The 72,089-nt window shown below is 38.5% G+C and overlaps 1 long non-coding RNA gene across 2 annotated transcripts; it reads left to right on the forward strand.

Moving 5' to 3' along the window:
• The first annotated feature begins 11,004 nt into the window (after positions 1–11,004).
• Positions 11,005–42,489, forward strand: LOC111768834 (uncharacterized). Of its 2 annotated transcripts, XR_002801421.2 has the most exons (3): positions 11,005–11,112; positions 17,151–17,496; positions 42,144–42,489. It is a non-coding gene; the product is annotated as an uncharacterized lncRNA (long non-coding RNA). The 2 variants fall into 2 exon arrangements; XR_011428413.1 differs by lacking the exon at positions 42,144–42,489 and having other exon boundaries at positions 17,151–17,608.
• The last annotated feature ends 29,600 nt before the right edge of the window (positions 42,490–72,089 follow it).

A 72,089-nucleotide genomic window follows, 5' to 3' on the forward strand; every position in this document is an offset into this window, starting at 1 on the left:
ATGCACTAGAATATCTAATAGTGCGAGCATTATCTCTTCCTTAGGGTTTTGTAGAATTACTTGTGAAACTTCTTGTAAAAACTAATTTTATGGACATAAATTTTTCTCTTTGACCTTAAGAGATGAACTTGCTAATGCTTTCTCTTTTTTACATGTATTTGTTCTGGTTATGACATAATTATGCAGATGATCTTGGAGAACATAATGTTACTGATGTTTTTGTTGTTAGTGCCATGGCGTCGATGCTGACTGCCAGTAACCGTGAGTACCGCAGAGCAGAACCCTGCCTGGTCTTTTTTGTACCATATTCTCCCCTTCCGGCGCTACGTCAGACAATACTCCACGGCTATTCATAAGGTTTTCATGGGCAATTTTTTTGGAAGTGAGTGGGCAGGTCCTTCTTCCTAGTCTGTCTTAGTCGGGAATCTCCATTGAAACCTGTCCATCCTGGGTGACCCTGCTGGTATTTGAAATACTGGTAGCACAGCTTTCAGCATCACAGCGACACACAGTTGCCCCAGTACGATGACCGACAGACGGGTGGGGTGGTTCCCTGACTGGGAAACACAGTCGGGGCAGGCAGTGAGAGTGCCGAATCTTAACCACTAGACCACCAGGGCTGACTGATATTTAGATAACTGAAATACTTCAAAGTGAAACGCAGCCCAGCAGACTCACTTTCTGTTGTGTCTAAGTTGACTCACATCGTTCCACAGTCAATGTAATTGTTTCAAAGTTTGTCATTAACAAAGTTGACATTTTCAAGTTCACTCTACTCTCATGGGATCTGTCATATGAAACTTTTGTGTAAAGTAGAAAAATGTGCATATATTATTCTCTTCAGAGTTTTACAGAATTAAATTCACATGTCAAAATAATTATTATTTAGTTCTAGCAATTGGTGCTATTTATAAAACGTATTATAAAATTTATGTTATAATCCTGACTGTTGATGTTAACGTTGAGGATTGAGGTAGAAAGGGAGTGAAGATACAAAGCCTTTTTAAAGATATACTTCTCTTTCTCCTGGGGCTGGCCTGGCAGCATAGTGGTTAGGTTCCCATGCTCCATTTAGGCAGCCTTGGGTTCGTGGATTTGGATCCCTGATGCCAACCTAGCACCACTCTTCAAGTCATGCTGTGGTGGCATCCCACATAAAATAGAGGAAGATTGGCACAGATGTTAGCTCAGTGGCAATCTTCCTTAAGTAAAAAGAAGAAGATTGGCAACAGATGTTATCTCAGGGCCAATCTTCCTCACAAAAGAAGAAAGAAAAATCTACTTCCCTTCCTCCTTCTCTTTACTCACACTATTCTTAGCTCGCAAAGAACATGAAATAGCTTACCTCAATTCATAGAATATTAGACTCAAAAGGGAACATACACATATTCCTTGTATTGCCATTTTAGAGATGGAGAAACTGAGGCAAGAGGTTGCTGAGCTGACTGCGTGAGACTCACTCTGCCAGAGGCTGTGCCTCTGCCCTGAGAGAGCAGGCATGTCGGGTCAGGGTGGCACTCCAGGGAACAGTCTTTATCACGCGCAGATCCAGCATTTGTGGGGCCTGAAGCTTCTATAGTTTGGAGGTCCTCTTTGAGAAAAAGAGCATCTAATTTGCAGATATAACAAAACATGGGACTATGTAAACACATTGCTAAAGATCGTCAAGGAGCCTCAGAGGGAGCCTGTGCATATGCACAGGAGGGCCAGCTAGCCCTGCCCTTGTTTCATTAAACACAGGTTTGACTCTCTTTAAGCTAGTGTCTGAGTGACAATACCAGTAATGACAATTTTGAGGTTATTCCTGTATCACTCCAGGATGTTTGTTCTAATTAAATTAAATTATGCTTAAAATCCTTTCCTATTCCTCTACCCCTGGCCATGGACGTGGAGCGTGCGAACTTAACCACTATACCACTGGACCAGCCCCTACATTATATTTTTTATTTCTGATATTCTTAGATAATTTTCAGAAGGTCTAGTCCAGAGGTAAAACTTCTCTGAGAGAAGCTATGTATATTCATTCCATTCAAAGACATGACCTCCTTAGGTTATTTTTTCTAGAACTCTTGAGTGTAACTTCAAGAGACGCAGGGCTACCTGAAAAAATAGTGCTAGAGCCCATCAGCCCTTCTTTTTACTCCATAATAACATCTCCAGTGAATTTAGCTTCCACACTGTCATGCAGGTCAATCTATGGGTCATCAAACTTCCAAAAGACAGGCTCCTGGCTTCTGTGCAGAGGAGATGGATTTAAATTCTGAGGTGAGCTAGTTCCTCTCCTGTAGGAAAAAATGGAGTGGACACACCAGAAGAATGAATGGAATCCCGTCTATTTACTTTTAGTTCCAAGAGCCTATATATACCTATAGATAGAGAGAAGATATGGATATAGAGATATATAGAGAAATATATATATATATAGAAAGAGAGAGAGAGGGAAGGAAGGAAAGAGGGAAAGATGGAGGGTGGCAGAGGAGAGCTTTAATATATTAGTAAGAACAGCACAGCAATTTTCAATGCAAATAAACATTTTCCACTTTTGAAAGTTCTGTGTTGATTCCCAGATATCTGTAACTCCTATTTTCTACAGAACTTTCTCGGCAAAATTCAAGGAATTAAACTTGTCTCTTGTTTCTCTGTTACCCTAAGTGATTATTGAAAACATTCATTGAGTGCTTCCATTGGACCTGTTACTAAGTGCTGTACCAAATTCTGCCTCTTGGTGAGTAGAAAAACAATTCTTATTTGCTGGTGATATTTTAGCATCAGATGTTTACAGGGCTTCAGGGAGACAGTGGAGTGGAGTGGAAAAGATTGGGCATTGAAAGAAAGTACTCTTGGATTGAACATCATCTCTGTAATTTACTAGTTTACTATCTTGGACAACTCACTTAACTTCATTGAGAATAAAAATACAGGAAGAGGAGTTGGTAAGGTTAGAGATAGCATGTAAAGCTCCTAACATACACAAGGTTCTCAGTAACCGTGCCATTGTATTGTAACCTCATGTCCCAGGGCTCAGAGCCTGTGGGACAACTGAATTCCCACTCACACTAATTAACGATGAAGTTATGCTTGCTGGACACCCTGCCCTCCCTCAACACCTCCCTTCCATTTCACTGTGGAAGCAGAAACTAAAGCAGCTTGCCAGGCTCCTATCCAACCTTCAGAAATAGAAAGGAAGCAGTATCAGCTACATTTACTTTTCACCTGACTCCTAAAATCTAGTACGAGGTGTTACACAAGATAAGTGTAAGACAGACCTAGAAGAGAATTTTCTCCCCTCTGCATTCTCAGAGATATCATTCCTGAGCCAAAGAGGAGAATTGAGCTCAGTCAGTAGAATATTTAACAAGGACTACATTTTATTTCCCAAAGACTGAATTTCTTTACTTAGAAAAAGACTTTAATCCACAATGTGGTTGCTTTCCTAGCAATGTTCTTTTCACTGACTGTGGTACGTGAATCAGAAACTTTATACACTGCAAACTCACATTCTAACAGAGTCTGACTATAGATGGCAAGAGAATTTAATATAACCTCCTTATACAATAGGTTGCATTTACCTTATGCTTCAAACAGGAACCCTCCCTCAACTGGTAGAAACTTGGAAATGCCCTTCTCAATAGGACTATTTCATAAGAAGCAGAGAATGGACCCAACTAAGTTTCTCAGCTATGTCTGAGTCTACCGTAATTACAAAGGCACAGTCAAGTTTATGTACACGTTTAAAAACCACTAGAATCAGGGCAATGAATAATAGGATTATTACATTTGACCCACTGGTCTTTTCCATCTTGAGCATCTCAGGATGCAGACATTGATTCTTGTTTTATTATAAAATATGAACTCACTTTAAATTATTCCTTTGGGATGGAGAAAGGAATAATAACATGTAGAAGAGACAGACTCTGGAGTTGTCTGCTTGGCTAGAGACCTCCAAGACCTCTAAAAGTTCTATTGCTTTATAAGCATTTTCCCAACCAACAATTTGAATGACAATTTATGCTCAACCTGAAGTTAATTGCTAATGTATTGGAATTTATCAATACAGAATATAAAAAGTATTTTACTTTTGATGACATGAGTAACTCTGAAATTGTAAATACACTCATGCGCTGCCTAATGACGGTTCAGTCAATGACAGACCACATATATGACAGTGGTCCCATAAGATCTGCACCATATAGCCTAGGTGCTACTACTAGCTTATACCATCTAGGTTTGTGTAAGTACACACAACAACAGAATTGCCTAATGACTCATTTCTTAGAATGTATCCTTGTCATTAAGCTAGGCATGGCTGTGTATAGTTAAAATGTTCATGTGTATTGTAAGGTATAACAAATGAAGCTAAATCCTTGACCATGTCTTCTGCTTGGTGACAAGAGGAAAATCTCAAAGCCTTTTATAATTAGCCCTTATTTTGACATAATATCTTAACCATATTAACTTAAAGTTCTCAATCCCTTGAACGCTTTAATAAATTGATGGGACTGAATATATTACGCAAATGGTTTGTTTCTTTTTTTGGTCACATATATGTGTATGTGTGTGCATGTGTGCATATGAAAAGTTGTAATTTTTTTTAAGTCAGGTAAGATTTATTTCTCTAAGAGATGATTAATTGCCAGTTTCACAGAAATCTGTTTAGGCAGTATAGCTGGAGTCATAATCAAGTTTTCGGTCAGTTGACCCAGTACCCAAAAGTTTTAGTCCTTTGGTGAAATGCCCAAGTTAAATGGCCATTTGATTGAAATACATGGCTGAGAGCATTAGGGATTTGGCAAAGCAGCAAGATTGACAGCATGACACTCTCATATACATAAAGGAGGCAGAATAAAAAGATACATGTGCTTGGCTTTCCATCCCAAACAGAATTTTAGTCTCAAGTGGAAGGACGACCAGCGCTTTCCCAGAGATAAAAGGAACTGTCGTCTCCCTCCCCTAAGTGGAGTCATTATTTAATATACACAGATACAATACGACCAAACACACAAACTCTCATGCCAACGGAAGAAATGATTCAAGTTCTGGCTGGGGAAAACAACTGCACATCTCTTAGTTTTATCTTACTTTATTTTATTTTGGCTGATTTATATGCTCTAATTCTGTAGCCAATGAGTTTTCTATGTCTTTCACAAATCCCCTGGTTAAATTGAGGACAGCTATGACACAGCTTAAATGACTTCTTTGAAACAGCCAGTACAGCATTTATTTGGGTGTTTTTATTTCTTAGTTGCGTGAATGGCTGAGCTCCAGGAATCAATCATGTTACCACGTGGTCAACTAAATATAATAATTATTCCAAAATAAAAATCACATGATAAGTTCGTTAGGAACCAGTCTACAAATAACCCATCCTTTCAGACTCATTCCCAAGATGGAGCTGGTGCTTGGTGGTTCCTGAAAATGTTGGTACTTGAAAGATCTTATTAAGACATTTTTTAATTCACTCTGGTTCTTAATTCACTTTAGTTTTGGGGAGTATTTGTATTCAGATTCATTGATTTCTGTGTGGTGTATCAATTTTCCCCATCTACTTTCTTTTGGTTCATTTTGTTGTTGTCTATTAGTTTATTAAATTTACTGTTGAACAACTTTAGAGTACTTTTACATAATTTTTATTTAATTAAAGTAATATAAAGTTGTGAATATTTCTGTTATAGATTGAATGTTTGCATCTTCCCAAAATTCATATGTTGGAGCCAAACCCCCAATGTGACTGTATTTAGAGACACGACCTATGAAGAGATAAAGAAAGTTAAAGGAGATCATAAGGGTAGGGCCCTAATCTGATAGGTCTGGAGCCCTTACAAGACGAGGAAGAGACACTGGAGCTCTCTCTTGGCCTTGTGAGGACACAGTGCTAAGGTGCCATCTGCAAGCCAGGAAGAGAGCTCTCACCAGAAACCCAACTGACCAGAACCTTGATCTTGGACTTCCCAGCCTCTAGAATTAGTTTCGTCTGTTTTTGAACTTTATATAAATTGAATCATATGGTATATATTTTCACGTATCTGGCTTCTTTTGAATGATATTAATTATTGCCTAAAACTGTACTTCGTTAATTTTCATTGCTTTGTAGTATTCTGTTGTGTGAGTAAAACAATATATATTTATGCTTATGTTGAGGGGGCATTTCTGTTTTCTTTTTTGGAACGATTTCAAATAATGCTTTCATGAATATTCTTATACGTGTATTTACATGTAAGTGTATATGAATTTCTTTTGACTGTATACCTAGGAATGCAGTAGGTGGATGAACTTTCATAGCAAACATTAAAATATTTCCCAAGTGATGGTACTACTTTGCACTCAGTGATGGATGAGATATCCTATTACTCTTTATCTTCACAATCACTTTTTATTTACAATATTTTTAATTTTCGTCATTCTAGAGGGTGTGCAATAGTATCTTGTGGTGGTTTTAACTTGCATTTCCCAGAGGACTTAGTGAGGTTGAACACTCTTTCAAATGTCTGTGGGCTACTTGACTATCTTCTTTTGTAAAGTTTTTCTTCAACTTTCTTATTCATTTGTCTATTGAATTAGCTACGTGTTTCCTATTGATTTGTAAAAGTGTGTGTGTACATGTGAAGGTCACAAGTCCTTTTGTTTATTGTTAAATTCCTTGCAAATATATTCTCCCACTCTGTGACTTCCATTTTTACTCTCTTAATGGTGTTTTGCGATGAAGAAAAGGTCTTGATCTTAATGTAGTCCATATTGTCAATAACTTCTTTATGGTTTCTACTTGTATGTGCTATTTAACAAATCTTCATCTACTTCAAGGACATGAGGACTTTTTTTTCCATTTATATCTTCTAGATGCTTTATTATTTTACCTTTTACATTTAGAGGTGTGAGGTAGAGGTCAGTTTCCATTTTTCGAATTAGATAGCCAATCAACTGAGCATCATTAATTGACAAGACAATCATTTCCTCACTGCTGGGTAGTGCCCCCTCTGTCATAAATGAAATATCCATGTACACACAAGTCGGTTTCTGGACTCTCCATCTGTTTAATTGGTCTCCTTTTGTGTCTTTATACAACTCAACGTTTTTCTGCTCTTAACATAATTTCTACAACTTTCAGACGTTTCTTCAAGAATGGGACAACAACTCTAGTGTAAAAGCACCCTCAAATGTTGGCCTCACCTCTCTGGATTTCCTTTTTCTCCTGGTTCTTGGCATACTTATTTTTTTTCTTGTACAGTTTCCTAGCTTCTATTTCAGATTATTTTTCCAAGTTTAATAGTCTCTATTACTATAAGTGGAACTTCCAATATATGGCACTTTTAATGGACTTTTCCAAAACAATATAGTTATAAATATAGAGGGATATCATAATTTCGCTGATGTTATTTAATTTTATCTTTCATTAGATCTAATTGGCAATGGTGAAAAAAATGGTAATAGATTTTTCCATGGATTCCAGTTATACTAAACATTAAATTTCATTTATTACAGAACTTTTTAATGTACATGAATCAGTTAATTCTAGAGTCATTATCACACTTAAAATTAAATAATTAAATTCCTGTGGGAAAATAGAGAACCATTATATTTCTAAACGGACTTTGAAAAGCCTATATTGTAATTGAATCTTCATGTAATTTATTTGTTAATCATAATTTAGTATTAAAATAAAACATGCAGGTTATTTTAGGATATGGGATTTTTAAATGGGCAAAAAAGAATTAAGTAAAATTACTAAGAAAAATTAAGCTTCGGTCCTTTCTTAGGATGGTGATAATTGAGTTTGTTAAAGAGTTTTTAATTATGGGATTGTCAGAGTCATGTGTCCAGTACACCTAGTTCTTTTGTTAAAAATCTGTGTGACTGTAGTCTATTCCCTTAGCCTTTCTGGGACTGGGTTATATTTTCTATAAAATAAATGAAACAAAATATTTTTTAAAGACTTGCTTCACGCAAGACGTTGTTCTATATATTTTACATTTATTAACTGGAGTCATCCTCATAATAATCATGTAAGATTGGTACTAACATTATGCTCACTCTTCAGATAAAGAAATAGATTTATATACTGTACCTATTATAAATAGAAAAGTAATGCTTACATTTCATATAATAGGATTAAAGATTAGACTTGGAGTTTTAGCATGATTAATTCCATTTAACTTAGTTACTATTAAATAGCTTCACTTGTATGTAACTTTGTAAAATCTCATAGTATACATTAAAAATAACACTGTAAAAAATCTTCATCATTGATATTTTATATCATCATTGTTCTCAAATGTTTGGATGTGCCCATATATCCAAATTTAAAACTACTAATATTCTCTTATTGCTTTTAAGGAAAGATTTAGCCAATCTATATTAAGGTGATTTACATTCTCTTAATAAAATTTGTTTTCTCCCAAAGTAGAGACTTTTAAGACAATCTCTTATGTTTTGTCATCTGTAGCTGACCACTTCTTGTGGCCCTATGCTTAAGCTTCAGCTAACTGTAGGAGGAGTAAAATGACTGTAAATACTTTTTTCTACCCTAAAAAGGTTAGCTAGGCAATTTCCAAGAATCAGATTGAGAAATTATAAAACTATATTTTTAAAAAGTTAATTTGCTCACTAACCATTTTTGCAACACAGATCATAAAAATTTATGTATGTGTTTTGAATAGCTTATATATACTCATGGTACAAAATTAAAAAATTATCCAAAGAAAAGTAAGTTTACATCCTATTTCTTTCTCCAGATATTGAGTTTCTCTCCATAGGGCCCACCACTGAAAATTAGGCAAGCATTTGAGAACATCTATAGCAAACTAATTTTAAAGCAGTATTTTTCTTACAAGAATCTTACATATAGTATATTGTAGTTTATAAAGTTTCTTAACATATTTATTCTTTTATTCAGTAATCACTCAATGTCTGAGAGTTTCAAGGTGGTGTTTAGGCCAGTGTTTTTCAATTTGGTGTACATTAGATTCAACAGGAAGCTTTCTAAAAAATACGTTAGTTCCTAGCCAAGCCAACTAAGTCGAAATCTTGGAGATGGGCTGTCCAGGCATTAGATTTTCTGCTCTCTTTTAAAACTCCCCAGTGGATTCTAGTGCACACTGGATTAAACTTTGCATGACATTGCGGAAAATACAAAGATAAATTTGACACTAGCTCTTTTCTCAAGTTGCTAATAATCAAGTGGGTAAAAAATATCTGTGGTGAATTGTAAATGTTTAAAAACTAGCTGTCTGAACAAAAAGCCCTAATTCGTAGCATTTGTTGATTTTCATGGTGCAAATACTCTCATCTTAGCCAATTTCAAGCTAACAACGTGATTCATTGAATGCAGAGTTGGGAAGAGATGTGAAATAGCACTCCATCATACAGTATTTCTACCACACAGATATTATAGACATCAAAACCTCAAGAGCATAGGGAATAATAAAATGTAGTAAAATAATTAGGAAGTGATGAGTTTTTATTATTTGTTGCTCATATTTTTAATATAATTTATTTAATTGTAAGTTTACATAATTTAATTTCTAATAATGGCTGTGTTTAACAACTAGCTCACGAATCCTTCAAAGTTTAAAAATCAGTTCTTGTGAGCCTATACAAGCCAGCTTGAGTACAGCACTACCTCTAATACATAGTGATATGTTAACTACAATAGAACACAGGAGAGAAAGAAGCACTATGGAAGGTTACTTTCTCCCGAAAACCCCTTAGTGGAGGTGGCAGAGTGCATACTTTCCCCTTTTGACTGATGAAGACGTCAAGCTTCACAGAGACCCCAATTTGTCCTCTCCCTAGCAAGCCATAGAGCTGAACCAGAATGCCATCATCCCACTCCCATTCACTGTCTTACCAACACACCTTTCTAGAATCATCCCAGAAACAAGGAAAATGAATGTGGGGTTTTTTTCCCACAAAAAAGTTTTAATCATTGATGTATCTACATGTAAAATTTACCCAAGCTAGTCCTTACTGATCATTGGGCTGGCTTCCTTTCAACAATGAAGTTTAGAATAACATTTCACACAGAAGCTCTCTGAACCATCGACTAATAAATATTCACGAGGCACTTACTTTGTACTCTGCTAGAAATGTGAGGTTGGCAAAAAGGATTTAAGTTTTGGTCCCTACACTTAAGGAGCTTCAATCTTGTTGACCCTCCAGACAGCAAAAACATAAAGCAGATCAATTCAATATTTTAAAATCAAAGCTTCTGACTTTGAGCATGAAGGAAAAATTCTAGCAAGCTAGAGAAGACTGAAGAGGTTATATCTCTTGGAAGAGAGAGGACTTGAGTGGAAGCTTCTAAAATGCATAGTTAGCTACCCAGAGAGGAGAGAGAAAGCATCTCAGACAGCATGTGACTTAATTTTTTTTATTTTTTAAAGATTGGCACCTGAGCTAACAACTGTTGCCAATCTTCTTTTTTTTTTCCTGCTTTTTCTCCCCAAGTTCCCCCAGTATATAGTTGTATATTTTTTAGTTGTGGGTCCTTCTAGTTGTGGCATGTGGGACACCACCTCAGCATGGCTTAATGAGCAGTGCCATGTCCGCACCCAGGATCCGAACTGGCGAAACCCAGGCTGCCAAAGCAGAGCCCACGAACTTAACCACTTGGCCACGGGGCCAGCCCCAGCATGTGACTTCTTAATTTCCTCACTTCTCACACCCGCCTGTTTGGGAATTATGTTAGGGTATAGCCCCAGCACACTTGTCTGAACACTTTATGATTGACTCAGACTACCTTCAATGACAAAAAGGTAGTCTGAGTAAACTTTAAGAGTTGTGCTTTCACCTTTGCTATTACCTATGGCTAATGCTGAGAAATATTTATTCCTGCCTAATTGAAAGAATATTTTCCAGCACATCCTCTCGATTGTGAACAATGAGTCAGGTCCCCATGTTCTATTACCTGTTTTAACCCTCTCTGGTTTCAGGCAGGCAGAGAATAGAGGTGGAGACAGGAAAGAGTTTGGGATCAAACAGAACAGAATCTTGGGTACTCTAGGTTCCGATAGAGCCAGTTATGATGTATATCTGTGAAGGTCATCTAGTCTAGTGTTTCCTTTAAGACCAATGTTCCCTTGTTGACTTTTTGTCTTGATAATCTATCCATTGATATAAGTAGGTATTAAAGTTCCCTACTATTATTGTGTTGCTGTCAATTTCTCCCTTTAGGTCTGTTAATAGTTGCTTTACATACTTTGATTGTCCTATACTAGGTTCATTTTATTAAGAAATGTTATATATTTTTGATGGATTGTCTCCTTTATCTTTATATAATGTCCATCTTTTTTTCTTGTTATCTTTTTTTGGCTTGAAGACTATTTCATCTGATGTGAGTATAGCTACCCCAGCTTTCTTTTAGTTACTATTTTTGTGAAGTATCATCGTTCATTCCTTCACTCTGAGCCTATGTTTGTCTTTAGAGCTGAGATGGGTCTCTTGGAGGCAGCAAGTTGTTGGATCTTGTTTTTTAATCCATCCAGCCACTCTGTGTCTTCTCGTTGGTGATTTCAACCCATTTACATTGAGAGTGATTATTGATATTTGAGGGCTTAATACTGCAATTTCATCTTTTTTAAAAAAGATTTCGTCTTTATTCTTGTCAAATTTTATGACAATTTGACTAGGAGTTGTTCTTTTTTTTTTTTTAAGATTTTATTTTTTCTTTTTCTCCCAAAGCCCCCAGTATATAATTGTGTATTTTTAGTTGTGGGTCCTTCTAGTTGTGGCATGTGGGGTGCCACCTCGACATGGCTTGAGGAGTGGTGACATGTCCACTCCCAGTATTCGAACTGGCAAAACCCTGGACTGCTGGAACAGAGCACATGCACTTAACCACTCGGCAATGGGGCCAGCCCCGCCATTTCATTTTTCATTTTATGGTTGCTCTATATTTCCATTGTTTCTTTTTCCTTGTGTTTCTGTATGCTATTTCAGTTTGGTGGTTTTCTGTGACGTGTTTCTCAGTTTCTTCTTTTTTTATGTTTCATGACTCTGCTCTAAATTTTTGTTTTGTGGTTATTGTGAGGTTTGTATAAAACATCTCCTAGATGAGATAGTCCTTTTTCTGCTGATAGAATCTTATCTTCATTTGCTTATGCATGTTCCGTCCTTTTCCTCTTCCCCTTCTATGTTTTTGTTGTCACAAATTGTCCCTTTTTGTATTGTGAGTTCATTACCAAATCAAAGTGGTTGTAATTATTTTTAATACTTTCTTTCCCTTTATGTTATAATTGTTTACTATCCTATTCTGATATATAGTTGCATTTTTTTTTATTCCATCTGTTTATTTATCACCTTAGTTTAAGATTTGTAAACCTTTGTGTTTTTTTCCTCAGGTCGGAGAGCTCTTTTCAAGATTTCTTGTAATGCAAATCTAGTGGCTATGAACTCCTTCAACTTTTGTTTGTCTGGGAAAGCTTTTATTTTTCCCTCATTTCTAAAGGATAACCTTGCTGGATACAGTATTCTTGGCTGACAATTTTTATCTTTCAATATTTTAAGTATATCATTCCTCTCTCTCCTGGCCTGTACAGTTTCTGATGAGAAATCTACTAGTAGTCTAATGAGGGTTCCTTTGTAGGTCAGTGTTTTTTCTCTCTGACTGCCCTTAATGTTCTTTCTTAGTCATTGACTTTTGATACTTTTAATACAATATGACTTGGAGAAGATCGTTTTGTGTTGAGATAATAAGGTGTTCTGTTATCTCTATATACGTACATATTCAGTTTCTTCCCCGGGTTTGAGAAGTTCTCAGCTATTATTTCTCTGAATACACTCTTTGTTCCCTTCTCCTTCTCTTATCCTTCTGGCATACTCAGTATCCTTATGTTGCTTTTCCTTATGTTGGATATTTGTCATAGACTTTCTCCATTTTAAAAAAATCTTGGTTCTCTCGCCTCTTCTACCCTAATCATTTCTATATTTCTATCTTCAGGTTCAGTAACTCTCTCTTCCATATGGTCTGGTCTATTTCCAATGCTTTCTACTTTATTCTTCATTTCATTTAGTGTGTTCTTCAGCTCCAGAATTTCTGTTTGGTTCCTTTTTAGAGTTTTAATCTCTTTGGCAAAGCGCTCCTTCTATTCATTAATACTATTCCTGAGCTATTTGAACTGTCTTTGTGAGTTTTCTTGTAGCTTGTTGAGTTTATTCGTGTTGCTATTTTGAATTCTTTATCAGTTAGATCACAATCTTCCACAATTTCAAGTTTTCTTTCTGGACAGTTGTCATTTTCCTTTTATGACACCATGTTATTGTAGTTTTTCTTGGTGCCAGATGAGATGTTTCTTTCCTGGCTCATTTGTAATAGCAAACAGCTTTCTTATTTAGATAAGGCTTTATTTACTTTTATTCTGAGCTGCTTCTGATTATATTTGAGAGCCTGAACTTTCCACCCTCCACTGCCTCTGCCAGAGGTGTCATCAGTTTCTTCATTGTGCTGCTTGTGCCTCTGAGATTGCTGGTGTCTTGTTGCCTACAGTGTTGCTGCAGTCATGAGTGTTGCCACCCACTGTCACCAGCTGGCAAACACTTCTGCTGCTTCCAGGGTCACCTGGGTTGTGGGTTCCTCCTCTGAGGTCAGGGGAGGGAGAAGTTTGGGCAGAATTTGGGGTCATGAACACCTCCTCCATGTCCAGATTTGTTGGGTCTGCAGGTGCTGCTCTTGTGGGTGGGGAGGCCAAAGTTTCAGGAGCTACTGCAGCTGGGAAGGACTGGGGTGGTGGTCTCCACTGCTGCTGTTACTGGGCTCTCTGCAGTCTTGGGCACTGTCTTCCACATGTGCCACCTGCACTGCTGCTCCCCAGTTTTCTGGGGGTGCTGGTACCACCACTGCCTGGAATACTCGGTTCACAGCTGTCATGACCACTGCCAGGTGGGTGGGGTCACAGGTGCCACCACCACCCCCGTGAGGGGAAGGGTGCCTGGGTCATAGGTGCCACTGTGGTTCCTGGTGCCTCTTGTCTCGGGCACTACTGTGGTTCCTGGAACCTCAGGTCACAGGCACTGCTGCTGCTTCCAGGGCCACTGGGGTCTTGGATGCAGCTCCTGCTGCTGGGAGGGCCAGTGTCAGAGATGCTGCTGCTGGCAGAGGGGTAGGGGGCTGCGTTGTAGGCACTGTGTGGTTCCTGGAGCCTCAGGTTGTGGGCACAACCACCACTGCTGAAAGAGGGGAAAGGGCTGAGTTGAAGGGACACTGTAATTCCTGGAGTCTCTAGTCTCAGGCACTGGCACAGTTCCTGGAACCTCAAGTCACAGGCACTACTGCCACTGCTAGGGTTACTGGGGTCTTAGATGCAGTACCCCCTTCTAGGAGGGCTGGGCTCAGAAGTGCTGCTCCCAGGGAAAGAAGAGGGAGCTGGGTTGTAGGCACTGCTATGGTTCCTGGGGCTTCCTTTCACAGGTGCCACAGTGGCTCCCCGAGCCTCCGGGAGCATGGGCTGCCTGCATTCCTGCAGCTGACATTCACAACCATAGCCACAGTTCCTGGAGCCTCTGGCCACAGGTACAGCTGCAGTTCCTGGAGCCTCCAGTCTTAGGAGCTGTTGCCACTGCTCCCATAGTTCCACTGCCTCCACAAGGTCCAGTCCACCCACCTTCAGATGTGTGGATGTATGGATCTCTCAGGCATTCTGCTGTGCTGTGCAGAGAATCCTTTGTTGGTCTGTGATTGTTCTACCAGTTGTTACTTAGGGGGGAAAGACAAAGGGAGCACTTTACTCTGCCATGATGCTGATGTCACTCTCTGTGTATCTTTTTAAATGCTTACTTTCCATCTGTATATCTTCTTTGGTGAGTCATCATTTCAGGTCCTTTGTCATTTTTTAATTGGGCTATTCATTTTCTTATTGTTGAGTTTTAAGAATACTTCATATATTTTGGATAACAGCCCTTTATCACATGTGTCTTTTACAAGTATTTTCTCCCAGTCTGTGGTTTGTCTTCTCATTCTTTTGATGATGTCTTCCATAGAGCAGAAATTTTTAATGTTAATGAAGGCAAGCTTATCAACTGTTTCTTTCACGAATCATGCCTTTAGTGTTGTATCTAAAAAGTCATTGCCATACCCAAGGTCATCTAGATTTTCTTTTATGTTATCTTCCAAGAATTTTATAGGTTTGCATTTTACGTTTAGTTGTATGATCTCTTTTGAGTTAATTTTTGCAAAAAGTGTAAGGTCTATGTCTAGATTAATTTTTTTTTGCATGTAGATGTCCAGTTGGTTCAGCACCATTTATTGAAAGACTATCTTTGCTCCGTTGTACTGCCTTTGCTTCTTTGTCAAAGATCAGTTAACTATATTTATGGGAGTCTGTTTCTGGGCTATATATTATGTTCCATTGATCTATTTGTCTGTTCTTTCCCCAATACCACCCTCTCTTGATTACTGTGGCTTTATAATAAGTCTTGAAATCAGATAAGGTCAGTCCTTCAACTTGGTTCTTTTTCTTCAATATTGTGTTGATTATTCTGGGTCTTTTGCCTTTCCATATAAACTTTAGAATCAGTTTGTTGATATCCACAAAATGACTTTCTGGGATTTTGATTGGAGATTTATGAAACCTATAAATCAACTTGGGAAGAACTGATATATTGGCCGTATTATCTTCCTATCCATGAACATGGAATTGCTCTCCATTTATTTAGTTTTTACCTCATTTCTTTCAACATATTTTTATGGTTTTCTTCACATAGATATTGTACATATGTTGTTAGATTTATATCTAAGTATTTCACTGTGGCCATCCTAAAGTAAATGGTATTGTGTTTTTAATTTCAAATTCCACTTATTCGTAGCTGGTATGTGGGAAAGTAATTGACATTTGAACATTAACCTTGTGTCTTTAAACCTTGCTATAATCACTTTTTAGTTCTAGGAGGCTTTTTATTTTCCAATTCTTTTGGTTTTCTATGTGGATAATCCTGTCATCCATGAACAAAGACAATTTTAATTTTTCTTTCTCAATTTGTATACCTTTTATTTCCTTTTCTTGTCTTATTACATTACCTAAGACTTTCAGTATGATGTTGAAAAGGAGTAGTGAGAGAGGACATCCTTGCTTTGTTCCTAATCTTAGTGAGAAAACTTTTAGTTTCTTACTATTAAGTATGATGCTAGCTGTAGGGTTTTTTTCTAAGTTTTTTAAATCAAGTTGAAGAAGTTCTTCTCTATTCCTAGTTTGCCCAGAGGTTTTACCATGAAAGCCTGTTGGATTTAATAACGAAATTTTAAAAAGCTATCACAAGTGGACAAATGAGCATCCTACGTTCCTGTTGCTTTAGTGAGATTAAACAAAGAACCGTTACTCGAGTGATAATTGAAAATTCTTTTTACACTTTTTCTCCTTCTCAACTCTTTTTTTCATAACTCACTCAAACTCTAATCTCTTAATCTATTCATATTTGGCTTAAGAACTTTTTGTTCCCATCCTTTGAGTCAATCACTAGAGAAACATTAATTTAGTTTATACAAGTATCAACTTGATCTTTTAAAAAGGATGCTAAACTCTGTACCAGCACAGCCACACATGTAGCATACATGCATGCATACACATAATGCATACACATTGCAGTATTGTATGTTTTGCAGTGCAGGAGGATGCTAAAGTGGTTTTTTATACTCTGAACAAAACAGATCTTTTCGTTATTATCTTTAGACAATCTAGCAGTTAAGACCTCTGTAATTGGAGTCATATAGACCTGAATTTGAAGCCTAATTCTTACCACCCATGTAGTCTTGGGAAAGCTACTTAACTTCTTTAAACTTTAGTTTCCCTATATTTAAAATAAGAAAAATAATATTAGATCCTACCTTGCAGAACAATTGTTAGGTAATTCATGTAAAATGTTTATCACAATGCCCAGAACAAAATAAACTATGTATACATATATAAACTATCTGCAACTATGTGTATATATAACTATTTTTTTGTATATAATACTCATCACTCAAACAAAAATAACCAAGGATATAGGAACCAACACAGCTTGTCAATAAAATATGAAAGTCTGCCAACTGTAGGTCCAGAAATTAGAAATGTTGGATATGCACTTTAAAATAACTATACTGTATTAGTCACTGTTCAGTCAAGAATATGGAAACCACGCTAGAGATTTTATCATGAAGAATTTAATGTAAGCATTTAATTAAACAGGTGCTGGAGAAATGAAGGAGTAAAATGAGACCTCTGAAATACACAGAAATAGCACCTGGATAATGAGCTGATTTTTCAACATCAACAATGGAAGCCAAAAGACAATGGAATGATATCTTCAAAATAATAAAAGCAAGTAATTTCTGACTTAGAATTCTATCACAGCTGAAAATTTCTTTCAAAAAATGAAGACATTTTCAGAAAAACAAAAACTGATAGAATTAATGAGCAGCAGACACACATGGAGGCAAACAACAAAGAACATTCTTCGGGTAGAAGAAAAATGATCTTGAATGGCAGCTAGAATATGCAGGAAGGGATGAAGAGCAACGGAAAGGGTCATGAGGTGGGATATACAAATGGCTAATGCATGTATTAAGCGATATTCATAATAATGTATTGCTAAATTTAAATTATGTAGAAAATAAATATTCATGACAACAGTAACATATAAAAAAGTGGCAAATGGTCTAAGTGTTCCAAGGTTCATGAATTGACAAGGAAGTAGTACCATGACTAGTTTATATACCCTTCCTTTTCTTTTCACAGGCGTCCCTCCCCAGTAAACTGTTTCATTCTTATCTCAGTTTTCGCTTTTCAGAAAAACCGACTTGTGATGAGTATCTTCAACTTTAGAAGCTAGTGCCAATTTTGTTTTTCCACTTGCACTTTCAGTGCATCATATGAATATTCTGATTGGTCCACATTCTCACAAACACTTGGCATCATCAGTCTTATTAATTTGGGCCACTTTCGTGGTTATGTAGTGTTGTATCATTAAGGTTTTACTGTGCATTCCCTAACCATTAATGATGTCCAACATTTTTTCATATGTTTTTGCAAAGTTATTAGAAATGTCTGTCAAATCTCTTTCCCTTTTGTTTATTATTTTTTATTTAGTGATACTCATTGTGATTTCATATCCTTAAAATATTATCTGTGGGAATTCTTCATGTTCCATTAGAGAGGAATTGCATTTACATTTGCTATGGGCCTCCTACCAACTTTGAGTCGCTGTAAACCAATAGCCAAGTTTGGAGATTTTCAGGCCAAGCAGGGCATTTAAATTCTATCCCCAGACAGACAGGAATGTGGGTTTGTAGTTAGAACCTCTCAGGATAGATATTATCTTTTCTTTTTTTCCTCCGCTCTCAAAGTTAAAACCAGTCCAGACAAATATCTCTACAGTGTTCCTCTGAGAGCAATTTCATTTTTCTAAATTAAACTCATTGACTGTGTCATCCCTTAGGAATTCTAGTTTTATGAAGGAGTCTCTAATCAGTCCTTCACTCTGATTGAGCCACAGATTTTGTCTCCTTTCTACCCAAATGTGTGGCCAATACAACACATCTTAGCCACGAGAGATTAAGAGAGAATCTCTCGGGAAAATTTCAGCTTTAGGACTCATTAAATTCCATGAATCCTACTTTTTTTATCACTTCTGGTCGGTGGACAGTGGTGTACTGATAAATATTTAACAATCAGCTCTCCAAAAAAAAAGCTCTGATTTGTAATGTTTGCCAATTTCCAGGGTGGAAATATTCCCACCAAGGCCAATGTCAAACTAATGTGACATCACTGAATGCAAGTTTGGGAAGAGGTAAACAGCAGCACACCATTATATGATATTTCCACCATACAGATACAACAGATGTGAATATTTTTAAGAGCATAAGTTATAATTTACAATTAACACAATAATCAGATAATTGTCAGTTTTTTATTTATCTTTATTTTTTAAATAATTTATTTAATGGTAAATTTATATAATTTTATTTTTAATAATGGCAATTTAACAATTGTCTTGCAAAGTTTCTAAAATTTAAAAGATGGTTTTTTGTGAACCAATAAAAGCCAGCTCCATCACACCACTGATTCTGAGGAATTCTTTTTTAGTTTTCTGTTTTATTTATTTATTCTCTCAGCATTTTCATGTGATATACTGCTAAGGGTTTTTCCCCCCTGAGTATCTAATGTGCCATATTGCATGAAATGAAAGTCTCTTCCAAGAAATTCCTATATATTTGTTATTTACCCCTCACAACAACCCTAGAGAGTTTGTTCTATTACTTATTTCCATTTTAATGCTGAAGAGGTTAAGTCACAGAGAGATTAAGTTATTTATAATCTCACAGAGAGCAAGTAATAGAGCTAAGATTTGAACCCAGAGAGTCGGCATTTAGAGCCTCTCCTCTTGACAATATGCTGTATTTCCTCTCAGATGAGTGCCTAAGTTAGGGATGTTTGTTATTCAAACTTTTCATGTTTCAAGGAAAAAGAAAACCATTCATACTTTTGCTTCTTGCTCAAGAAAATTCAAGGGAGACACACTAAGCCATAAAAAAAGCCTCATGGAAAATCTAACAGTAATGTGTCATTTGGGCTGAGTCACAAACAAAGGGACAGGGGAATGAGTTCCATCCCTAATGCAGTATTTGTAAGCTGAATGTGATCATGAGGAATCTTCAGACGTATCCCAACTGAGGGACATTCTGCGAGATAACTGGCCTGTTCTCTTGAAACATGTCAATTCATAAAATGCAAACAAAGACTCGAAACTGTTCTAGATTAAAGGAAACCAAAGAGATATGGCAATAATGCCATGTATGATTTTTGGTTCTCTTTTGCTGTGAAAGACATTATTGGGACAATTGATGAAATCTGAATAAGGTCTGCAGAATAGATAATATTATCATGTCAATGCTAATTTCCTGATTTTTGTAATTATACTTTGGCTGTGTAAGAGAATTCCTTGTTTATAGGAAACAGACACTAAAGTATTTAGTGGTAAAAGAGCATCATGAGTCAACTTTTAAATGATTCAGAAAAAAAATAATATGTAGGTATATAAATATAAAGAAAGAAATATACATGCATATTTATAAACAGATAAATACGTATGTCTATAGGTATATCATATACATTTCTCTACTTCCCTCAATTATCTATCTATCTATCTATCTAGAAAAAGTGAGAGAGAGGGAAGGATGAAGTAAATGTAGTAGAATGTTATATATGGGGAAACTGAATAAAAAGGGTATCTTTCTAATATTCTTACAAATTTTCTGTAAGCCTAAAGGAATGTCAAAATAAAAGATTAAAAACAAATGATCAGAAAAAAACCCACTAATGCAACTTTGTTCTTGTGCTCTCTCATGAATTTACCCAGCTAACTAACCTCCTTGTGTCTGTTCTCATGTACGTGTGTGTTTATTTCAGCTTCTCTCTCCCAACCTCTTGATTTTGTCTGGACTTCCAGATCTGTTCTTTCTGAGACGACTTTGGATTGGCGATAACTGAAAGCTTTTGTCACTGGCAGGTCTCTGGACTGGCTGCTCTGGGTCAGGTTCTGGCACCAGGTTCTGCTCCCACACTAGTCTTTGTAGCAGAGGTTGTGCTTTGTAGCAGAGCCGTTCCCCTTACCAGGAGCCATCTTTAGGCAGGCAAGAATGATTGATGTTCTAGGACAGATAGAATAATTACAGAAATGCAAAAAGAAAGGTACAAGATTTCTAGTGTTGGAAGTTCAGCCAGTGGTTGTGTTGAATCAGAACACATGGCTCCATTCAAAGCAGCAAATGACTTGCCTGACATCACGTAGTAAGTCAACACCAAACTCCCAGACTCCAGTGTATGTGAAAGGGTCAAATCATTTTTATTATTCTAGTAACAGAGCTGCTTCTAAAACAATAGTCTTTAAATTAATATACTGCCTCCATAAAGATTCCAAAAATTCCCTTTTTGTTTTATAAGTTTTATATCTTTTTGCTTTCTTGCTCAGTGGTTATATTTTGTTTTAGGGTGTGAGTTCAAAGGTCAGAGGCTTGGTTTGGTTCAATTTCATTTATTGCTCACTGTGGTTTCACATCACAATTTAAAAGAGCCCAAAGATGATGCTTTCCTGTCTTTTTTTTTAACCATATCTGAAGATGCCAAGCTTTTATAACTTTTTCCAAAAAGGCTTTCCCTAAAGGAAACTGGAAGGTTTGTTTTATATTATTTAGGTCATTTAATCAGAAAGTAAATCATCTGTCTTTGATCATGTCCTTGCCAGAAGATCCGTAACTCATTAGTGTGCTATGAATGAGGCTGGATTTTAAAGCAGGTGTTGTTAAGTGCAATCAGAGCAGCTTTATTAAGCTGCAAATTGTCTTGCGATGACAAAGGAAGTCAGATTGGTCCATGCACAGTTAACCTTTGTCTATATGCATGACTTGGCTGATTAAACAGCAATTGATAATGACCTTCAGTCTGGCAAAGCCGGAAAAAGGTGATGCCTGATGTTGGCATTCATTGTATGTGATGTGAGTGACAGGCAGGCTGTCCCTTTAATTTAGAAATCTATAATGCAATTTCAAAATTAACTAATATCACAGTGCAATGAGCAACTAATTTATGTTTATTAAACTGATATTTTGGAGTATGTGTTATTTCAGAGTAGAGGCATTATTGAAGAAAAAGAGAGTCAACTTCAAGTGAAAGCAGCATTGGCGAGCGATCCTTAGTAGCTAGGAAAAGAAGTCTGTGGAAGATCAAGGACAGTTGTTTTTCGGAGATTATTAATTTATTTAACAAGCATACTGAGCTCCTAATATGTTGAAGATCCTGGCCTGGTGAACTCAACACAGGCGCTGGTTCTCAGGAGCTCACAATAGGGTGACAGACAGGAACACCAATTTTATTACAATTTATTCAGTGCAACAGCAGTTTATCATTAGCACGTGAGAAGAATGCTGTCATTCTCGGGACTTCAACCAATTCCAAACTGTGGAGGCAGAATAGAGGGCTGTGGGGGAAATTGTAATTTGTTGAGTGTCTATTACATGCTAACTACTTCGTCCGTGTTACCTCATTGAACCTCTGCAACAATTCTTAGGTAAATATTTCACTTCACAGGTGAGGAAACAGAATTTCACTCATGGGTTGAGTTTTTTGCCCAAGGTCAGACAACTAGTAAATTGCATAACCAAGATTTAAAATCAAGCTCTGTTCGTCTCCAAAGACCCGCAGCATTCTGTGGAAACACTCAAGATTAATGAAAATAAGACTGAATAGCAAATTTGTGTTGTGTGTGCTCTGCATGTGTGTGTGCATATGTGTATGTGTATTCTAGTTTGATTGTTGCCTGGTTTGGGGTACACAATACACAGGCCACATAGTCTTGAAATCAAACAACGGTTTCTGCCTGATGATATTATAAATTTCCCCATTTTTTGGGCAAGTTCATCTTCATGAACAGACATTTGATGACTTCACGATTTGTCACAGCATTCATCCTTTGCATTTAGAAGGCTTTACAAGTACCCTACTAAAATATAAATTGTCCAGAGACGTTCGTAACTTGAAGTTTTGCTAATGCTTACTCTTCCTAGCTTGCGGTTAAAGACATTTTATTCCAGGCTGTGTTAATAGATGTGCCAAGAAAAAAGCCTATCCCAGCTCAAATAGGTTTGTTTAACTGTTAAACAAAGTTAGAGAGGTTTCTTTCTTACTGCAGGACCTTTCAGAGCCTTTAATATGCTAATGGGCATTGTGACTTTCCAAGGAGAGAATTTGGTATTGAGCATTTCCCAAGTTTTCTTGACCGTGAGGCTCTTTGTTCTTTGAGCACCAATTAACACTCACAAGAATTAGTGTGTGCCGAACAGAGTAAATCCTCGCTCTATAAAAAATTAGCATCCAAGTTACAGCATAGAGAAAGCAGACAAGAGAAACAAAGATGAAAGGACACCGACACAGGAAATGGGACAGCTCAATGATCGGTTTACGTTTTTCACAACTCTGCTAGAACTTCTTGTGAGTATTTAAAGGCTGAAAAAAATTAGTGAATGGTATGATCACATCTGGCATAAATATAAATGATATTCATCTAAGTTCCTAAATCAAACATCAACAGTTACAAAGAATATTGGTTGAGTTTTCCCGACTCCTTCATCTCTCCTGAATAACACTTGAATGAGCTGTGCTTTTTTAGATTACATAAAGGGAATCAAACGATTGATTGGGGCAAATGGAACATGAGACCTTGAAATAAACTATGTAGATTTACTAAGAGTTGACTAAGATCCATGAAAGTATAAATTATTTGCAGCTTTATTAGCTGTATTGTTCTGGGTCAACCCTGGTTGCATTTCAGAAGCATCTTTCAAAAGTATACTTTAAAAACTACAACCCAAGAACAAACCCTCTGATGCGCAGTCAGGGTCAAGTGTCAATTATTACCTACTAGGGTAATATCTCTTTGGTCCTCTCTAGGGTCTTCCACTTTTTGTCTTTGGTCTACAACTTTCTGTTTCTCCCCAGTGGTCATCCCACTGGTTTCTTCCTGTTATCAGTGCTAGGAAACTAGTTAACATCAAATTCTAAAATTCTCCATCTGCAAGGGCAAAACCTTAAATTACAGATTATGTCTGCCACTCCAAATCAATTTGTGATATTATAATTGTTACTCCTATAGTACTTGCTGCTCTTGTCCCTTTACTGCATTAATCCAAGTATCACAGTAACCGTGGGACCTGACCTGCTGTCCAATTCCCCCTGAAGCCTCTGGAAGGTTTCCAAGCATGTGGATAGTGGTATCATTGCCTGGAAATGCCTCCTGCTCAAGGGGAAAGAAGGCTCATTGGAAGACTGAGAATTGCTGTATTTAAGAAGGTAACAAGTTCACTTGCCATCACTTCATAATTATTTTTTTCCGTTCAAACGTTTTCCAGACTTCCTCAGAAGACCACTTAGTTCTAGCCACTTTAAATAAGTCCTATTTCTTCCTATTCAATCTATCACTTTTGCAGCAAGTAGATCCCAAAATAATAGGTGATAAAAATGACAACTGGCAGTAACAGCAATGAGGCCACCTGTTCAGCCCAATGACAGCCTCAACTGACTTTCACATACAGGCTGGTAAATCAGCAAATAGATAGTAGTGAAGCCTGGTCATTTGGACATCTGATGAAACAGGCCTGGGGTGTGACCCAGAAGAAAAGTTTTGTAGGACAGAGGAGGAGTTATCCAAATTTTCCTTCAAGGTCGTTCCTTTCTTTTTTCGGATAATAAACAGGTCTGAATAAGGATTATTTTACAGGTTGAGCAATCACAGATTGTGACTTGGATAGGCAAAAATTATTCTGGGGAAGAGGATAAGAGAAGCACACTTGGGCTGATAGATGTTTCAATTTCCCCGAGGAAAGAAATGCATTTACCAGATTATAATCATTTTGGTAAATTACATTTCAATGCTGAGTCATCTGCACAGCAGTGAGGTGGTCCCTGCCCCTTTGAAAGATAAATTGTGCAGCGGTATTACACAAATCTCTATATTAGAACTGGAATGAGAGGAACTGTGAAAGGAACTTAATACATGCAGGAAAACTTCTAGCTTTTACAGTTATCTTTTAAAGAGGAAAATGAGTCCAAAGATCTTAGAAAGAATCTCCAGGAAATATTCGCACTGGAAGCAACACTGCTCTAAATGACTGCCTTGTTCTAGACTTCACAAAATTTGTGCATGTGACCATCAGATGGATAAGAAGGATGCAAAATTCAAAATGGCATCTCCGAGGCTCATTCAATGGAATTGAATAAAATTATCGCTATTTTTCTGCTTAAGTCTACTCATCCTCTTGATCAGTTTTTTCACTTTACAGTTACATGAGAAGCAGTGGGACACACTAGGCTAGTGGGTCTCAAAGTGTGGTCCCCAAACCAGCAGCATCAGCATCATGTGGGAACTTGTTAGAAATGCGAATGCTGGGGTTCTATCCCAGACCTATTGAATCAGGAAGCGTGGCGTTGGGGCTCAGAGAGCTGTGCTGTAAGAGGCCCTCGTGTGATTCTAATCCAAGCTGTAGTTTGAGAACCTCCCTTGTCTGAAGATCTCTGGAATTAGGAGTCTTTGCAATTCACCAAATTAGCTGGGTGAACATAGACAAATCCTCTAACTTCTTGGTATTTAATTTCTTATCTACAAATTCAGGAGTGTGGGTTTCATGATTTCTGATTGTGTAATTCTACATTGTTACTCACACATTAAAATTTAAATTCCACTGTAATAGCTCAGTGTTGAAAGTTTAGGCTCTGAAGACGAAAATCATCTTTTAAATCCTCACTCTACCCTAAGAGCTGTGTCCTCTTGCTTACGGTTACCCTCAGAGCCTCAGTTTCCTTATCTGTAAATTGCAGCTAATAATAGTGCTCACATCAGAGATTTTTTGGAGTTAAATGAGATAATGCATCTAGAGTGCTTAGCGTGGTAGTTGGCATATAAGGGCTCAACAAAGGACGATTTTTGTTATTTGGAAGTAGAGCTCTGAAAAAAAGATGCTCAATTTTCAAAGTCATAGAATTAGAAAAAATATTTCCATCTGAAGCTCAATGAGTAAAGACTGTAAGTTTCAGAACAAATGGGCCTGTTCAGCTTCAGCTACTTGTGGTAACCAATTCAGGCTATTAGAAAACTTATTAGCACACAAGACTTCCATTCTTCTATGGGAAAAAAATGTGTATTCTTTTTTTTTACGTTATTTGGTTAAACTCCAATTATTTTAAAACATGGAGAGGGATTTGGTGAAATTTTAGTGGAACAATGAGATGCTAATATAATGATGAGTTTTTTTCCTTAACAGCTTGCTTGTTTTAGTTTGGTCCAAAAAAGAAAACACAATTGTTTGCACTGTATTTGCAAACAATCAACAGGGAAATCATGCATTAATTGTTCAGATGAAAGCATGATGCTGCTCATATTTATCTGTGTTTATCACGGCACCAGACGGTCTGATTGGGAAAGTGCTTCGTAGTAGGAGAGCCGGGTTCGCAGCCACTAATAGACGCCTCTTTAACGTGAGGTGCTCAGTATCAGACGGGCTTTGTTGACCTTGTTCCAACGCACAATGGGTCTGTGTGGAGGACTGTGTGCAGCAGCGCCTAGGCCTCTGTTTTAGTTCTTAATTTCTTTCACAGCATCAAAAGGCTTTTCTATTCAAAAGCTTTTCTTTTACTCCTGAGCCTCCGCAATTGAGGCAGAACTGCAATCTACCAGCAGCAGCCTTTGTTCTGGTCTTTCAGGAGGCTGGGGAACAGTGTGAGTCCTTCCTAATTAGCCTGTGGACCAATGAAATACTCCTCCAAGCCAAGAGAGGCTGCAATCCCACAGCCCAAGTGGCAGAAAAGGGGGGAAAGGCCTCCTTAATTAAGGCCCAACAAAACCGGGTAAAAAATGGTATTTTGCTCTCCGTAAATGTCTTTTTTTCAATCCCTGTAAATGTTGGCACATGCACATACTTTTAAATTGTGCCTTCACTTTTGCCAATGTACTGTCACTCTGCTTTGGCTAAAGATTGCAGAAATCATTGGCCCATAAGAGTGGAGGACGCGGCAGTTTAGGCTGTGTCCGTGTTTGCATTTCACAAGAGGCACAGGCTGTGCTAGAGACAATGAGCTGATCATCAGGAGATGGTCTCCACTTGTGAAAGTGATCAGAACAGCCACCCCTCACAGGCCTGGCATTTACACAGGACATTCACAAATATGATTATCCTGCTGATGCCACATATGTATTAATTTATTAGTCTCTTCTGTTACCTGTCTGTCTTTTATGTCTTTCAACTTTATCACATTTATTTTTAATGCAGTGACCTCTTTGGTGACTTAATACATTCAGGTTAAGAAGCCGGTTTTGAATGTGGCACTAAGGTGCCATCATTCCGGTCCACTTCTTGGATAGGTCCTAACTTTACACTGCCACGCTTATCTGAGTGATTAGGTTTTGCTCCTTTATTTTCAAACTGAAAATACTTTCCCCCCATGTTAAAAATTAGAAACATTCATTGTAAAAAAGAAATGTAACACAGATAATCATAAAAAATGCTTTTTAAAAAATCATGCAAAGGTTTAGCCACCACAGAGATAACCAATATTAATACTCTTTTTTTTTTTTTTTTTTGGTGAAGCAGTCTGTCTGTATATTCCCATGAAAGTTTATACAAATAGAATGTCTTCATACACACTGTCTCTTCACTGGACAATATGTGTAGATATACGTTTAAGTCAGTAAATATGATGGCACCATTGTTTCTAATTGATGTGTATTAGTGTTTTGAAGAATAAAAAGGCCATTGTTGAACACAACTTTTGTGTTTACATCCATTTAATATCTGGGTGGATTTCTCTGAGTGCCTTACAAAATTAGAAAATTTCAAATTCCCCTTTAATGAAGGTTTTTATCTTCTGTAGGTTATATAGTCAAGATAGAAATATGTATGATGAAATGGAATAATTGCATGTATTTTATATTATGGAAGACAGAAATATACATAAGCATGAACAACATTTTTATTTTTAATTTTTCATTACACAGAATTATTTTTCCAACAGGACCACTGCAGATAATTTACTTTTAGTCTGTGAATATCAATGCTTTCTTGAAAGCTTTCTTTCTTTGTGAAAATCTCAAAATTGTTTGGTTTGTTTTATAAGTAGCCTATGTCTATACAATACCAAAGGTTCAGTCAATTCACTATAAAGTTAGTCAAACATCAAAATGTTTGGTAGATTTTGTTTGAATTGATCATGAGCTGGGCATCAAGTTGACACGGTCTGAGTAAATGGGCTCAGAGAAGAGTGGAATAACTCCTTGATTTGCTCTCTGAAGTTTATCCTAAAATATATATGCCTCTAACACAGACAATATAATAAGAAAAAGCATAATATACTGGGAGAAAGACTAGACTTAAAAACAGACTTCCTAAAATTCATTGTCTCTTCTCACAGTCACTTACTGCTTCCTGGCCTCAATGTGATTACCTATAGCGGGAGGAGAATGTCTCAGGAATGCTGCAAGGATCCAGCATGATCATGTCAATAGCTAGTACTTCATATTTCAAGTACATTCTGAAAAGATCCTTGGAGTACCTGCTATGTTTCAGGCTTTGTAAGAAGCATAAAACCAGTTTCAATTGTAGAGCATATCTTGGCATACAGAGTACTTTCAGAAATATGATATTTTTTGCTAAAACTCTGAGTCATTGCTGAGATTATCATCCCTATTTTACAGTTGAGGAAATTGAAGTTCAGAGGCAAAATAATGATTTGAAGCCTGCAAAACCTGTTAAATACCAGAGTTAAAACTCAACCTCAAGTCTTATTCCCCGGTTGGGTGTTTTCTTTTTTTATCCTGTTTCTGATGAAGATCTTGGAACAACACAAGTGTCTTCGACACTGGATTTAAAGATGGTTAGACCATCTCATGAATGAAGATGTGACAGTTAAACGCAGTGTAAGCCAGGGGAGGTGTTTCTTTAAGCGATGAAGCTGATTTAAGCAAATTCATGGTTCTTGGTGATCCACAGAGGAGCGCTGCTGTGGAAGAAGAATGTAGAGTTTCAGAAGTGTGGAATAGAGTTTGAGGTAAGATTTGGACATCCACAGAGAGATATCAAGCAGGGAGGTGGAAATGTGGTTGAGAGCTTGGGAGCGGTGCTCAAGTGGAAGTTGCATGATGCGGGACCCATGCATCTGAGGCAGCACCTGGAGCTGTTGGCATGGGTGAGGTGGCAGTGACAAAACTGCCTGATGCTCACCTATATCTGGAGGTAAAAAGAGGAAGAGCATTTGAGAAGAAGTCTCAGAAGCAGTGCTCAGAAAAGGAGGAAAACCCAGATTCTCTAGCACAATGTGGGGACGTTGGGGAAACCGTTTCAAGAGGGTGAGGAAGGCTGCGTGAAAGGAAACTGCCCACCATGGACCTGGCAGGGTGCTTGGTATAACCATGCAGTTAAACACTTTCACAGGCATGAGCTTATTTGATTCTCACAATTACCCTCTGAAGTCCACTGGAGGAAAACAGGACTGAAAATTTTGATAATTTGCCCACGATCACACATCTCATAAATGGCAGAACTGTCCAGTCGAGATGTGTCTGACTCTAAGGTCCATGCTCAGCCATGTTAAATCCATGTGCAGAAATTCATGGGAAATAAGTGAAAAGCGGGAAAGGAAAAAATTTTGAGACCGTTGGTACCTTCAAGTGATAGAAAGAGAGCTCTAAGGAAAAAAAGTAGTAAGGAAATCGAAACAATGATTATAGATTACTTTTTCCTAAAAGGTGACTGAATGCGAGGAAAGATCTGTGTGTCATTATCAACAAGAACATTCGACTATCTTAATTATTTCAAAACAATTCAGAAAAGTCTTGGAAATGAAGAGTCCATTGGAGGGGGATGACTTCTTGAGGTTCAGTTCAATAATCGACTTCATCTTTATATGAATCTAAAGAATATTATCATTTTAGTATTAGTTTTTCTGTCTTAATATTAAAAGATAGATTGAGGCACATGAAAATTTGCAAGACTTTATGTGAGGAAACATAGATTCCAGTTGGGCAGCACCAAATCATGGAGTGATTAGGAGTGCTCCATGGGGAGGAGCTAAAGGAAGAGGCTTTCATAGAGCAGATGCAGAAGCAAAGCAAGAAAATTAATTTGATTGGCTATGGCTTAAGCAATTGCCTTATTTGGGAAAGGCTCGTTGGCTCTTTGCGGTTGATTCTTCCGAAGAAGTTTCACTTTCTTAACCTTGAGGCATTCATAGGCATTGACTGTGGCTTAGGTTTCAGTTTGCTTATGTAGGCTGCCAAAACATTAGAACCACCTCAGTCTAATGGCCTCCTTGTTTAACTACTTTAACAATATTTAACAGTTATTTTCTTCCTGAGTTCCCTTTTTTGTAGTACAATGAGCAGTTCAATTTCTTTCTGCTAACAATCTTGTTTTTCTTCATTCAAATATTGATCTATAAGAGCCTCTTCTTCAAGTCATTTTAAGATTTTACATTACTATTCTTATCCAAGCTCTTAAAAACTCACCTGATTTTGAAACTCAGGAACTTCCTGCAAGGTTGGTGTTGATAAGATTCTAAGAAAGGATATATGTAGAGTGGAGTCACTTGCTCTGGTGTGTTTACTGCATCAGTGATAGGTTTTGGTGGCTGTGAATCAAGAGGAAAAGACACGTCTCAGTGGCAGAGCAAACTGTGGACAGTAATAACGCTCCTTCCACAGTTTTCTTCGGCACATTTCTTCTCATCAGTAAGTCGGCCCAGGGTCAAACATTGGATTGGTGAGCAAGGGCCTCAGCAAACCTGATCCAAGACTGCCTAATGCAGGAGTCTGTGTAAGTGCCATAGAGCCCGGAGGCCTGGGTTGAAGTGATGCCCAAATGCTTTCCTTGGAAGAGTCGCATCACCTGAAGATGTGATGACAGAGAGAAGTGTGGCAAGGCTGTGAAGCCCGTTGAGATTATGGAGCAGTGTTCTAATGTGATCTTACAGTCATGGAGTTACCTCCCAGCTAGCGAGAGTATGATGAGTGAAACTCTGCCCTCTAATGCCAAAGGTAAGGCTGTCAAGTCCTGGCAAGGCAAAAAGAGTTATCACAAGAAATTTGCCAAGAAAAACATGGTGGTGGGGCCCACTCTTACATGCGCAAATGTATGTCAGCCTGTGGCAGAAGGCAGAGGGCCAAAATGGGTCATGTGTAAGCTGCTTGAGTAGCAGAACCATTTCTATGGTATGAGGTTCTGGATGTGTTTGGATTAGGTAGATTTTGTTAAAGCAAGATCATTGTTTATTTTTTGTTTTATCAGAGCTAATTTTATTTACTTTTTATTTAGTTAGTTTTTGGGGATTTTCACTTTATTTTTTTAGTGTAATTTTAAGTTCACAGCAATATTGAGGCGAAGGTACAGACATTTCCCATATCCCCCTCACCCCTACACATGCATAGCCTCCCTCATTATCGACATCCCCCACCAGAGTGGTACATTTGTTACAACTGATGAATCTATGTTGATACAGCATTATCACCAAGAGTCCATAGTTTACATTGGGATTCACTCTTGGTGTTATACATTCTATGGGATTGGACAAATGTAGAATGATATATATCCATCATTATATAGCCGTGTGTCACTTAATAAAGGGGATACATTCTGAGAAATCTGTCATTAGGCGATTTCGTTGTTGTGTGAACATCATAGAGTGGACTTACACAAACCTAGATGGTATAGCCTACTGCACACCAGGCTGTATGGTACTAATCCTATAGGACCACTGTCACATATGTGGTCCATTGTTACGTGGTGCATGGCTGTAGCATCATATGGAGTATTTTCACTGCCCTAAACATCTTCTGTGCTCTCCCTCTTCCCCCCTCCTTCCACTCCAACCTCTAGCAAACACCCATCTCTTACTGTCTCTATAGTTTTGCCTTTTCCAGAATGTCATATATTTGGAAACATACAGTATGTAACCTTTTCAGATTGGCTTCTTTCACTTAGCAACATGCCTTTAAGGTTTCTCTATATCTTTTCATGACTAGATAGCTCATTTCTTTTTACCACTGAATAATATTCCATTGTCTGCATATACCACAGCTTATTTAACCATTCATCTACTGAAGGACATCTTAGCTGCTTTCAAGTGTTGGCAGCTAGGAATAAAGCTGCTATAAATATCCATGCATAGGGTTTTATATTAGAATCATAGGATTTTGTTGTTGTTGTTTATTTTTTTGTTTTACATTTTGGTTTGTGTTGTGTTGCATTGTTGTGTTGTGTTCCACTTTGGCCCCTCTTACGCATGGGCTTTCTGTATCTGTGTTTTTGTGTTTTGGTTTTTTCAAAACCGAGAATAACATTTTTATCCAATTCACAATCAAAAATGGGAAGCCATCCTATCATTCCCAAATAAGAAAAAATGAAAATAAATTATGATTTTCAGCTTCAGGCTTGAGTCAGATTGGGCAATGGTGCATTTGTTGTATCTTGCTGGTTCCCTTTAAATTGAAATGCATTATGTGTAACAAGAGAAAAAGATTAATAATAAGGCAGCAAGCGGCTAAAGGAAGGCCACACTGACTTCTTTATTATGGTCTGTCAAAGTAGTAATTGATATAAAATGTGGAAATACTGCTAGAAATTTGTGAGAGAGACCAGAAGATATTTCAAGATAGAATTAGACATGCGTTAAGAAAAATATTAGGCTTAAAACATTTCAAAAGGGCCATTTTATTAAGTGAGATTTTAATTTTAACAGTTAACTCTATTGACATTTTTTTGCCTACTCTAATATAATTCAATTATGAAATTATAAAGAGATGGTTCTAAGGCCGTCCTCAGTGGTGCACCTTGTGGTTCATTTGACAAGTCTTTGTATCCCCTCAGAGACTTTGCAAAATAGATACTCAGTAAATGCTTCTTAGACAATAGCTACGTACAAATGTATAATGAGGGCATGGCTTCATTGCGTGGCAGTCAAGATGAATATTGAGGCATCTCACTTCTTCCCACCACTTGTATTTCTTTTTATTTCCTTTTTTTCTTGTATTTCTATCTCTGTCCCTTTTTTCTCTCTCCTTTCTATCCTTCTTTCCTTCCTTCCTTCCTTCTTCCCTCTTTTCCCTTCTTTTGATTATTCCTTTTTCTGCTTCCTTCTTATCCACTGTCCTTCTTTTCTTCTTTTCCTCCTTCCTTATTTTCTCTCTTTCCTCTTCTCTTTTGTTTCTTTCTTTTTCCACTCCATGTCTTCCTTTCAAGTGCTTTTTGTTCATTTGCCTGTAATTCACTTATTGGTCTCCAAAACTCTGATGGACATCAAGTAGTGCCACTAGGAACCATGGGGGCTAAGGGGTGTCCAGCTTGCTGGATGGACCACTCACAATCATAACTGGAGTGACTGACATTTCCATGGCTGTGTTAGTCTGGATTGAATTTTGTATAATCACTCATTGTCCTAGATTCAAACATATTTGCCTCAGTGTATTCCGTAAACCATTGACATTTGGATAACTATCCACACTGGAATTCTGAAGAGATTATGAAAATTGAAACAATATGGGGCAAAATAACAGATTTTACAGAGGGTAAGATTCTACTAATGGCACAGTGTAATCTATTCATTGTTTTGTGGTCCTGTGTTCTCCAAGGAGCATCTGAAATCTATGAGGTATTTCTATATCGATATTTACATTGGTCTCTCAAAATCCCTCTGGAGACGTTAGTTGCGAAATAGATCAAGGTCTCCCTTGACGGCACTCTGTTTGCAGCAAGTGCTCTGGGAGATTACATTTCTCTGGCTTTAGTCACTGAAGTCCTGAGATTAACATTCTCCTAGGAGGGTAGTCACTGTCCTTGGAGAGCTTGGCCTGTGCATTTTGAATTTCAAAGGGCAGGGAAAACAGCTAATAATTTACTCAAAAGCTCACAGTCAGGATCTACCCCAAATAGCCCTAGTCCTGCTTCTTACAATTTCTTTCTCTCCCCTTTCTGCCCCTTCTCTTCCTGCCACCTTCCGAATAACTTGGAGCTCCACTGGTTCCTCAGAGGGCCAAGCACAATGCTAACCACCTAAGCTTTGAGTACTTAACTTCTTAACCCTCCCACTGAGCTTCATTTGCTGCACAGATATATACGCCTCTTCCCAATTTTGTTTCTCAGCAATAATTAGCCATAATGTGGACCGCAGTCCTAACTTTTATAATAGAATCTATGTTCATTCTTCTTAATTTGAAAAGCAGTTGAATTGGATGCTTTATATTTCCTTTTCTCAAAAAAAATCTCCACAAACAAAATCAAGCTAATTTTTACTTACGTTGGGAACTCAGTTTATAACTCTTCCAAGACTATCTCCCCTTCCTGTCACAACCCCAGTTCGTAATTCTAGGTAGAAGAAAATTCATACTCATGGTATACTCTGATCAGTGCTGTACAGTACAACTTTCTGTGATGATAAAAATTGTTCTATATCTGCATTGCCCAATTCAATAGTCACTAGGCATATGTGGCTAATGAACACAGCATATGAACTTTTATTTTTTTTCCTTGTGAAACAAAACCCTAGTAAAATAGAAAGAACAGATTTATGGATAGAAGAAAAAATAGTAAATCTACCTTCTAGTGACACCCAGTGCAATGGGAAAAAGTCTAGAAACTGATATTTTTCAATACGGGATTTCCATTAGGATTTGATGAATAAGGAAATAGTAACCAGCAGAAAAGTGATGAGTAACAGAGTTTTTACAGAGTTCAGAGAATAGGTCCAATTCTCAGCTGGTTTTGGTAAACAATTAAAAAAATTCAGTCAGAGCCTGATAATTTATGTTCAACCATTATTTTGATAAATTTAATCAAATCAGCTTGTGTATGTAAAACCGAATTTAGGAACTATGGAAACCTTGTTAATTTTGTAAATAATAATAATACATTGTGGAGCCATTTGCTAAGTACAGTTTGCCATGGTGCAATGTATGTCTGAGACTCAGTAATGGCACAAAGTGACAGAACTGACAGAGATGTCAATACTGTGTAATTGGTCCATCCCCAAAACTAAATCCAATCTAAGCGCAAAGGCATTTCTGACAGAATTCTGGAAGTTGATTTATCCCCGCTGAGCATGTATTATTGAAATTTCAATGACATGCTTGATGAAATAAAAGGCTCTGAAGATGCATTAGTTTTAGCATGGGAAGGCTCATGGTGTCCATTAAGTTACACTCTTTGAAAAGGAGTATCATTCATCTTTAACACTCAGACTTTTCCAAGTAACAGTGGGAAATTGAACTGAAAGCCTTAATGGAGTAGACATTTTATGAGCTCATCTACAAACTCTAGTTTTGCTTGTGAGGTAGTTGAAACGACTATGGGTATGGTGAATAAAGATGGAAATAAGACTAGTTAGACTCCCATTTTTGTGGGGCAAGTCATTCAACCTTCCCAGTATCAATTTCCTCGTTTGTAAAATAAAAAGTAAACTAAATTAGTGGTTTACAGATTTTTACATTTCATCGTTGAGTAGCAGTTTAAATACATATTAGGTACTATATGTGATAAGCATTGTCAAACTTTTAGTTATGCCAATTAGAGACAGTGGAAAGTGCCATCTACTCTCACTGTGATTTCATAAATGATAAAAATGGCCGTCCTACTTTGGGCACATCACGAGAAGACAGGATTCTCTGGAAAAGACAATAATGCTGGGAAAAGTAGAAGGCAGCAGGAAAAGAGGAAGACCAAATAGGAGATGGATGGACTCCATAAAGGAAGCCACAGGCATGAGTCTAGAGGAGCTGATGAGGGCTGTTGAAGACAGGACATTGTGGACGTCACTCATTCATAGGGTGGCCAGGAGTTGGAGAGAACTTGATGGCACATAACACAGAAGAAATTTTAGCACCAAAAAAGTTGTTAAACCTAGCTTTATGAAAATCATTCCCTACATAGTTATCATTTTTCTTAGACTTTTTCCCTGATCAGTATGGGTCTCTGGAACACATTTGGGAACCCCTGGATCTTTACAGCCCTGGTTTTTTTTACTTGTCAACCAACAAAAATTATTAAATAGACCTAGTCTCTGATCTCTGTATTACTCAGAGTCAATTACTTAACAATTTTCTGCCTTTTACTATTTCCTTATTTGTCAAGTCCTAATAGAAATCCCATATTGAGAAACACCAGTTTCTAAACTTTCCTTCCTATTGCACTGGGTATCATTGGAAGGTAGATTTACTATTTTTTTTTTTAATCTATCTGTTCTTTCATATCTGTTCTTTCTTACATACTAAACTTTTGACTAAAACAGCAACAAAAAGCCTCATACTTATTTCAAGTGCTCAATTGTTACATGTGGCCACTGGCTGCTGTATTGGACAGTCCACAGTTCTAGAAAGTTCTTTCAGACAGGGTTAATCTAACAATGTATATACCAGAACATGAATTTTCTTTTTTCTACCTAAAATTACTGACTAGAGAGGTTGAGAGAAAGGTGAGGATTGAAGCTTGAGACAGTTATCAACTGAATTCCCATAAAGGTCAAAAGTAGCTAGATTCTGTTTAGGGGATTTTCTGAACCTAGATTTTTATGGTCATGCTTAGCTTTGACATTCTTCTAGCTACTTCTTTCTGCTTATGTAAGAGAGCAAGGCTAAACATTTTCCGATTTTGGTTTCTTGAAACCTAGATTCAGATCCAGTCCCGGGTTCCAATATTTTGCGGGAGTGAAGGATTTTTGGAAACAGCTGCTCTCTTTGGAATACCCTGCTTTTCTCCTTCCAGCCCTCCACCCCTGCTGCCTCCCAACCCAGTCTCCATTTACTCAGTCTAGCAGGCAAGCCCGCCAAACGGCCTCAAATAGGCTCCATCTGCTCGCTACCTAATCTCTATTTAAATCAAGCTAAGTAAACACTTTTTCTGGGAAAACTGGGCACAGTTCTGCAGTGGAATTGTATGGAAACATCCCTACTCACAGTTCCTACAGCATTTGTTTCTGGAGCTTGTTATTCTTTAAGGTCTTTCAGACCATGCTGTAATTAGCACTGCAGTTTTGCTTATTTTTAAAATGATTATCTACCCAACAAAAAAAGGAAAGGCAAAGCTTGTGGTTATTTGGTTAATTTAGTCAGTGGAGTCAGCCACAACAGATAATTAAGGCTTCTTTTTTAAAGAAATCATTCAGAGAATGAATGACTCTGTTAAGTTACCTGCCTTGGTCTCATCCATTAGATGGTGAGCGCTCCATCTAGCGCTGTCTGGAATGAAGATATCTACATCTCTGTTATCCTCCCCACCCGGCCTTCCCATCCTGTCCATCCCACTCCCCCTGAAAGCCTCAAGGAAACTGATGTCACTGGTTGTTTCAGTGGTCAATGTGAAACCTGAAACTATTTTTCTGGAAATTGCAGGGCTCTGCCATTTCTAAATGGATGGGAGGGGAAGTGTGTCACATCAAAATCGAAGAGTAGTTAGCCACTGTCAAGAAGTGGGACTAAGGGCTCACAACTAATGGATCTTGAATTTCAATTTTCCACATATTTATTAATCACAAAATGGTTCACAGAAGGTCATGCATACATATGTGTGTGTGCCTCAAATTTTTGCACAGATTCTTCATGGTAGCCTCTTCTGGTGCCTGGGAAGACAGAGTCAGTTTTAGTGATTACAATGTAACCTCTTGAGAGGTTTATTTTTTTTTAACTTTTAAAAAAAACCTCCAAATTTTATATAATCCAAAAACCATAGATGATTTTGTTCCTTACTTGCTGTTTTCTTGAGAAGTTTTTCTTAGGACCTATCCAGATTCTGTCTGGTCTCAAAGGTGCCTCAGTTCTGCTCTGGGCACATGTGGTGTGGTGCTCTCTTAAGACCAACACTTCAGGGTATTTTAGATAGGACTGGCAAATCTAAGTTGATCAGGCCCATTTTACTTCTGATTTTTCTTTAGTTTTAGTTCCTTCTCTACATGTAGTCTGCTCCCTAACCAGTTATTCACATACTCATGGTCTATTAAGATAACTGTTCTATTTTAACTTCTTCTTCTTCTTCTTTTTTTTTTGCTGAGGAAGATTCACCCTGAGCTAACATCTGTGCCAATCTTTCTCTATTTTGTATGTGGGTTGCTGTCACAGCATGGCTGCCAATGAAAGGGAGATGTCCATGCCTGGGAACCCGAGCCGCTGAAGTGGAGCGCACCAACTTAACCACTAGGTCACAGGGCCAGCCCAACTTCATATTTTTTACATTCAATGTTCCTTTTCAGAGATCAGAACAATGGTCCTGATTATTGTCTCTGGTTATTCCACCAACAGCAGCTTCAAATCTTCTCTAAAATCTCTCTTTGTGCCATTGTGGGTAGGGTGTCCCAGTGACCTGGTTTAGCACCATGTCTGGAACTTCAGGTTATAGATATAAACAAAGATATTGTTTCTTTTATTTTATTTGCTAGTAGAGGTATGCTTAATCAAAAGAAGACTGATAATTCCTTACACATGAATACCCTCTCCATTCTGGCACCGAAAAAAAGCATAGACTTTATAGTTGATCAGAGGACTTGGCCCCAGATCTGACCCTCCATTTTCTGGCTGTAAGACATGGGATAGATTAATTAGCCTCTTTGAGTCCTCTATTTAAAAAAAGAGCATAATAATCTATAACTCATACCACTGTGGTTGAATCAAAAGAGAGTGTTCCCTGAGGACTAGGACTGTCTTTTCCATCTTGGTATCTCCTCTACCTAGTCCATTGCTCAGAAGAGGGTAGGTACTCACTGAAGTGGCAGTTTGAATGAATGAACATTAGCGAAAGGATGGATGACTGAATTAGATAATAGATGTAAAGATGCTGTATGTCTTTGCAGTTAAAGAGAAGTTTTTTGACCTTATTAAAACAAAAAGGAAATGCTTTAGTGTAGAGGACTGAAAGTCTTACTTAGAAATAGAAGGCCATCATGGTTTTAAGCACTTTTGTTTCCTAATTAACACCTAGAAGCTAGAGTCTAAATCAGTGGCAGACTTGATGACAGTCTTTTCAAAGTATTTCTTAACTTACTAGTAATGTCAACAGCAACAACAACAATAACGATATTAATAGCAAAGCTTAACAGAGCGCATACAATGTGCTGGGCACTCTGCTAAGTACTTTATATGCTTTATTTCATTTTATCTTCAAAAATGACCCTCTGATATAGGTAACAGTATTTTCCTTAGACACAGAAAGGAAAAATAACATAACTAAAACCACACAGCCAGCACAAGGCCAAGCCACTGCCAAACCACTATCTCCTTGTGATCAGTTCAAAGTCACACTGTAATAGAATCTTTGGTTTCCTGGTCTCGGTTTCTTGATAGGAACAACAGGAGAACATAGACCATGGCCTATTCAACTTTGAGTGCTTAGAATCTAGACAGTTTCTGGCCCATAGTAGGCACTTGAATCTTGAAGGAATTAATTGCTGATTCAGCCCATGGTATACATAAACTTTGTTTTCAGGCATCCCAAAGAGTTCAGTTCAAGGAATGCTGCTTTCTCTTCACTTCCTCCCTCACTCCTCTATCCCAGCCCACCATCCACAGCACTCCCCCACATCATTTAACCAATCCAACTTGTGGCTGTTTTGGCAAGGTCAATTTTTGGAAATCTCCAGTCCAATCTAAGTTATAATGGAAAAAAGAAAAAAGAAAAATAATGAGAGGTCTACAGTATGTCTCACTCTGAAATTATAGACCATATCCAGTATTTTCTTTCTGTTTTTTGTACTTCCTTTTTTAATTTCAAGTAAGAGTACAGGAGGTAAAGTCTCACGCTGAGAACTCCTTTTGGATCATGATTTGTGATGTGTGTGAGTTTGAGGTGCGTGTGCTTATAGGGGATATTTTGTCTCTTGTGCCACAACTCACTGACAAGATCTATTAAATTGCATTAGGATGAGAAACAGCGTCTTTCCTAATAGCGATCCAGCCTCTAACCCGGGAAAGGAATCAGGACTATTTTGGGGAGGAGCTACCTTCAGCCTTCTGATGCTCTATCCTCAATTTCTTTTTATAGAGTAACTAGATTGAGCAACACCGTTGTTTGCTGCCCCTGGGAATGCTGTGTTCTGTCAACCATCTCCATAGCTCTCTACAGGTCAAGGTCTTCTGGCTGCCCCTCCAACTTCGCCATTCATTATGAAATTGTGCCTACCTGGCTTCTTTTGTTAAGCACTTCCACCTGGCCCCTGTTGTTCATGGGACCTTATCATCTTCTTGCTATGAGGAAGCCAAGTTCTGTAAGAGTGTCTCCTACCATCAGTCCACACCAATAGAGAATAACCATCACTGAGCATCTCAGTGATGCTGGTGCCACTCTCACCAATGCGCTTTTTATCACTTTGGTAAATGGAGTATCCTCTAGGCCATCTCACAGAACAGAGGCGGCTAGTGGGCTCTCCAGCTTTATCCACTGTATCCAGTCTAACATGCCACTTTTCTGAGCCTTTCAATACCTTTTTCCACTGTCAGTCATGGCAGTCTGGCATTTCTACTTCACCAAACATGGGCCATCACTTCTTATCACTTCCAAGAGCCAGCTTACCTGCACATTTGCCCAGGCTCTTGGGGTCCTTGCACCAGTGTTGAATACTATATCATGGAACAGTGCAACCATACTGACAAAGTTCGTCTTTTCTAACTTTATGTCTTGCACCTTTGATCAGCTTCTTCAGTAGCTTACCTACACCCCTGATTAGATTCTGCAGCTTCTTTGTTCTATAGTCCCTTTCCTCTTAGCAGACTTAGGGCTTCCTCACCTATATTATGTTTTGGCTTAGCTGCAGTTATTCTTCTGTGTACAGGAGGAGAGGTGGAAGTATATCCTGAAAGGGGTTCATGGTGTCTTGCCAAGCAGGGCGTTCACCACCATCTACAAGCAAGGAGCAAGGTGAGCTAGCCTTTCATAACGAGGGTGTGGACCACTTGTCTGGAACCAGAAGACACAGAGAGATCTGGGAATTCGAGATTTTTTTTTTAATACATTGACCCAGACCTCCCCATCCCAGTTTCAAGGTCTCACTCTTTCCCAGTTAACACTCTGAACTTGGTTTAGCTTAATTGCTTTGATTGAGAATTCAACCTTCTCTCGAATTCTGCTACTCTTCTAGTTCAGTTATGGGCCTGATCTTCACCTTTTTCTGCCCTCTGGTCGCAGGATGAATGTCTCTTTATTTGCTGAAGAGAACTTCTGGCTTTCACACTTCATCTTGAATTGTTAATTCATCATCCTCAGCCTATCATCGACTTTCGCCAGTGCATTGGTTCCCCAAGCAACAATCCTCTATTCATTCAATAGTTCTTCACGAACCACTTCACCAAACTACTCCAAGGCTAGAGACACTGCCCTACCAGTGCATTCCTGTCCACCGTTATTCCATCCTAGGTCACCAGTTGTGGAAGCTGTAACAGCTGTACTACAGCATGCCAGGACTATCATTACTCCACTAACTACCTAAGTGATGGGGTATAGATTGCCAATCATCCAGCTCCAAAATTTCATTTTAGTTTCTGCTTCCTAGTACCACTCCTGGTACCCTGCTGCCCATAAGATGCCCTAGCAAACAGACTCTGATATAGACGTTTGCATTCCGGAAGTTCACTGGGGATCCCTCCCAGGAGCAACACCTGTGCGTGAGTGAATGAAGCAAGATTGTGCGGAGAGAGAAGTCGAATTTGTGTTGCAGTCACTTCATAAGCCTCAGATGATCTCATAGTAAGCTCTGGAGCTGGGATAGTTCTTCATTTTTGTGCCACTTTAAGGCATGGGAGCAGGGACTTTACACTCTTACTTCAACCAGGTGCTCCTGGGAAATGTGTTTGACTGTAGGCAAGGAAGCCCTCTACAGCTCAGAGCAATTCTGGAAGAGCGAGCATCCAATACTCCTAGCAGCTGGGAGGAGGAGGGGCAGTCCTGAAGGGGGATATGGGAAGCATTTGACGTAATCCACTTCATTCGCTTGTGGATTCCTTTAGGAGGCAACATGTCTCATTCATATTTGTAAAGCCACCTCCTAGCATGGTACCAGGCATACAGTAGGTATAAGATAAATGTGGTTGACTCAGTGCATGTAAGTGGGATGGTGAGGGAAGGAAATCAACTACAAGAAAGAGATACAGTTTAGGGATCTAGACACACTGGATCTGAGAGGCCATTGTGACTTTTTTGTGTAGATGTCCAATAAACATTTGGATGAATGAGTATAAATCCAGATTAGGAGTCAAGGTTAAAGCAGTAATTTGGGAGTTGTCAGAATATGAACATTGTTGGAGTTCTTCCTCACTAACAGAACTCTAATTTTAAAATTAGAACACACTATGTTTTCCAGTGTCCTTAGCTATGTGACAGGGTTTTGGCTAATGAAATGTAAGTTCATATTATTAAGTGGAGATTCTTTAAATACTCCTAAGAAGGATGACAGACTCAACTGGCTCTCGTCCTTTTCCTGTCTTCCTACCACCTGAATATTTGCAGATTTTGCTGTTGGAGCTGCAGCAGCCATATTGTGATTGACTCTGAGAGAAAGGCCAACAGACATCAGCCATAAAGTCCTTGAGCCACTACACTAGCTCAGGATGTCCTACCTGTCATATGAAAGAAAAGTAAATTCCCATCCTGGGCACACCTCTCTTTTTTCATTCTCTTATAGCTATAATGATCTTGGATAAGATGACCACAAGAAAAAATTAGAGTGGGAAGAGCAGATGCTGTCAGAAACTTTGAACTTTGGAGAACACTACTGTTTAAGGAGTGAAAGAAGAGCAGCCCATGAAGACCAACAAAATAACAGACATCACTTGCAGATGCAGGAAGAAGCCATGAAGAGAGTAAAATCACTGAGGACAAAGGAGTAATCAATATTTTGAAATTCAGCAGAGCAGACCAATAAGAGTCAATATGTGTCCATTGGATTTGGTATTTAGGAATCGATGTAGTTTAGTACATCAATAGAGAAGGCAATTGAAAAATTCTTATTGACTTTGCTTAATACTAAATTGCTTATGATGATTCATTCATTAAACAAATAATTATTGAGCACCAAGCAAGTACAAGGCACTATATGTACAATGATAATCAAAACAGACCGAGAGCTTAGAGTCTCATAATTTATAAAGACGCTTCCCACTGGCTATGAATGAAAGTGTGAGCATTTATAGCTTTGGGTTATTAAAAAACCTTGTTAAAATTTGATCATGAAGTCCATTCAACAAGGGCTATTATACAGCCTACATTACACTGTACTTTTCATATTGTCTTATACATCATGGAAACCCAAATCTTTTAACCACATTACAGATGCTTAAAGCAAGGGTAGAACTTATGGGTGTGTCTTGGGGGAGAGAATTATGAAATTGGGTCATAAGTCAGCTACACCCACTCAACCAGATGTGATTGAGTTTGTGCTCGTCCATCTGTATTATGTGAATAACTGAAATAATGGAGAAGGGGGCTTGAATCAAAGAACACATCTACACATGTCGATAACAGCAACAGAGGAATTCCTAAAAAGTGTTTTTGAAATGAAATGAAATAGGCTACCATCAAGATGCATGTGAAACCTTCTAATTTTTTTTTCATTTTCATTCTTTTATCTATTATGTAAATAGATAATTTGAAGGTTTGAAAAATCCAAATGCATAGCTAGTGGCACATCACAATAACTTATCTTCATTCTGGCAATTGTTGGAATTCTCCTATGGTTCATGGTAAAAAACACTTCATGGAGTAGGTATAGCGGTCCCATCTCGTTATGGTGTGTGCACCAAGACATACCTCACTTCAGGGGGATTGGGTTGCTGGGCTTGAACTTTTTGACAGAACGAATGGATTTCCATTCTTTCCCCAGGCCACCGCAGCTCTACGGCTGGTAGCACTGTCGATTTAGAGGCAGTTACAAAGCAAGTCAAAGCAACAATAGCAACTGGTTATTACAAGTAGAGAAATGAAAGGGGTTGGAAAGATAAAAAACATAGGCCAGAAAATATATATTATTTGCACACTGGATTTGCTAGATATAGATCAGAGTGGACACGAGGAGGGATGATGACAAAGAAAGATAAGATTTCAACTACTCCTAAGTACCTGTTTGAGATAGATGAGTGAGAATTCTGTCTGTTAGGGTCACTACAGTTTCAGTTTCTAAACCTCCTAACTCAACAAGAGATTTCCCAAAGGGCTTGGCAGAGTACAAATGTGTTTCACGAGTTTTGGAAGATTCTGTTTCCTCAAGATATTTTGTTGTTGTTGAGATGTATGGAAAGCACAGAGTCAAGGAAAGTTACAGTAGACAAATTTGTTAATCATTATTGACCCTTTAGACATGTTTAATTCAGTATCTATATGAAATTTCATTGAGCACTGGAAATATGCAACATAGGAAGAAGTATTCAGAGAGGGATGTTTAAAATGCAATCATAGTTTGGTATGATATGCTCAACCTGAGTAAATGACTAAGACATATACTATATGAATTATATGCTACATGTATAAATGACAAAAGTCAGACTAGATTGACCTAAAGTTCTTTTTAAAATATGTATTTCCTTAACACAATTTAGCAAAGAGATTCCTTTAAGCAGAAAAAGTTGGTGAAATACCTCTCTTTAAGCATATTATGTTTAGATTTAGGCTGGTTTGGGAGACTTTAGGAATGCATTGGTGATAAGCCTATAGAAAAACAAGCAGGCAAACAAAATAAACAAAAAAGACAATTATTAAGTTCAGGGAAAACAAAAAGAGTTGCAAGGAAGGAAAACTAATCCTGAAATCCCAAATTGCTCAGATGTGAGTGGTGTATACATACTTGTAGTAATGTAAATACCACATACTGTTCTACTCAAAATACTCTAGAATCTTGTCTGTGTATACACAAACACACACATGGAGTCGAGGTCAATAAATAATGCTTAAACTGAAAAGAAAAATACCAATATAGGCACACTACCAAGAAATATAACTGTAAAAACCAAGATAGATAGCTACAATTTTTTAAAGTGGTTGCCTCTGGAGAGCAGGAAATGGGGAGAAGGGTGGTATTTGGGGACCGCTGTTTGGGGACTGTTGCTCAACCAGCTCTGGAGAAGAACTTGACCCTTTAAAATCTATAAATATGTGATTTTGATAAAAATAACTACTTAAATCTAAAAGTGCATGTCACATCACAGCATATAATTTAAAGAACCAGTGTTTATATGTGTATTTGAGAGGACTTTAAGGGTTAACGACAGTTAATAATTCTTATTTCTGAGGAATGGAATGATAGCAATGGGGAGAGCAGGAAGAGGACTTTGATGCACTCCAGTAGGTTTTATTTTTGAAATGAGCATGCATTATTTTGTCAAAGTTAAATTTCTATATAAAAATTTATGTGAATTAAAAATTAAAGTACAACATACTGAGAATTAAAATTTATATTCAAGCATATTTGTGTGAAATCTTAAGTGTTGTACATGAATTTTGAAGCTCAAATTACCTGAATTACCCGTTTATCACTTGGAGACTTTGGTTTGGGGAAGATATAACCTTGAGCTATGCAGGAACAAAGTCTGATCAAGTGGCATATTTGATGAGGTTAAGTGAAATCGTTGCACATAAAAGTATGTTGTATAAACAAATTCATGAATTAAAATACCTCAAAAAGCAGTGGGCAAATAGTAAACCGAAAATGAGCAAGTGGCAGCCCAGAGACATACTCTTTTTTAAAATTACCTGGAACTATTTGGAGCCTTCCAGAATTGATTATCATTCAAATACCTACCTAGATAGATAAATGTTTGGCTACTGTAGGTCTTACCATGAAGTGTAATGTTTAAATGAAGCTCACTCATCCTGAATTGAGATTGTCATAAGGGAAACATATGTGGTTGATTAGGTTGGTCAAAGAATTGGTTGAGTACTGCCAAGTTTCTTGCTTTGATCCCCAAGTGGGCTGCTTGGCTTGGTTCTATGCCTTAGCCACCGACTATACTTCCAAACCCAGCAGTCTTAGAACTGAAAGCCCTTGGCCACAAAGGGGATTAGACAGGAGAGTGTAGTTAATCCATGCAAATCCATCCACACTATCAGACAAAGAGTTCAAATAATGTCTCATGATGTTAGGTAACTGAGAACACATTTTATGAAGAGACAACATATTACTATTTCAGTGTAGATGCTGCTCTACTCCTGCTGCCATGGTCTGCAGCTCTAGAACACTTCTGGCTTCTCTAAGGCTAGGATACTTAGAATCTCAAAAGTGGAAGGGATTCTACAGGTCGTTTGATCCACCCCTCTGCATGACGCAGAATTTTTCTCTACTGGAAAAAGTAATTTAGTCTCCACTTGATCATTTCCATTGGTCTGGGGGGGGGGGAGTCTCCATCATGTCAAATGGTTATTCATTGCATTGTTGGGCAGTGATAGCTGTTAAAAGTTCCTCCTGGAAAAGGGAACCCTCATACATTACTGATAGGAATGCAAACTGGTACAGCCACTATGGAAAACAGTATGGAGATTTCTCAAAAAACTAAAAATAGAAATACCATATGCTCCAGCTATTCCACTACTGAGTATTTATCCAAAGAACATGAATTCAAAAAGATACATGCACCGCTATGTTCATCGCAGCATTATTCACATTAGCCAAGACTTGGAAGCAACTGAAATGTTCATCAAAAGATGAATGGATAAAGAAGATGTATATATATATATACACACACACACACACACACACAAAAAAACACTGGAATACTACTTAGCCATAAAAAAGACAAAATTGTGCCATTTGTGACAACACAATGGACCTTGAGGTGTTATGCTAAGCGAAATAAGTCAGACAGAGAAAGACAAATATCATATGATTTCATTCATATGTGGAAGAGAAACAACAAACAAACACATAGGTAAAGAAAACAGATTGATGGTTACTGGGGGGCGGAGGGGTGGGGATAGGGTGAAAGGGGTAAAGGAGCACATATGTATGATGACAAAAACTAGACTGTTGGTGGTGAACACAATACAGTCTATATAGAAGCTGAAATATAATAATGTACACCTGAAATTTACACACTGTTATAAGCTAAAATGACCTCAATAAAATAATTTTTTTAAAAAAGTTCCTCCTGTTGATGGGGCCATTGATGTTAGTTTTGCTCTTTGGCAGAACCCTGAATAATTTTAATCCTTCTCTAAATTGTGGGTAGACAACATGTGCCCTCTTATGCTTTTTCTATTCCTGACAAACAATTTCTTGAACCATTTCTCCAAAGGCCTGCCTTTCATCTTCTTTAATATTCTTTATGATCTAGATATGTCCCAGTTTGTCAACGTACAGTACCCAGACCTGAATACAAATCTCAAGATTTGACTCGCCTTGTGTAAGCAGGACTATAACATTCTTGCTCTGTACAATTTCTTGCCTGTATGGTTCTATGAAGAAGCACAAGAAAGAAGAGCCGTTGGCAGCTCCAATCCCAGTGTGGCTTATGTTGGCCTCCTGAATCTTACCCTGAATATTACCCTGGCCTTTCCTCTGAGGTGTAAAAACCACTAGGGCAACAAATCAAAGACCAGATTGAAATACTGGGCCAATTTGTGAGTAAGTGAATAACTCTGCTAGTGGCTAACAAATTCTTTTGTGAGTCATGTGGTTTTCAAATTACTGCTATCAAGAAAATTGAAGGAGAACCTAATCCAGTTATCAAAGGACAGATCATTAGAAATAAGTTTTTTTTTATGATGGATCCCTATGCAATTATATAACTCAGAAAATGTAAAAGGAATTGAGTGATATTTTAATAATAAAACTTCTTCCATTCTCATAAATTTATTTATGCAAACAAGTTTTCTTAGTGCTTACAATCATAAAAACAAAAAATAACAATCCTCTTAAGGCTGAACCCCATTTAATTCTAACAAGATATAATATTTTTTCCTGGATTTATGGAATAATTTGTAAAAGCTTGATTCATCTTATTAAGAAATACATCTCCACTACAATTTTGCTTTTTATGCTTAATAAATGTGTATTCAAATGTGTAATAATTTATACTGTTTTGGTCAATTGTATACTACTAATAATTGTCAACTCAATTCAGAATATTTTAAACAATCAGAACCTATAGTCACAGGAAATTTTCAAAATTTCATATTTAAATTTACACACACTCTTTATAAATAGTTGTAGGGTGATTAATAAAAGACTTTCAAACATAAAAATATGGAAAAGTGGAATGGAAGTACGAGTTCACATAAAAAAGAAATAGTATAAAATTTCACACAATTAAGAGGAACATGTTCCTATGTTTTAATAATGGATGATCCTAAGTATCAAATTATTAAATTATCTAAATTCTATTGGCTGCATTTAAAAGATTGGAGTAATCATTTCATTTTTAAATGTCAATGTCGTCAACATGCCAGCAATTATATTCTTTGGAACTGCTTAAAGAATTTTATTCTTTAAAACTACTTATGATCAAAATTTATAGATGTTTAAAACTATATGAAAAGTACATATATTTATATATTTAATGGAAAGTAAACACAGTTTAGGTTGTTTTCCCTTGTATGACCAAAAGAGTTTGAATATTACTTCCTTATGCCTTTCACTGAGGAGCCTGGTGCTACTCACCCAGACTCTGAGCTAATTAGGACACAGAAACTGTTTAGCGGTGTGTCTCAACCACACAATCCTTTGGTGCTCTCGGTTGAAGGCAAGGTGTTGAGAGCTGAAGTGATACACTTAATACTCAGGACTGGATTAGACATGGAGGGATGGGGCTGAGCCAAGAACGTACAGACAGGATTATACATAGCTCTTGTCATTACTCTTGCATATGGCAGTAGACCTTGCTTACTAGACTTTTCCAATGAAACTGATATTTCCCCCATTTACTACATAGGAGTCAAATATTTGATGTTTGCATGTCAGGTAAAAAAACATACTTTAAGCACAGGTCCTGCAGACTATATATTTCACCTACTTGTGTGCTTTTTAAATCGTCAAAGGTTTAATGACTGTCAGAATTCCATTTGTGGGCTCTCCATGGTCAATTTTAGTCACGCTGCACTTAAGTGATTGAACCACTCCTTGCTTATTGATTTTTCATACCACGTGAAATGAGACCCTGTCCCTCATGGAGTTTTAGTAAAGCAGATGGAGATGCTGCCACAATCTTTGATTTAATTCGAGGGCCTCATTTCCTGCCTGATTGAGCCCATGTACTTCTACGGAAAATTATTCAGCCTCATCAGAATAGCCGCATGAATCACTCCTTTGAGAAAAACTGGAGTGGGAACCTTTCCTACCCAAGAAAAAGGAAGTCTTACTTACCGGGGCCCAGCAAGGAGAAAATGTATCCTGGCTGCGACTGACTCAGGTATACCCTACAGAAGGGCCAGCTCCTTTGGGTTCAAAAAAGGCTATAGGCTCATTTGGCAACCAACAAAAAAAATGACGTTTCAGAAATTGCTCGGCTGTCATTCAATTTTGCAATTGCTTTTAAGTAAACCTTTTAATGATTGTACCCATTTCTAGGCTTGGCTATGTTCTGAATGGGTTGGTACACCCTGATTAAAAACCAAATATATAAATAGTTATGAAGAATAAAGTAAAAAGATCAATTTTCTCTCCCTAGCACCAGCATAACTATACTTCGTGGAATAAAAAAGTTGTATACTACATTATCTCCATGTTTCCTTCTGATTCCATCAGCGGTAATCTATGCTCCTAGACGTGGCAAATCAGTAGAAAACCATCACTGGAATTATAAAAGTTCCAAAGAGAAATACCTTGTTGATAACGGATTGATGGAATCCTAGACTTTCAGGGTTAGAAATAATATGAGAGGTTATCCAGTCCAGTGACTGGTTCAAGATGAGGTAAACCAAGGCCCAGTAAGTTCAGATCTCCTATTCAGAGAGGAATAATGGCAAAGCTAAGATCGGAACCCTATCTACTCTTTTTCATACCCTTTGTTTCTCTTGTCTAGGTGTATGACAGAGATACATCATTAAAATAATGAAAGAGTCCTCTCTCCCTTCTGCAGTTCTGTTCATGAGCAAGCCTAATAGACAACCTAACTCCCTTCCTCCCTTCCTCCCTTCCACCTCAACTGTAGAGGCTGGACAAGCTAAATACTCCCTTTCCCTGTGTGCACTGCAGTTAGAGATGCTCATGTAACAGAGATCTGGCCAATGAAATGCAAAAGAATATCTGCCAGGGGCTCAAGGGAAGACTGCCTTTTGGAGAAAAGATATGTGGGTCTAATATTGTCTTCTTTTTCTTCCTGCCTTGAATACGTATTTGCAACCTGGAGCTGAACCAGCCATCTTGTGAAGTGACAAACATGAAAACATATCCAAGAAAAACTGTAGAGACACCCTGACAAGTTTAGGCCACTGAGCCATTAACAATAGCTACTTATTTCCAGATTTCCTGTTAGATGAGAAAAAAATAAGCTCATCTTTGTTTAAGCTACTGTATTTCTATCTTCTGTTATCTGTAGCCAAAAACATTCCTTACTGACATTTCCTTTCTCTGTTTTGTGTGTAAAATCATCCTACGTAAAAGAGGTCCAGGACACCAACTTGGGAGGCCAAACTCAGGCTAAATGTATACCTGATGGCTTGGGTCACTGAGGAAATTTTAGAAGAGTTTCCTCAGCATCTGCTACCTGTCCTTCTGAGTTCTCTACTTTCAAACTTACTCCTTGTAATAGATTGAAGTGGCCCCCAAAAGATATTTCTCAGCCCTAAGCTTCGGTATCTGAGAATGGAACGTTATTTGAAAATAGTCTTTCCACATGTAATTAAGTTAAGAATCTTGAGATAAGACCATCCCAAATTTAGGGTGGGCCTGAAATCCAATGACTAAAGTCTCTATAAGAAAAAGGAGAAGGATATTTGACACACTTGGACTTACAGAGAAAAAGGTCATGTGAAGATGGAGGTAGAGATAGGAGGGCAGCCACAAGCCAAGGAACATCAAAGACTGCCAACAGCCACAAGAAGCTAGGAATGGATCTCTGTTAGAGTCTTTGGAGGGGCACGGCCCTGCTGATAACCTTGGTTTCAAACTTCTGACCTCCAGAGCTCTGAGAGAATAAATTTCTATCGTTTCAAGCCAGCAAGTTCGTGGTACTTTATAATGACCTCCCAGGAAACACACCCTCCCAACGATGCTTAGTTCTTTGATGCTGCAGAACAGTCTGAAGAAGGGAGAGTGAGGCACACTTAACATGAAAACATTTGACTAAATGGTGGGCTTCTTGTCATCAATAGGATGCCCTTTCAATCGCGTACAGAGCACGAGTAAGGCTCCCCTGGATGGCTTTAATTTTTCATGAAAGCTACTCCAGAATATAGCATAGGGTTAAGAGGATGGCAATTTGATGGAAAAACTGTCATTTCCACTAAGTACCCTAGCAGTTACCTGGATTTTTCTTTTTTTTAAGAGAAGGAAGACAGAAAGTGGGTAGACATTCTGCCCAAAGGCCAGGTATTATGTAGAATCCTATCTGGTTACAGAGAGTTGATTTGAGAGGATGTTCAGAAATGAATGGGGTTGTTTGTCTGGTTGAATCAACAGGACGATGATAGAGGGGTGGGGGGATAAGGACTGTCATTTCATTAGTAAAGATCAGAGACAACAATTGTTCTGCAGTTCTCAGGATTCCACATAATCAAGCATATCCCTCCCAAAATGCCAACATCAGCCCACTGAGGGACTGCCCTAGAGGATCCTGGGAAAGCTCAGCTACTAACACTCCCACATCCAATAGGCATCTTTTTGAGATGCACGCATGTTGTCTCTGTGTCCACAGTGAATGGGCAACTAGCCTCCTTTTCCACACTAACTTTGGATACTTTGACCAGGACTGTGGCCCTAAGTTCAAACCAAGCCTGCTTCCTCCTCACTTCCTTGATTAGGAAAGGAAGAATTGAGCAAATCAACAACCAGCTCATCATTAATCAAGACTAAGGGGCTGCATTTTATTTTAAATACCCTCTCTCTCTGTTATGAAGTCTAGCAGAGGCCGTATTAAAGTTGTAATTAATGAAAGAAATGTTAATTCCAGTGATGTATTATTTAATGAGTTCATGATTCATTAACTTGAAAAGAACCCATTTGTTTGCATAAAATGAATCTCAACGATGGAGCTATATAATTATTTAGCATGAGCGATGAAAGCACATTTAATAAAATTAGAACAATTTTTTGGTAAATTTTACATATTAGGATTAATTAATAACAGTTACATATAACAGTTCTGTATATTATATATGTTGATTACACTATTATAATAATTAAAATCTTCTAGTGCAGTTCTAATATAACAACTCCAATTGTAGCACTCTAGTCTTACTCTTACCATAGAAGTTTTCCAAGTCACCAAAATGAGCCCATAAAATTAAGACTGTGGGGGCTGGCCTGGTGGCGCAGTGGTTAAGTTTGCATGTTCTGCTTCTCAGCGGCCCGGGATTCACTGGTTCGGATCCTGGGTGCGGACATGGCACTGTTTGTCAAGCCATGATGTTGCAGGCGTCCCACATATAAAGTAGAGGAAGATGAGCATGGATGTTAGCTCAGGGCCAGTCTTCCTCAGCAAAAAGAGGAGGATTTGCAGCAGATTTTAGCTCAGGGCTAATCTGCCTCAAAAAAAAAAAAGTTAAAACTGTATTCCTGCTATCAAATCTGCTTCTTGAATAACAGCTCTATTTGGTGTGGAGAGAGACAGTGGTTTTATTTTGCCTGAGTTAACATAATATTCTCCAACAATTACTACTATCCTAAAATCTATATCACGCTCTTGAGAAACAGATCCTTCACATGATAGTTTTGTAGGAAGAGTGCATTGTCTTGGTAATTTTTCCCTCCTAGAAATAAGCAGCAAGGTAAAGAAAGAAGAGAATAACTACTGCCCAAGACAATTGCCAGCTCTCGGAGACATCATTTAGCTCAATTATTTTATTTTCCTTCATAGAAGCATGGATGTCCTTTTAAAATTACTGAAAATCAGCTGCACACAAGCCATAGGTATTTCAGTCATTATATTCAAACAAGACAGCTATTTTGGATTAATAGACCATTTATTTTATTGTGAAGCTCTGAGAACAAACTGTTCTGCATTAATGGCCAAAAGAAGGAGATTGTTTTATACCAAGTAAAACTGAGGCGTGGATACATGAGGTGATATGCCTCAGTCAGTGATAGAACTGAGACTGGAACCTACTTGTCCTGAATCTCTACCTCATGATCCATCATTAACAAGCTGCAAGTTCCACCTTGGAAAATGGGGGAAAAAGAGAAATCCACAAGGAGAGGAGAAAACATTTGGTGCCTATGGCAGACTCATTGCCAAGGAAAAAGTCATGCAAAAGTGCCATGATTTTTCCAGAAAACCTGAGCTCTAACTCCACTCATGGATAAAGAGGTTTTCTTCTGGTGGTATTGCCCTCTAGGATTGTTTTGGGTCAATATCCTGTAGACCGTGGCCACCTCGGTGTATATTCAGCTGTGAACATATGTGAATCCCTAGGAAGTTCATCTGTGTAGCTTCCTATGAATGAGGCCTTTTCACAATAGGGTGAGCCACATGTTGATGAGGAAAAAGGAAGCACAGAATCGGGCCTTGTAGATTAGGTGGTCACAGAAAGGCTAAATAGATAATACGTGCTCTCTAAAAATATACATTAGAGTGTACATTATTTGGATTTCTCAATGATAACTATAGTGACTAATAAATTCAAAATAGCCACTTCAGTTGCACTGTATAGACTTAGCTTTAGGCTTGCTGTAGACGTGGCAGGTGAATTAAGTCAGAACACAGAAAATCCTTTCATGCGGCAGTTTACAGAAGAGACTGAATTCATCATCCCTTTCACAATATAACAAGCACACTACACTTCTATTCTACCTTTTCTGAGGATCACTAAGAATTCTATTAAACCACGTATGGTAGACAATATCTGATTGGTTGGTTGATTTGTTAATTAGTTTATTCATTCATCCATTCATTCAACAAATATTAATTGAGAATAGTCTGTGGGAAAAGCTTGGGTGGAAACAAACATGAAGGGGACACAATGACCTTGTCCTTAAGAAGCTCACAGCTAGACAATAACAGACAATCAGTAACAATGCAATAGTGCTAAGTTCTGGGGTGGTGGCGCGGGGATGCATGGGAGAAAATGATCAACCCTGCTTGGGCAAGTCAGGGAGTTTTCACCGAAAGGAGGTTACATTTAAAATAGAACAAGGAGACAGAAGGAAGAGGAATGGAGCATCCCAGGCAGAAGAAATAGCAAAGCCATCAAAGGCTGAAGTACTACTAGATCCCGGTTTCTGAGGACTTACTATGTGCCGGGTGCTGTTGTAAGCATTTTCTTGTAGACATCCATTTGATTCTCACAGCAGGCCCGTGAGGTGGGAGCGTTTATTTGTATAGGATCTGAAAACTCAGGTCCAGAAACACCGATCACTCTCTCAAGATTCCAGAGGTGGTGATGGCACAGCTGGGATTCCAGCTGAAGTAGTCTGTCCTCAGAGTTCTCCCAAGGACAGCAAACCATCCTACTGGAGCATTTTGGGTCTAGACGTGGAGAGTAAATTTGGTGTGGCTGAAACACAATCTGTGTGAAGGAATATGGAAGGAACCAAGAACAGAAAGGGTGTTTCGGGGAAGTTCCCAGTCTCTAAGCCTCCACAGCTGACCAGTGAAGGCTACCAAAGCAGAGGAGCGTCTAGGAACAGCCATGGCTTGGTGCTGGGCTACCGGGAAGGCCAGAAAACAAAAAGCAAGTACCGAGAAACGTCAATCAGTTGTCATAAAGTTCTAATTACACATCCAGATGAGCAATTCTTAATCATCTTAGTGTCGTCACACTGGTTCTTGTTCTTCTGTGACATTTTTGTTCTCTAGCCAGCCCCCTTCAAGTGTTAGATGACATTTATTTATTTTCAATACAGACGCTGCATTCGGAATTTTATGACACTGTTTAACATACCAGGAGATATCCTGAGGGGTGACAATCACCAGAATGAATGGTGCAGTGATTTTATTGCTTCAATTCTCATAGCAGAGCCCATATGCCCATGATTTCCTTTTCCTGTGGGCATTTCTCTTTCTAAGTCACAAAAGAGCAGAGTCGGCTAGTGGAGCGCTTAGGCTCCGTCAGTGCCTGGTGTCAGCAAGGCCTTGCACAACTCGATTCGGTCATCACGCCCCTTTGGAAATCGTGTGAGTCTGGTGTGGGCCCAGCAGGTGGGGAGGGCTCTAAAGCTAATGGGTGGTGTCCAGGCTTTAAGAAACAAATCTGTCCTGGGTGTTTCACATGGAAAGCAGTGAACTGAGAAAAGATGTTAGCCACCTGGGATTTTTATCAGGGAAGTCTGAGGGCAAAAGTGTCCTCTGGGGCACCAAGACCAACAGAGCCTCACAGTATTACTGTAGTGACCCTGATGATGAAGTTAGTTCACACGTGTCTGAGCACAAGAAATTTGCTTTTATTCTGTGCCTACGAGTAGATCAATGCATTTTTTCTCTCTTTCTTCCTTCCATTCTGGATAAAAACGTCTCTGGGGTGTTCCATATGTAGAAGATAAGAGCTTGTAAGATGGAGACTTATTGTTTTTCCTAGCCTCTTAAGACAGGTTGTTCTTTGGAGACTAATTTTGAGGAGGAGGAGAGAAAAGAGAACAGAAAGTGAGAGAGAAAGTAATCTTCCGATTAGGGCAGTAAAATATCCCTCTATATCTGTTATCCTGAAGCCCTAAGGTCATCTGGCCACCATCCAAAGCAACATGCCTGATCCCTTGATCAATGGCCCCAAGAGCAGACCTTCTCAATTAAAAAAAAAAAAAGTTAGAAAAATAAAGCATCTCTCTTCCTTGTCCAAACATGCCTGCTTTCTTGGCCCCAAATATGGTGAATTTCCCTCCATTTGCATGAGTTGTGTCTGTATTCAAACATAGGACATGTCTCAACATCTAAATTAAATCGCTCAGACTGGTCATTTTGATTTTAATTTGCAGACTTGGACTGGTCACTCCTCACACAGCATTTCCCATCTCCCTTGTACTCTGTGCTCCCTTCGCAGCCTGCTTTGTACTTGCCTATCACTTTCAATAAATCCCAAGTCTCTGGAGGACAGGGACCTCTGCTTCACCTATGTGTGAGCCTCGTGTGCAATACAACTTTGGCTGAAGTTAAACAAGAAGGAGCATCTCTACATGGTGGCCAGGAGTCCCCCAAGTGCACAGGTCCCCAGAGCTCCCAGGAGCCTCCCAAGCTGGGCCTGAGACTCTCTAGTGTGCTCTGCAGGCAGATCTCAGGGACTCTGACAAACTCTCTTCACTTTTCCTCAAAAGTCTGCTAAATGCCTGCTTTTGGCTTGGAACACAGGAATCCCCCACTGTGTAATAACAGAAAATAGATATATTTGTTGGTCTCTGCTCTGGGTTCTCAGCACAGAGCTCCTAAAACTCCTTGTAATTTCTTGTGATAAGAGCACTAGGAGCATCTTTTGTTCTAATATTTGGTCTTTGACCCCAGTTCCTGACACAGAGCTCCTAAATCTCTTGGAATTTCCTGGTGATAGGAGTGTCTTTTGTTCTAATGAGGTGACTCTAAGTGGGCCCCTGGATGGCTTTATGATGGGGACTGGGCACCAGAAAGACCAGGCCATGATTAGAAGCTTGAAACTTTCTACCCTACTGCCCCTTCTCCAGGAAGGGGAAGGGGCCTGGAGACGGAGTTAATTATCAATCATGCCTATGAGACGAACCCTCCACAAAAATCCCCAAAGTATAGGATGTGAAGGGCTTCCACACTGGCGAACATGCAGAGGTGCTTTGAGAGTGGCCTGCCCGGAGAGGGCACGCCAGCTTAATGCCCCTTCCCACACACCTTGCCCTATGCTTCTCCTCTATCTGAATGTTCATCTGTATCTTTTATTATATCCTTTATAAAAAACTGATAAAAGTGTTTCCCTGAGTTCTATGAGCCATTCTAGCAAATTATTAAGCCCAAAGAAGAGGTTATGGGAAATCTTACCTATAGCCAGTAGGTAAGAAGTACAGGTGACAACCTGGGACTTGCAATTGGCATCTGAAGTGGGTGCACTTTTGTGGCACTGAGCCCTTAACTTGTAGGATCTGATGCTAACTTCTGCTAGATAATATCACAATTGAGTTGAATTATAGGACACCAAGCTGGTGTCACAAAGAATTCCTTCGTGTGGAGAAAAAACCCCACACATCTTGTGTCAGAAGCATTGCGTGTGTGAGTAAAGGAAAACAGAGGAGTGTTTTTCCTAGATCTCAACTAACTCCCTTGTTCTAGTGCCTTGGTCCAAAACTGGATGTAGCGGATGCTCAATACAGTATTGATTAAGTCAAGTCGGTTAACCTCTCCCTATTTGTAAGCTTTGCTCCTCTTACTTCACAGACAGTCATGGCGCATTTACAAGCTGCTTTCTGGGTCTGCCTTTGAGAACCGCCCCAGGCCTGGAGAAGGTGGAGGAGGTGCTGAGGAACAGTCTTCTGCCAATGTTTCTGTCCCCCTGCATTGGTATCTTGCTCTATTCCCTCTGAATTTCTGCATCCTTCTCACCTTGGCCTCCAGACCTGTTTCCATCCTCCTGCCTAGACTGGTCTCTGATTTGCAGATCGTTGACTGGCTCCTGAGGGCGAAGGCTGACCATTGGGCCTCTCACATGGGTGAGACCAGAGAGCTTAGACTGGCAGCCTGCGGGTCCAGTGTGGCCCAGAGAGAAGTCATTGGTTGTACTCAAGAGTTTTTTGTTTGTGTGTTTGTTTCCTTACAAATTTAAATTTAGTTGCAACTTTTAAAATTCTCATATAAAAATATTTTTCCTGTCTTAAAAAATAAATTGGAGAATTTGACAATACTGGGTCTTACTGTCCTCTGATGGCTGTTGCAAAACCGACCTAAGCCAGTTTAGTCACATATAAACCTTGAGTTCTTATGATAGGTAAACAGCAACCACCAAAAACTTTCAGGAAAGTGATTGTTAGCTACTCTTCCCAACTTCTACCTAAGTCTTAAACCAAATTCTGCCACAAACAGGGGCCAGCCTTGGTGGCCTAGTGGTTAAATTCAGCACAATCTGCTTTGGTGACCTGGGTTCAGTTCCCAGGTGTGGACTTACTTACACTGCTCTGTTAGCAGCCATTCTGCGCTGGCAGCCTACATACTAAAAAGTGGAGGAAGATTGTCATGGATGTTAGCTCAGGGTGAATCTTCCTCAGCAAAACCTTTTTTTAAATTTTTAAAAAGGCGCCTTTCTCTCCACCCTGACTAACTGAGCTTGTTCAGGGCACTTTCATCTCTCACATGGGTCATTACAAGAACCTTTTGGCCAGCCCCAGTTGCCTAATGGTTAAGTTCAGCACACTCTGCTTTGGCAGCCCAGCTTCAGTTCCTGAGTGCAGACCTACAGCACTCTGTTAGCAGCCATGCTGTGCTGGCAGCCTACATGCTAAAAAATAGAGGAAGATTGACACAGATGTCAGCTCAGGGTGAATCTTCCTCTGCAAGGGGAAAAAATGGGGGGTCCACCCGTGGCATAGTGTTTAAGCTCAGCGTGCTCTGCTTGGCAGCCCAGGTTGGCAAATTCAGATCCTGGGTGCAGATCTACCCCACTTGTCAGCCATGCTGTGGTGGCAACCCACATATAAAGTGGAGGAAGATTGGCACAGATGTTAGCTCAGGGCTAATCTTCCTCAGCAAAAACAATTCTGCCACAACTATGGCATCTATTATGTAAACATTTGCTAGCAAGTTGTGTTCTGTGGTGTTGATGAAGCTCTACGAAGCTCTTGGTCCTTTTAGGTGCTCTGTCAAAACCTTAAACAAAAGTTTCACTCTAGGAAGATGCAAAACAGTTCTAGAGGCAGGATTCCAGTAGCCCTAGGGTCAACGTCAGATAACCTTCAACCCTCTCACCCAATGCCTGGATGCAGGAATCAAGCTTTGGGCGCCATCCTCACGGTAAGTAACAGGCCATAGGTGTCACTAGATTCTTGTATGATACTTATACAAGTTTGGGAGTGTCTCTAAAATACACTTTAATTTTATCAGTAAGAGCCCATTTCTGAAATCCATTATGCTAATTAACAAATCACGGATTAAAAAAAATCTCTGACATTCCATATGTTTATTAACTAAACTTCTAGTGTTGATCTGACAGAGGAATTTGTGGTAGCCACTTCCAGAGTGCGGCCTTTTTGATATAACATTGGCTGATTATCTGCAGTGAGAATTACTTACTGATCATAATGCCTGCTACACCTGGTTTGTAATTTAACCTTACACTCAACACACATGTTGTCTAGGCTAGCAGTTCTTTACCCCGCCTGCACGTTAGAATCACCCCGAAAACTTTAAAAGCAATTCCAATGGCCAAGCACCACCCCTAGGGATTCTGACATAATAGCTCAGGTAGGGCCCAACCACCAGAACAGTTTTCAAGGTCCTCAGGTGACTTTAAAGACCAGAGCTGACAATCATTGCTTTCTGCTAAAGTATTTGAAAATGCATTACTGTCGTGGTAACAAGTGGCTGGAGCTCTGTTTCAGTGGGGATGGTCTCCTCCAACAGAGCGAACCTTGCCCCTTGACTGGCCTTCTGGCAGCCCTGGGACCCATAGCAACTCTACTTCTAGCCTCCAAAATACTTCTCAGCTCTCCTAGGTCCGGTCTACGCATGATCAGTCCAGCCTTTACACCCAGCCCTTGGCATGAAATAAAGCAAATAAAGAGAAGTAAAAACCAATTCGAAAATCATGCCTTCATGCAAAAGAAGAGCAAATTTTTTTACTGAAAGGAATTTTCTTAAAAGAATCCATGGCTGAAAAATGTCTGAGAGATGCCAAGATAACTGTGAAGAAGATTTTTGATTTTTCTAAGTCCTACACTGTCTCCTCAGGAAGCTGTCCCCAGGTCTATGGCAGAGACCCGGCACTTAGGCTTCTGGAAGCTGTCATTAACTGAGGAACAGGGTGACATACCATATGTATCTCACCATCAACTTGAGAGTGGTTTTACAGAAGAAAAGTTTTATTGGAAAAGAGTAATTACTGCTTATTTATTTTACTTATTTCTTTCTACTAATTACTTATCATATTATTTATTTCTTTCGATCAAATTTGAGCAAACGTCAACAAAAATAAGTTTCTACAATTAATGAATCATGTGGCCATTTGTACTACTATGTGCAAATACTGCCTGTTTCAAATATTGCTTATTTTCTTTTTCCCCCTTCCTGGTTGTCCTAAGCTATTTTCATGGTTTCTCTTCTCTTCTATTTCAGGTCGTACCAGCTGTCAGCTGGAATAATAGCTCTCTAACTTCCTAGTTAGGGATGAGTTAGAGAGAGAAAGATTTGGAATTCCTTGGATAGAGGATGGACTGGATTAGCCAGCTGCGAGTACCTGGACCAAATTCCTAGGCGATTCTGATCTCCAGCATCAATATCCTCCCCTGCTCCATCCTCCCCTAGCACCCTCCACCCAGCCCCCTCACTCCCACTTCCCTGCCTCACATAAAAAGTTGAGAGTCACTGACCACAAAGCCAGGGCCTTATTTATTAAACACCATAGTGATTTCTGAGCTGGCACTCAGACCATTTAATGTTATATTCCAGCCGTAATACTTTCCATTCATTTCGGCAGTCTCTCCACCTCTCTCTTCCAATCCTGGCTCTCAGCTTTGGTTGCATATTGAATCACCTAAGGAGCTTTTAAAAATGCCCACTGCCTGAGGTGTACCACAGATCAATTAAATCAGAATCTCTAGAGGGGGGACGTAGTAATTTTTAAAGCACCCCAGGCAATTCCAATGGCTGAGAAACACTGCTCTAAATTTAATAAGAAATGAACTGCTTCTAATCCACTCATCAAATTCCCACAAGAAATTTAAAGTCCAGTGAGTCTTAGACTTTATTATGCAAAAGAGTCTCCCTAGGGTAGGGTGGCCGGATTAGAAAATAAAAATACAAATTCTGGGGGCCAACCTGGTGGGTGTAGTGGTTAAGTTTGCACACTCTGCTTCAGCAGCCCAGGGTTGATGGGTTCAGATCCTGGGCATGGACCTACACACTGCTCATCAAGCCATACTGTGGCAGTGTCCCACATACAAAATAGAGGAAGATTGGCACAGATGTTTGCTCATCAACAATCTTCTTCAAGCAAAGAGAGGAACATTAGCAACGGATATTAGCTCAGGGCCAATCTTCCTTACCAAAAACAACAACAACAAGTTCTGTTAAATTTAAATCTTGGATATACCACGTATAATTTTTTAGCATAAGTGTGTCCCATTTGTGTTATTTGAAATTCAAACTTAACTGCATGTCCTGTATTCTATCTGATAACTTTACCCTGGAGCTTATGACAATGTAAGTTCCTGGGCTCCACTCTAATCCAGTAGATCAGGAGTGCATCAAGTGAGCATTATTTTTTTTAGTGTTTGTGAATGTTTGATAAAGCAGAATAAATGTAAATCTTAAGCGATCTGTATTTTAACAAGCACATCAGGGGATGGACCACACTTTTAGGACTATTGCTCCTTTTACCACCTTGTTTTCCCATTGATGGCCAATACCTAAGGTTCCTGGCCGCTTAAAAGTGTTAAAATAAAGTAATCAACAACTACAGCAAAATTGCAGGGTACAAAATCAATTTGCATAAATCAGTAGCATTTCTATATTCTAATAACAAACTAACAGAAAAAGAACTCAAGAACACAATACCATTCACAATCGCAACAAAAAGAATAAAATACCTCGGGGTAAATTTAACTAAGGAAGTGAAGGACCTATATAATGAAAATTACAAGGCCTTTCTGAGAGAATTGGATGACGACATAAGGAGATGGAAAGACATTCCATGTACATGGATTGGAAGAATAAACATAGGTAAAATGTCCGTTCTACCTAAGCAATCTACAGATTCAATGCTATCCCAATCAGAATCCCAATGACATTCTTTACAGAATTAGAACAAAGAATCCTAAAATTCATATGGGGCAACAAAAGATCCTGAATTTCTAAAGCAATCCTGAGAAAAAAGAACAAAACGGGAGGCATCACAATCCCTGACTTCAAAACATACTACAAAGCTACAGTAATCAAAACAGCATGGTACTGGTACAAAAACAGGTGCACAGATCAATGGAACAGAATTGAAAGCCCAGAAATAAAACCACACATCTATAGACAGCTTATCTTCAACAAAGGAGCTGAGGGCATACAATGGAGAAAAGAAAGTCTTTTCAACAAATGGTGCTGGGAAAACTGGAAAGCCACATGTAAAAGAATGAAAATTGACCATTCTTTTTCACCATTCACCAAAATAAACTCAAAATGGATCAAAGACCTAAAGGTGAGACCTGAAACCATAAGGCTTCTAGAAGAAAATGTAGGCAGTAGACTCTTTGACATCAGTATTAAAAGGATCTTTTCAGACACCATGTCTTCTCAGAGAAGGGAAACAATAGAAAGAGTAAGCAAATGGGACTTCATCAGACTAAAGAGCCTCTTCAAGGCAAATTAAAACAGGATTGAAACAAAAAAATAACCCACTAACTGGGAAAAAATATTTGCAAGTCGTATATCTGGAAAAAGGCTTAATATCCATAATATATAAAGAACTCTCACAACTCAACAACAAAAAATTAAACAACCTAATCAAAAAATGGGCTGGAGACATGAACAGACATTTCTCCAAAGAAGATATATGGATGGCCAATAGGCACATGAAAAGATGTTCATCATCGCTGATCATCAGGGAAATGCAAATCAAAACTACACTAAGATATCACCTTATACCCATTAGAATGACAAAAATATCTAAAACTAATAGTAACAAATGTTGGAGAGGTTGTGGAGAAAAAGGAACCCTCATACACTGCTGGTGGGAATGCAAACTGGTGCAGCCACTATGGAAAACAGTATGGAGATTCCTCAAAAAATTAAAAATAGAACTACCATACGATCCAGCCATCCCCCTACTGGGTATCTATCCAAAGAGCTTGAAGTCAGCAATCCCAAAAGTCCTATGTACCCCAATGTTCATTGCAGCATTATTTACAATAGCCAAGACATGGAAGCAACCTAAGTGCCCATCAACAGATGAATGGATAAAGAAGATGTGGTACATATATATAATGGAATACTACTCAGCTGCAAAACAGAACAAAATCATTCCGTTTGCAATAACATGGATGGACCTTGAGGGAATTACGTTAAGTGAAATAAGCCAGCTAGAGAAGGATAATCTGTGTTTGACTCCACTCATATGAGGAATTTAAAAATGTGGACTGAGAGAACAGTTTAGTGGATACCAGGGGAAAGATGGGGTGGGGGGTGGGCACAAAGGGTGAAGTGGTGCACCTACAACAAGAATGACAAACATTAATGTACAACTGAAATTTCACAAGATTGTAACCTATCATTAACTCAATAAAAAAAAAAGAAGTGTTAAAATAAAACATGAGCAAATTTTGAGAAACTGAATAGATCTCTTCACAGATGGTGACTCTCATCGTCCAGTCAATCCAGGGACTACAATTAGAGTCCAGACTAATTCCTTTTAGCATTTAGACAATAAACATTTTAGAAGAACTTACTTACTTCACATCTTGATATGAGTTAGACCTTGAGAATGTGAGACCCCATCTGGACCCACAAGAAATGTGATCACACTGTGTAAAAACAAGACAACAGGCCCCAAACGGAGTTGCTTATGCTAAGCCCCATGTCAGCAAACCGAGATTTAACTTAATTGCAGCTTTGGCTCTCCCAGAAATGGAATTTTAAACCGCAGTCAGTCAGGAACCACCTGATCAGCACCAGTTAGGTAATCTGCCCGAGAGACCCCTGTCCTCCCCTGAAGGAAATTAATCTTGCAGTAACCAACTTGCTTTTCTGCCAGTATAGCTTCCTTGTTCCTTTCCCTTCTCCCGATAAAAATCTTTCATTTTGTACAGCTTTTCAGAGCTCCTTTCTATCTGCTAGATTGGATGCTGCCCAATACAAGTCAATTTTTGCTCAAAGTCTTAAATTTTTTTTTTTGAGGAAGATTAATCCTGAGCTAACATCTGCTGCCAACCCTCCTTTTTTTGTTGAGGAAGACTGGCCCTGAGCTAACATCCATGCCCATCTTCCTCTATGTTTTGTAAGTAGGACGCCTGCTACAGCATGGCTTGACAAGTAGTGTGTAGGTCCACACTTAGGATCTGAACTCGTGAACCCCAGGCTGCCGAAGCAGAATGTGTGAACTTCACTGCTGTGCCACTAGGTCAGCCCCTCAAAGTCTTAACATTTTTAATATGCCTCAGTTTATCTTTTAGCAACACCAAGAACTTTTGGGATATAAGCAGAGACATACTAACTCTATCTAGGAAGATGCCAAGATCAACTATCTAGGAAAGTTGATGTACTCACCAAGTAACAGGTTAGATTTTTTAAAATTTTAGTCATTCAATTATTCATTCATAAATTTTAATAGGAGCCCATGATGGGCCAGGCTTTGTGCAAAGTGCGAAAGTCAAACATATAAACTCAATATGATCCCTGTACTAGGGCAGCAATTCTCCAACTTCCCGATTCCAGAAGCCCTTTACACTCTTAAAAGTCATTGAGGACACCAAAGAGTCTTTGCTTACTTGTTAATTCATTTAAAAATAACAATTACAGGGCCCTGGCCCTATGGCCGAGTGGTTGGAGATCCATGTGCTCTGCTTCAGTAGCCCGAATTTGGACATTTGGATCCCAAGTACAGACCTACTCCATTCATCAGCCATGTTGTGGAGGAATCCCACATACAGAGTGGAGGAAGATTGACATGGATGTTAGCTCAAGGCTAATCTTCCTCAAGCAAAAAAAAAAAGGAGGACAATTGGCAATGAATGTTGGCAAATCTTCCTCATGCACATACACACAAAAATTAGAAAAATAAAACTAACCATTACAAACTATTATGTATTAAAAATAAATGAAGTATTTTTGTGAAAAATAATTATATTTTTAGAAAATAGTGAAAAGAATGGCATTTTACTTTTTTACAAATTTGTTAATATTTAATAGAAGACAGCTGGATTTTTATATCTGCTTCTGTGTTCAATCTGTTCAGTTTTGATCGAGGTATATGAAGAAAATCTGGCCCCACACAGACATGTAGAGTCATCAGAACATAAGCTGCGCTTAAGGACCATACAGTACGGCATTGTGGTGGATGGAACACAAGAGGAAACCACAGTTGCATCAGAGGTTTCTACACATATTTGATTACATATCTCTGCCAACTAAATATTTTTATCAAGACTATATATTATATATAGTACATATATTATAGCATATATAATATGTACTATATATATGATATAGTATATTATATATACCACATATGTGAATGTCATTCGAGGCATAAAATTCGCTTATGGTTGAGGTCCTTTGTTACTTATAGGAAGTGTAAATCCATATTTCAAATAGTCTTCTTGAAAATTTCACTCCTTGTTTGCCCCCAAATCTTGACAGATCTAATTTCATAATATGACTCATTAGGAGTAAAAGTGTCAGTTCTGCCATTTTCTTACTGTTCACTTATGTTTCTGCTTAGCATTTATTTTAATCTGTCTTTCCTATTTCAGAATCTTTTTAGGCCATTTGTCCATTTGATGAGGTTTACTTTAACATAAAACATAGCAGAAAACATAAACCAAATCTCCACTCACCCAGACACATGATCTTCAAGGAGATCAAGATAGGGAGGGCGCCACCAGCCTTCCTGCAGCACCATGGAATTCCATTCTCCTCCTCATTCCCAGACCACCTTGGGCAGCACAACTGACATCTTACTGTTTGACAAGGGGAATGAGGGAAGATGCCAAGATCAAACGATGCATTAAAAATGAGTCATGCATAATTTCTTTCTCTCTTATTTTGTTTTTTTCTCCAAAATGGATGTTCTAATATTTTCTTCCCACCCCAAGTGTGTGGTCTGGGGCACCGCCCCTGGGCAGATCACTTTGGGGATCACTGGCTTGGAGTCCATGTGATCACAGCCCTGGACGACTATAAGTGTAGTGGAGCACTCATCAGGAGAGCTAAGGAAACATGGGAGCTTCAGGAAAGGTTTGCTGGAGGAAGGGATGCTTGAGCGAAAGCTTGAGGAATAAGAAGAATAGGTATGCGTTGGGGTGACTGTGGGGCATTCCAGACAAAGAAGACTTATATATTGTTATTTTAATTGGAATGATATTGGAATATGTTTCTCTTGAGATCATGAATAAAAACAGATAGCACATATTGATTAATAAGTAGGGGTTGACTGATTAAATCTAGCTAACTGTTGTGCCTGCATTTGCTCATCTGTTATCCCAATAACTCAATGAGCTGGTTACTATGTTACAGGTAAGGAAACTAAGGCCCAGAGAATGTAAAATGCCCAAGGCCACACAGCTAGTGACCAGCAAAACCAAAGCCACAGGGCCCGTGTTCTTAATCGCTCTATAATGTTGCCTGTTAAATGTCCAGCCAAATAAGCCTAAATTCTTATCATCAGGATGCCAAGGGATGTTTTTCATTATCTATTTATTCATTCAACAAGTGTTTATTGAACTATAACTATCAATCAGGACTGAGGTCAGCTCTGGGGATACAACTGTCAACAAGAGAGATGAGTTCTTGCCTCATGGAGCAAATGTCAGAGTGGGCAGGAAAAACGGTAAAGTGAATAATTTCAAGATGTGATTAGTGCTATGAAGGAAAAAAACAAGCTGAGATAGAAAGTGATAGAAGAACCTAATTGGGTGGTCAAAGATCGCATCACAAACACGGCATTCAAGTTGAGATTTACAGCATGAAAAGGCTGTGGCCACACACAGGGAATGAAAGGAAAGCCATTTCAAGAAGAGGCAAGGACACATGCAAAGGCCTTGATGTGGAATAGAGACGTCAACAGAAACTGACTCTTGCCTGCGAGTGGCCACCCGGGGAAATGGATATGGAAGGCGGCTGGCCGGACCTGGCGCTCTGGGAGGCGCGCTGTAGTTCTCAGGTTTGTAGTCTCTGTTATGTCTCATTTGCTTCTTCTTCAAGTGGTTGGAATATTAAAACATGAACTTGCCATCTGAGCCATGACCACTGTGTTGTCACCTAGAGACTATTAGCATCTTGATAGGATCGCTCAGGCGTTACATGTGAACAAGGTAGAGCTTGGCCAGTGCTCAAAAGGAAAATCAGATACAATTTCAAGGTAAAAAACAGAGCTGAGCAGTCAATTAAGAGAACACAGGCATGAAAATCTAAAGTTATATGAGGAGCTAGAAATATTTATTTCTAAGTTTCATTTAATAATGTGGTATATTATCCATTTATCATATTTTCATAGTATTATGGTATCCCTAAAAGATTCTTCAGAAATAAAAAGTATGATTTTGTTGTGTAATAACTTACTACATAATATCAAAAATCCAAAAAATAAATATTTTCAAGATAGCTAGACTAATAATGAATATTAGATAGTGCTCATGGCTAATTTGCTTGTAGGCCTAATGCTTTGTATCCAATTTCACTCAAGCAGTGTCCACTGGGAGCCCTGAATCATAGCACCAAAGGGCATGGGATTTAGATGTGTGTAGGGTACATTTCATTTTTCCTGGTCTCTGACATTCACTTAGCAACAATCAATGAGGCACTGATAGCATTATTGATCATGGTGATGGCATTGCTGATTCTAGGAGTCATTGTAAGCCCTGCAGGCCTCTAAACAAAGGATCTTATTTCACAAAAGAGAATGATTTTCAAGATGTGCTGAATTTGACCCTTTATCCTATTTAGAATAAGGAGCACATGGTTGGGAATTAGGATAAGCCTGAGACTGAAACTTAGTCTTAGCACTTTTTAAAACGTTTTCATCACTTAAAAATTTTAGGCCTGGTTGGCCTGACTCCCTACCACACCGACCTTCGTGGGACTCCATTTTGAACTGGGCTGCTGGACAGGGCACACAGGTTCTACCCTGGAAACTTCAGGCGATGTCCTTCCCAGGAATTCTGCACTGCACCAGCCCTCCTCTGAAGAGAGGTTATTACTGTGCAATCATGATGTTGAACAAGCACAACTTGACTTACAATCAGAACTCAGCTCTTCTGTCACTGTCGCTTTAAATTATTTACATTTTATTGCCCCTAGATGAAAACTCAGGTGGACTCAGGACTATTTTCCTGGCTTTTAACTAAATCACAATCATGACCTATTGAAGTCATAAATGAGTTCTTAAATTAGAAATTAGAATCTGGTCAAATACATTAATCAGTGGCCAGAAATTCATTCAATGTCAGCTTTTTTTCCCACCTCCAGCTTGGGTCAGCTTTAGGCTAAAAGTGTAAGATGAGAAAAGGGGACAGAATCAGCCCTTTACCTACTTCTTTACCAGCTTCTCTCTCCCTCCACCTTCCTTTCACCTACCCCACTTTTTGCTAGCCAATTTCCAAGCACTCCACGAGAGAGAGAGAAGGGTGGTACAGGGATGGGAAAATTCTCCTTGGATCTGGTGCCTTTGTAAGCTGGCCTCAAGCTCTCTGATGATGGCACGTGCTTAAAGTGGGCTCTCAGAAGCACCTGTGTGAGCTCTTTGGCCTCCCCTGTGCCTGGGCACCTCCAGGCTAGAATGTGACTAGTACCTCCTGGAATTCCGCACTGCAGCAACCTTGTTTTTGAAGAGAGGGGTTATTACAGTGTAATCAGCACATTGAACAAACAAAATTTAAGTTAGAATCAGAACCTGCCTCTTTCTTATTTGTCTTCCAATTTTCATGATATGGGCAACAAGCATCTTTCTTCGGCTAGGTTCTCTCAACCTGCCCTCAGCTTGTGCTTTGCTCTTGGTCCTTCTCTCTCAGACTCAGTTTTGAGGTGCTCTTGCCAGCTCCAGGCAAGTTCCCTCATTCATGTGATCCACATCCAGGTCACAGACACCCTTGGACTTCTGTTGCCCCTGCCAGCTCTGGCCGATCAGCATGTAGCTCTGTTTATCCTGCTGCCGTAAGCCTCTTTAACATGCTCTGGCCGCAGTCCACCATCTCCTCGACCACGGTGACCGTCTATCAGCTTCTGAAAGTTCCACTTGAAGATCCTCCTCACTCGGCTCGGGAATACACTCCAGCAGACCATTCTCCTCCCAGGAGACAGGAGGGAGCGGGCAACAGCTCTCTCTATAGCAGCACTGTTCAATAGAAACGCAACGTGAGCCATATAGATCATTTAAATTTTCTAGTAGCCACACTAAAAAGAAACAGATAAAAGTAATGGTAATAATTTATTTTATTTAATTCTATACATCCAAAATATTATCATTTCAACATGTAACCAATTTATAAAAACTATTGAGATAATTTATAATATTTTCCCCCTACACTAGGTCTTTGAAATCTATTGTATATTTTACAATTAAAGCACATCTCAATTTGGACTAGCCACATGTGGCTAGTGGCTACCATATAGGACAGTGAAGATCTGTTGAAAATCTCTTCTACTTTCTTCATTAGTTAAAGCAGCTTTTTTAAGGTATAATTTACGTACCATCATTTTCCCCCATTTTAAGTCTACAATTTAAAAATTTTTAGTAAATTTACAGAGCTGTGCAACCATTGCCTCAATCCAATTTTAGAACTCTTATAATCTCTTGTTTTATTATATACAAATGACAATAACCTGCTCAAGTATACCTTTTACTAATTAATTGTTGGCAATAGCCACATACTAGAAATGCTGTGCAAATAGACCGTGTTTTCCAGTAGTTTTGAAGTGTGTATCTTCTCACTCATTTGAAAGAATCACAGGAAAACATTTTTAAGGCGTGCTTAACTTTTCCTAGGGAAAGTTTATGCTGAGAATCAGTCTCTATTTTATAATAAGATGTTAAAATGGGGAATTTTCATCACCCCAAAAAGATCCCTTTCGGTCACCACCTGTTTCTACATCTCGGTCCAGGCAACCACTAATCTACTTTCTGTCTTTATAGATTTGCCTTTTCTGGATATTTCACATCAATGGAATCACACAATAAGTGATCTTTTGCTTCTTTCACTTAGCATAATATTTTTTGAGATTTATTCATGCTGTATCATGTTTCAGTATTTTGTTTCTTTTATTACCAACTAGTATTCCATTATATGGATATACCATAGTCTGTTTCTTCATTTAGTCTGTTGATGGTCACTTTGGTTGTTTCCAGTTTTGGGTTATTATAAATTATGCTGCTATCGACATTTGTGTACAAGTCTTTGTGTGAATATATGCTTTAATTTTTCTTGGTAGATTCCGAAGAGCGGAGTTGCTGGGAGGTGTGGTAAATTTATATTTAAGTTATGAAGAAACTGCCCAATTGTTTTCCAAAGTGGTTGCAACATTCATCTTCACTTTCTGATTCTTTTTTATATATCCTTGATCTTATAAAAATCTAAGAGCCCGGGAACTGATCCTGCACATTTTCTTCAAAAACTCTGTATATAGGGTTCTGCATATTTGGCATCTAACAGTTATCACATGGTCATGTCTGTAGATACTAAGTCTGGAAGAGCCCCATTTTAACATAATTATAATACAGAGATTGATTCTCAGCACAAGCACCTCTTAGGAAAAGTTAAGCACTCCTTAAAAATGCTCTCCTGAGATTCTTTAGAATGAAGAAGAAGACACACGCTTCAAAACTACTGGAAAAGAAGGCCTATTTGCACAACCTTTCTAATATGTGGCTATTGCCAACAATTAATTAGTAAAAAGTGTACCTCAGCAGGGAATTTTCAATTTGTGTATAATAAACAAGAGATTCTTCACTGATTATCCTGGGAGGGGCAGAATTTCTGATTAAGCCATTCTAATAGGCAACCTGACTCAGAAAGCTGCCTTGTCTCCCTCGTGAGTGCATCTATGGCTGCCAAATTTTAAATAAGAGGCCCCCGGATGGAGGAAGAATGGAGAGAAACACTGGACACAATCTCCATGTAGATTAGAAGGAACTATTCTGTTGTTTCTTGTTTTTATCAGCTTAATAATCCTGTTGGGATTTCTGAGAAAGCTTGAAGCCAATGTCTTATGACTCCAGTGATTTTTCTCAGTGTTCACCGGAGGGGAATGGGAAAGACAATGTGTAGATTTAATCAGCATTTGATTTTTCTCAATCCCTTTGCATGTAGAGAGGAGCAGCTGGTTGTAGGTAATCTTGCCCTTGGGAATTATCAAGTAAAAGAAAGAGACAAGCAGTAGCTTCTACAAAGGCAGCTTTTATGAGGCTGAGTGAAAGAATCACCCGGGAAGCAGCTGGGTTCACCATTTTCATCCACGTAATTACTGGAAGAGATAGATGGTTTTCAAGGTCAGTGGTAGAAAGAGGAACTAATGGCCAGCCCTTCCTGTGGGAGAACAGTCACGGGAGAGAAGGATGGATGAAGATGTCAGTTTCTCAGCCTGCCTGAAAGCAGCAAGGGCAACGTTCAGAATCAGGTGAAGAAAGATCAGAGTTCAAACCCTACCTCTATAAGCTCTTTGTTGTGTGACTTTGGGGACGTATCTTAACCTCTCTAAGCCTTAGTTTCCTCACTGAAACATGGAGACGATAATACCCATCTTGCAGGTGTTTTGTGAGCATTAAATGAGAAAATCAGGTAGGACTTATTTCTATCCTCTCTCTAGAAACTAACACAACTAATCTTTCTAGAAGTCTCCATCAAACACAAAGGTCATTCTCCTTTGAAATTCTTCCCATTAAAGAAATTTGGAAAATGATGTTTCCAGGTTATCACAGCCACTGTAACAAATCGGACCCAGGACATTTTAATGCACCTCACCTTAAAAAATTGAGTCAAAATAAATTAACCTCTTTTTGGAAACAAAATTCACTAAAGACTTATTTACTGCATAGGTGCTCCTGTGATCAAAACCAGTTAATGATATACCTTCGGTATCAATTTCTTTCTCTTAACAATCTACCATAAATAAATGTTTAAAAATGAAGTTTTTAAATGTGTACAAAAATATTCATTGTAGTGTTATTTACATTTTTAAAAAGTGGAAACAATCACTACACTTACATTTAAAATAGGAAGTAATAAAACAAATTATGATGCTTTTGTAGGGTAAGATATTATACAAACAAAAACTACGTAGAAATGATTTTTAGTAGCATGACAAATGGTGAAGAAAACTACCAGGTGGTAATAGCAGGATTAATATATATTTATATATAATGTATATTGTATATAATATGCATATATTCTTGACTTGTTAAAAAAATTGTACGTAGAGAAACACTGCAAAAATAAATCAGGTCAGGTGAATCCATTGGGCATCTTGGTTGAACTCCCAAAACTGTTAAAAGATAATTTCAGAAAAATATTAAACCATGACTCTTGTACAGATTTAAAAATGAACACGTGTTAAGATTATTATTTCCCTCATGTTATATGAAGAAACCAAGCAGATGTTATAACTAGTTCAGAGCAAAAATCAGAAGAGCACAAATTTATATGGAATAAAGGAATGTTGAGATGAATTGCAAATAGAGAAAAAAAATTAATAAGCCATCACAA

Source organism: Equus caballus, chromosome 18, assembly GCF_041296265.1.
Source record: "Equus caballus isolate H_3958 breed thoroughbred chromosome 18, TB-T2T, whole genome shotgun sequence".
In the NCBI taxonomy this organism is placed as follows: domain Eukaryota; kingdom Metazoa; phylum Chordata; class Mammalia; order Perissodactyla; family Equidae; genus Equus; species Equus caballus.